Genomic DNA, 61,026 nt, shown 5'->3' on the forward strand with positions numbered 1-61,026 from the left:
TGATCTACCCCCGAACTAGACTAAGTTAGCTAGCATAGCTTACAGCCGCAACCGAACAGCTGTTGTTTACAAACACACCGCAAATTCTTTGGTGTCCTCGTCAAAAAGCTGTTAAAAATTTATATAAAAATTGTACGTTTATTGGTCGCTTACACAGATTTCCAGGTGTTAAAACAGGTGCAGAGAAATGCTTATAGAGCTAGTAACAAGGCGAGCGTGTCTTTCGGTGCTGTTTTGCTACAAGAGCATAGTAGCAGTTGTTTGGAGGTCTTTCTCTCTCTCAATTAAATGAAATTCAAGGGACTTTATTGGCATGGAAAACATATGTTAACATTGCCAAAGCAAGTGAAGTAGATAATATACAAAAGTGAAATAAACAATACAAATGAACAGTAAACATTATAGTCACAGAAGTTCCAAAAGAATAAAGACATTACAAATGTCATATTATCTGTGTTGTAGCAATGTGCAACTGGTTAAAGTACAAAAGGGAAAATAAATAAACATAAATATGGGTTGTATTTTCAATGGTGTTTGTTCTTCACTGGTTGCCATTTTCTTGTGGCAACAGGCCACAAATATTTCTGCTGTGATGGCACACTGTGGTATTTCACCCAGGAGATATGGGACTTTATCAAAATCGGTTTTGTTTTCGAATTCTTTGTGGATCTTTGTAATCTGAGGGAATTATGTGTCTCTAATATGGTTATACATTTGGCAGGAGGTTAGGAAGGGCAGCTCAGTTTCCAACTCATTTTGTGGGCAGTGTGCACATAGCCTGTCTTCTTTTGAGAGCCAGGTCTGCCTACGGTGGCTTTTCTCAATAGCAAGGCTATGCTCACTGAGTCTGTACATAGTCAAAGCTTTCCTTAAGTTTGGGTCAGTCACAGTGGTCACATATTCTGCCACTGCATACTCTCTGTTTAGGGCCAAATAGCATTCTAGTTTGCTCTGTTTTTTTGTTAATTCTTTCCAATGTGCCAAGTAATTATCTTTTTGTTTTCTCGTGATTTGGTTGGGTCTAATTGTGTTGCTGTCTTGGGGCTCTGTGGGGTCTGTTTGTGTTTGTGAACAGAGCCCCAGGACCAGATTGCTTAGGGGTCTCTTCCCCAGGTTCATCTCTCTGTAGGTGATGGCTTTGTTGTGGAAGGTTTGGGAATCGCTTCCTTTTAGGTGGTTGAAGAATTTAACGTCTCTTTTCTGGATTTTGATAATTAGCGGGTCTCGGCCTCTCTCTCTCTCTTTCTCTGTCTCTCTCTCTTTCTCTGTCTATCTCTTTTTCTCCCTCTCTTTCTTTCTATCTTGATCTCCCTCTCTCCAATGTTCCCTCTAAACTGCACGTGGGCACAGAGTTCCCCAGGTTGCACAGAAGAAATATCAGCGTGCATGGAGTAGCACGATATTTAACTTCACTCAGCATGTCCCTTTCCTGTGGGAATTGTGATGGAATCAACACAATATTAGCCACTTTCAATTCCACATACCGAAACAAAATTAACTATGCAGGACTGTATGCAAAACTAACTATACAAAAGATTTTGTTGTAGACAGATTGCATTGGAGTAGGATTCTATTGCATTGACAAGCACATACTCTACACAGACTGGTGCAGCATAACCAATCAGAGCTGCAGTATGCCTATATACAACGAGACCATTGCCATATATGGATCTGTGCCATTCACCTTGAACTGGACTGTTGTTACAGCATGAGCAGCCATGAGTAGATACACTTGTTTTGAGATGAAAGCGAGGGCTACATGTAGCCACGTGTGCACATTTTGTTAATGTCCTTTCCTAGTTAGTGAGTTAATAGCCCAGATATAGATAATTTGTAGTCAGAGCACGAAGAGCAGGAAAGGTGTGCATTTCTAGACATTTTTGAAAAGCAAGTCAGGTAAAGAGCTTTTTTTGTCTTAAAGGGGCAGTATTGTATTTTGAGACAGGCTTGAATAAACTAAGTAGCCAATAGGCAGAGGGTAGCATCATTTGTCTAATTCTCTGTAATAATGGTATGGGAATGATGATGCATTTTATATTTTGCATTAAACATTTAGTTTCAGTTTCAACAACAGTTTCAGTTACCTACTTGTCTGAAGGACATTTTCTCCATTGTTTTGATGTTTGGCCACTTTCTTAGGCCTACGTTATGATCGAATAGCCACAATATCCACTTGATCACTGTTAAAACTAATTTAAAGGGAGTACAGCCTCGGTGTTCACAGTAATCGTGCACCGAGAGTTGCACAGAATTTTCACAACTGTTAAAGTTTGCGCTCAGAAGACCTGAAATTTGCTCAGTGATGAAATCTTTTTGATGGAACATTGTCTCTTTTTCTTACCCCCCGCTCTCTCTCTCCCCCGCCCTCTCTCTCTCCCCCGCCCTCTCTCTCTCCTCACCCTCTCTCTCTCCTCACCCTCTCTCTCTCCTCCCCCTCTCTCTCTCCTCACCCTCTCTCTCTCCTCACCCTCTCTCTCCTCACCCTCTCTCTCCTCACCCTCTCTCTCTCCTCACCCTCTCTCTCCTCGCCCCTCTCCTCTCTCTCCTCACCCTCTCTCTCTCCTCACCCTCTCTCTCCCCCGCCCCCTCTCTCTCTCTCCCCGCCCTCTCTCTCTCCTCACCCTCTCTCTCCCCCGCCCCTCTCTCTCTCCTCACCCTCTCTCTCCTCCCCGCCCTCTCTCCTCCTCACCCTCTCTCTCCCCCCGCCCTCTCTCTCTCCCCCGCCCTCTCTCTCTCCTCACCCTCTCTCTCCCCCCGCCTCTCTCTCTCTCCCCCGCCCTCTCTCTCTCCTCACCCTCTCTCTCTCCCCGCCCTCTCTCTCTCCTCACCCTCTCTCTCCTCACCCCCCTCTCTCTCCCCCGCCCCTCTCTCTCTCCTCACCCTCTCTCTCCCCCGCCCTCTCTCTCTCCCCCCGCCCTCTCTCTCTCCTCACCCTCTCTCTCCCCCGCCCTCTCTCTCTCCTCACCCCTCTCTCTCTCCTCTCCCCTCTCTCTCCCCCGCCCTCTCTCTCTCCCCCGCCCGCCCCCTCTCTCTCTCTCTCTCTATCTCTCTCCTTTTCTCTGTCACACACTCACTAAGCCACACATAACTCTAAATGGGGTAAATAAAGTGACTCATGCTTTCAAAAGGCCTCTGCGGAAAAATAGTATACAATCTATTTGAGGCACCTTTTCGGTATGTTTTCCACTCTGCTGGTTTGGCTCAGACGAATGGGTTTATATTTGACAAAAAACATTCTGGCAACCTAATTGTCTCTCCAAGGGCCTCCGACGCACCACAGGGAACTCTGGGGGACTGGAAATCTAATCCTGTAAAAGGACTCTATCGTCCCTCATTCATCCTCATTATTAGCAGCTGACACAGTCTGGTGGCTCACTTTGAAATGGATTGGCTTACACTGTTTTGTGATCATGTGAATGCAGAGGAGATTAACTACATTGCATAGGGTACTTGGGCATATTTGTGTGTTCATGCAGTTTGTAAAAATCTTCATAACAGCCTTTGCATCTCTGAGTTCTAATGTATCTCTCATTCTTTCTCTTTCTGTCTCCATCTCTCTCTCTCGTTGTTTCTCTCCCTCTCTCGTTGTTTCTCTCTCTCTCGTTGTTTCTCTCTCGTTGTTTCTCTCTCTCTCTCGTTGTTTCTCTCTCGCTCGCTGTTTCTCTTTCTCTCTCTCTCTCTCTCTCTCTCTCTCTCTCTCTCTCTCTCTCTCTCTCTCTCTCTCTATCTATCTATCTATCTATCTATCTATCTATCTATCTATCTATCTATCTATCTATCTATCTATCTATCTGTAGTACCTGGGTCTGGTGGAGGTGGAGGAATCCAGAGGGATGCATGTGTGCGAGGAGGCTGTGAAAAAGCTCAAAATTGTAAGTATCCCTCCACTCTAACCCCCTGCTGACACCTCTCTTTTATGTATGTTTATGTAAGCTGCCATGTTTTGTTTTATAGGCTGGTATTCTTATCCTGGTGGAGTTATCAACTCATTATAAGATATCCTGCACCTTACACAGTAGTCCAACACACACATGCACGCACGCACGCACGCACGCACGCACACACACACACACGCACGCGCGCGCACACACACACACACACACACACACACACACACACACACACACACACACACACACACACACACACACACACACACACACACACACACCGATACCACTGCAGTCTCTTGCTCCCTGTCTTGAGATTGTGTCTGCTTTTTCCAATTCCCCTGTTCCCTTATTTACCTCTTATCTCCAGATCCATATCTCCTCTCCTCTTCAGCCCTCTACCTCTATTTTGTCTTGAAGCTCAGCCCAATCCCACCCCAAGCATCTGCAGTAAATTCCTAATCTAAGCCCCTTGCTTCTTCTCCTGTCGGAGCTGAGCCCTCCTTCGAATCAGTAATGAGCTCAGCTACTCAGACCTGACCATCCCCGTACCACAGCTTTAGAACAGCCGCCTTCCACTTGGCCCCCTGGGAAGGCAGGCTTGCCCAGGCCGTGCGAACAGTGTGACACAGAACAGGCCGGGTCAAACAAGCACAAGCTGCAAAGAGTGAAAAAGCCACCATAGCACATGCTGCTGCCCGGGCCAGTGCCGCTGAGAAGCCTGGTATACTAGACAGGGTCTTGGGCATAGGGTGGCATGCAGTCAGAGTGGGGTCAGGAAGGAGGTGACACCCCCCTGTCAGCTCCCAGGCTCTCCTGCCCTCTGGGCTCTGTCTGTGGGGAAGGAGTCGGAACAGCAGGCCTAGACCCTGGAGAAGCCTGGAGACGGCTCCGGTGTTTCACTGTCTTGTTTGTTTTCCCAGCCTGACTCCTTTTTCCCCCATCGTCTTCCATGGGCTTTGTCCACTGCTCAGCAGGGTAGTTATATATGTGTGTGTGTGTTCGCATTCTAGAGTGTGTGTTTCTTTGATCCTTTAGCCTTTTTCCCTTCATCAGGAAGTCTGCTGCACCCCCTGTCATTTCCTTGGTCACTTTCTTTAACCTGTCCGTACACATATTCCCCTCCCTCCCTCTCTTTCTCTCGCTCTCGCTCTCTCTCGCAATCTCTTTCTCTCTCTCTCTCTCTCTCTCTCTCTCTCTCTCTCTCTCTCTCTCTCTCTCTCTCTTCATTCTGCAGTATAGTGATCGTCTGTAATGTCTGTCCTTTGGCTGGTAGTCAGGGAGGAACACTTAGCTTCTCACAGAGGCTCTCCTCTTCCTCTCCCCCTACCTTCTCTCCATCGCGTTACCTTACCTTTTACATCTTCCTACTCCTCTCCTCTGGTTCATCTCTCTCACTGCCTCAACTCTCTTCCTTCCCCCCTCCTTTACTCTCCCCTCGCTCTTTCTCTTCAGGATTATGCAAAATACTGACGCTTTATCGGTTGGCCATGCTTTAGGAAAAAAAATAGTCATTTCCTGCAGCACTCAGTCTCCCTCGTCTCTCTCTCTCTCTCTCTCTCTCTCTCTCTCTCTCTCTCTCTCTCTCTCTATCTATCTCTCGCACACACAGCACGCACGCACGCACGCACGCACGCACGCACGCACACACACACACACACACACACACACACACACACACACACACACACACACACACACACACACACCCCTCGGTTGGAGTGCAGGGGCACTGCTCTCCCAGCTACCCTCTCATATTGATGGTATTTTTAACCTGGCCTTGTTCTGGTGCCCCCTGCTGAATAGATAGAGGCTTGTGAAGAGAGACAGCCAGCTGGCTCCCCTCAGTAGGATACCCTCCTCTATTTCTCTTTATCTACTGCTTCCTATAGAGAAACAGAACAACTGGGACATGCATTCCACTATTGCCACTTGAGGACAATGAAAACTCTTAGATCTACTATACAGCCACATGTTTTAGGCCTCTGGTGATCTGACTGCACCAGCCCAGAGCCTCGGTTTTTCGGATGACTGCCTTGCCTGGTTCACCAATTACTTTGCAGACAGAGTTCAGTGTGTCAAATCGGAGGGCATGCTGTACGGTCCTCTGGAAGTCTCTATGGGGGTGCCACAGGGTTCAATCCTCGGGCCGACTCTTTTTTCTGTATATATCAATGATGTTGCTCTTGCTGCGGGCAATTCCCTGATCCACCTCTACGCAGACGACACCATTCTATATACTTCCGGCCCGTCCTTGGACACTGTGCTATCTAACCTCCCAACGAGCTTCAATGCCATACAACACTCCTTCCGTGGCCTCCAACTGCTCTTAAACGCTAGTAAAACCAAATGCATGCTTTTCAACCGTTCGCTGCCTGCACCCGCACGCCCGACTAGCATCACCACCCTGGATGGTTCCGACCTAGAATATGTGGACATCTATAAGTACCTAGGTGTCTGGCTAGACTGTAAACTCTCCTTCAGACGTAGAATGTATGCACACATGACTGTAAGTCGCTTTGGATAAAAGCGTCTGCTAAATGGCATATATTATATTATATATATTATATCAAACATCTCCAATCGAAAATCAAGTCAAGAGTCGGCTTTCTATTCTGCAACAAAGCCTCCTTCACTCACGCCGCCAAACTTACCCTAGTAAAACTGACTATCCTACCGATCCTCGACTTCGGCGATGTCATCTACAAAATTGCTTCCAACACTCTACTCAGCAAACTGGATGCAGTTTATCACAGTGTCATCCGTTTTGTCACTAAAGCACCTTATACTACCCACCACTGCGACTTGTATGCTCTAGTCAGCTGGCCTTCGCTACATATTCGTCGCCAGACCCACTGGCTCCAGGTCATCTACAAGTCCATGCTAGGTAAAGCTCCGCCTTATCTCAGTTCACTGGTCACGATGGCAACACCCATCCGTACCACGCGCTCCAGCAGGTGTATCTCACTGATCATCCCTAAAGCCAACACCTCATTTGGCCGCCTTTCGTTCCAGTTCTCTGCTGCCTGTGACTGGAACAAATTGCAAAAATCGCTGAAGTTGGAGACTTTTATCTCCCTCACCAACTTCAAACATCTGCTATCTGAGCAGCTAACCGATCGCTGCAGCTGTACATAGTCTATCGGCAAATAGCCCACCCATTTTTACCTACCTCATCCCCATACTGTTTTTATTTATTTACTTTTCTGCTCTTTTGCACACCAATATCTCTACCTGTACATGACCATCTGATCATTTATCACTCCAGTGTTAATCTGCAAAATTGTAATTATTTGCCTACCTCATGCCTTTTGCACACAATGTATATAGACTCCCCTTTTTTTCCTACTGTGTTATTGACTTGTTAATTGTTTACTCCATGTTGTCTGTTCACACTGCTATGCTTTATCTTGGCCAGGTCGCAGTTGCAAATGAGAACTTGTTCTCAACTGGCCTACCTGGTTAAATAAAGGTGAAATAAAAAATAAAAATAAAAATAATAATAGACCTAGGGTGAGGATTACACTGCCTTACACCTGTCCCTTCTCTCTCTGTCTATCTCTCTCTGTCTCTCTCTCTCTTTCTCTCTGTCTCTCTATCTCGTTCTCTCTGTCTGTCTGTCTGTCTGTCTGTCTGTCTGTCTGTCTGTCTGTCTGTCTGTCTGTCTGTCTGTCTGTCTGTCTGTCTGTCTGTCTGTCTGTCTGTCTGTCTGTCTGTCCCATCTCTCTCTCTCTCTGTCTGCCTCTCTCGCTCTCTCTCTATCTCTCTGTCTGTCTGTCTGTCTGTCTGTCTGTCTGTCTGTCTGTCTGTCTGTCTGTCTGTCTGTCTGTCTGTCTGTCTGTTTCTCTCTCTCTCTGTCTTCCTCTCTCTCACTCTCTCTCTCTTTCTGTGTGTCTGTCTGTCTGTGTGTCTGTCTGTCTGTCTGTCTGTCTCGCTCTCTCTCTGTCTCTCTCTCCCTCTCAATTCAATTCAGTTCAAATTGCTTTATTGGTATGACGTAACAATGTACATATTGCCAAATCGTACATTGGAAATTAAGTGATTCATTTACAATATTAACATAATTAAAATAATAATAATCAAGATTGTCAATGGGACAATCAGTAACAACAATGGCATAGTGGACATGTGCAGGTTGGTTGGTCTGTCAGACACTGTCCCTCATCTTATGGCAGGCAGCAGCGTAGTGCACTGCCAACCCACAGCTCTCTGCGTCCTCCCCCAACTTGACAGGTAGCCTATTTTCATCAGAGGTCTTTGAAACCTTGAATAAGAGTTTGACATTTTTGGAAATGACTCATTGTTTTATATTTTTCATGTCTTGTCAGGAAATGCAGCTCTGTCTTGGATTCTGCTGTGGTGCAGTGGTTGCACAGCCTTTCCTCTACAGGGAGCCAGGTTTTCCTGTCTACTCTTCTCAATGGCAAGGCAGTGATCGCTGAGCCTGTACTTTGTCAAGGTTTTGATCAGTAACCATGGCCAAATAGTTAGCCACGGTGTACTGTTGATTTAAGGCCAGATAGCACTGCATTTTGCTTTGTGCTGTGTTTCCCAATAGGTCATGTAGTTTTGTTTAGACTGTGTTGTAATTTGATTTATTCTGATTCATTGAATGTTCTGGTCCTGAGGCTCCAGTGTGTTAGTAGAACAGGTCTGTGAACTCAGCTCCAGGACCAGCTGGATGAGGATCCTTAGGCTCCAGTGTGTTAGTAGAACAGGTCTGTGAACTCAGCTCCAGGACCAGCTGGTTGAGGATCCTGAGGCTCCAGTGTGTTAGTAGAACAGGTCTGTGAACTCAGCCCCAGCACCGGCTGGTTGAGGGTCCTGAGGCTCCAGTGTTTAGTAGAACAGGTCTGTGAACTCAGCCCCAGCACCGGCTGGTTGAGGGTCCTGAGGCTCCAGTGTGTTAGTAGAACAGGTCTGTGAACTCAGCCCCAGCACCGGCTGGTTGAGGGTCCTGAGGCTCCAGTGTGTTAGTAGAACAGGTCTGTGAACTCAGCCCCAGCACCGACTGGTTGAGGGTCCTGAGGCTCCAGTGTGTTAGTAGAACAGGTCTGTGAACTCAGCCCCAGCACCGACTGGTTGAGGGTCCTGAGGCTCCAGTTTGTTAGTAGAACAGGTCTGTGAACTCAGCCCCAGCACCGGCTGGATGAGGAGACTTTTTTTCTTCTCAGCTCTTGGCATTGCAGAGCTTGGTAATGATATGAGAGGGGGTCGCTGTATTTTAGATGTTTCTAAAACTTAATTGCACTTTTTTATTTATTTTATTGAATTATTAGTGGATATTAGCCTAATTCTGCCCTGCATGTATTGTTTGTAGTTTTCCTCTGGACATGTAGGAGAATTAGAACTCAGCATGCAGGGTTTCAATGGGGTGCTTGTCCCATTGGGTGAAATCTTGTGGACCCCACACCTCGCTGCCATAAAGTGCAATTGGGTCAATGACACAGTCAAATTGTTTTAGCCAAATTTGAATTGGTATTTCAATTTGAATTAGTTTTTTTAATGGCATATAATGCCCTGCCTTTCTCACTAAGTTCATTCACTGCCTCATTTAGGTGTCCAGTTGAGCTTATTTTTAACCTAAGTAATTGTAGTGTGTGCAGTACTCTGTATTTTGTACCAATTGAGAACTTTGGTCTAATTCCTTGAGATCTGGATCTTCAATATTTCAGTATTTTTGGGGTTTACTACCAGGGCCCACGTCTGGCAGTACTGCTCTAACAGGTCCAGGCTCCTCTGTAGGCCATGTGCTGCGGGTGACAGTAGGCACAGGTCATCTGCGAAGAGCAGGCATTTAACCTCGGAATTGTGGAGAATTAGACCAGGAGCTGAGGATTTGTCTAGAATAGTGGCCAATTCTTTGACGTAAATATTGAAGAACGCAGGGCTGAGATTGCAACCCTGGCAAAGGCCTCGCCCCTGGTTAAAGAATTCTCTTGTTTTCTTGCTAATTTTGATGCTGCACGTATTGCCAGTCAGATTTAGTTGTGTCATATATTTTACCCCCTACACCACTTTCATTAACTTTGTAGAACAGTCTTGTATGGGTGGAAATATGATCAGTCATGCAATGTTTTGGTATAAATCCAAGTTGGTTTTTACTCAAGACATTGTGCTTATTAAGGAAGTTTGCATTTATAATACACCAGAAAACTCTCTCTCCCACCCTCTCTCTCTTTCTCCTTCTCTCTCTCTCTTTATCTGTCTCTCCACAGAGTGGGAAGAAGACAGTGAAAGCAGTTCTGTGGGTGTCCGCAGACGGTCTCAGAGTGGTGGATGACAAAACCAAGGTAAGAGTGTGTCTGCAGGGCTGTTATAGCATAAACCTGTGTGCTAATCATACATACAAACACACACTGTCTGCTTCCAGATGTCAACAGTGGCTAAACATGAAACAGTAGCCTGGAACCATAGATACATACCCCTGCTCGTGGTCTCTAGCTCTGTCCAGAGTTCGTATGACAGAGCAAGTGTACAGAACTTTGCAGTATATTTGAGGTTTAAAAAGGCTTCTAAAAGTTTGTAATTTCTGCTTTAAAATGTCAGACTTGATGTTCCCTTACAAAAATTCTATCAACCCCTGCAAACATTTCCATGAATTATAATGACAATGTCCTGTTGCTGCAGGATAACTATTCTGCTGTAGCAAACTGCCTCAAATTAAGATCCTACGTCTGTATTAGGAAAAGTATGTTGTAAAGACAAAGAGAGAAAACTGCTCAGCAGGCGAGAAGCTGGCAGTCACTCCCCCTCCACCCTCCACCTTCTCCCCCCTTCGGCTGCTGCTCTCCCGCCTCTCCTTACCCACCCCCCAGCCCTTTCCCAGGTCACCTGCCATTCTCAGTCGGGCCTGAGATTGATGATGTCACCCTTCAGGCTCAGTGCAAAAGGGCTGCAACGCGTGCCTGTCCCGATGACTGTGTTTATCCTCGCAGGCCAGATTAGACTTACTTTAGGCCGGTCTGCTGAGTTTTCACACTTGACATGTGTTACTGATGGATGTCAAAGGGGGCTTTGGGTAGGGGAGGGTGACAGTACACACACACATAGTGTTTTATTTTTATTTGACAAACACACACAGAAACACACACAGAAACACACGCACACACCTCAGGACAGGACTGTCTGGCCGCTAGGGGCCCCTATTTGCGAGTGCAATTACCCACCTTTCTTTTCAGGCCAGAGAAAAGAAGGGGAGGGGGGAGAAACAGTCCCTCTAAGCAGTCTTTTTTGTTTCCTGTGGCAGAAGACAAATGGACCCCACCCCATCTTCCCTCAGCATCTCTCCACCTCCCCCCTTTCTTGTAATCCCATCTCCTGGTCCTGTCAAAGTCAATGTCAAAGAACACCACCGTCACAGAGAAGAAAGCCCCCTTTCTCTCCACCTCCGTATCTGACCCATGTGACATGACTCAGCACTGTGCCCCCTTCCAGTTTTTCATGACTGAGTATAATAATAATAATAATAATAATAATAAATATGTGCCCCCTTTTTCCAGACTTTTTCAGTGGCATGCCTCTGAGTGATCCTCCACCCCCACAAACCCACCTCCATCCACCACTAGGCAACCCAGCACGCACGGATACACACACACACACACACACCACAGCACGCACGGATACACACACACACACACACACACACACACACACACACACACACACACACACACACACACACACACGCACACACACATAACCAGACGTTCACTTCCCCCACCAGCCTCTCTTCATCTACTAATTGGCTCTGAATGAAAATACTGTTATTTATTCCTTGCCCACTTCATTCATTCCCCTCTTCCTATTTCCCGATAGAAGAGTGGAAGGAAGTCCCTGAATGAGTGTATGAGCCCCATTTCCCTTTCATCTCTTGTTTTCCACTCTGACTCAAAGGGTGTCAGGGGCCACTAGTGGCATGGGGGGGGGGGGGTAAGGGAAGGGGCCCCTTCCTCACCCTATAGTTCCCTACAGTCACTAGCCAAGACTCCTGAACGAGCTTGATACAGATTCTGGAACAAGAGAAAAAGTGGTTCTCCATGTTTTAGAATATGTTTTGTAGAGCTGTAAACAAGATTTAGTAAAATTTAGTTCTCGGGAGATGATCTTTCCTCACCAAATAATGACATTTCAGTAGGAATGTTTTAATCACATACATTCTCTATAGGCTACCATGTTATGTGTGATATGTTTCATTTCTGACGTGGTCAAGTCAGCCTTCTCTGACACGTCATCTCTTTGTCTTTAGGACCTCATCGTAGACCAGACCATTGAGAAGGTGTCCTTCTGCGCGCCCGACCGCAATTATGACAAGGCTTTCTCCTACATCTGCCGTGACGGCACCACACGACGCTGGATCTGCCACTGCTTCATGGCCCTGAAGGACTCGGTGAGGGGGTGTGTGTGTGTGTGTGTGTGTGTGTGTGTGTGTGTGTGTGTGTGTGTGTGTGTGTGTGTGTGTGTGTGTGTGTGTGTGTGTGTGTGTGTGTGTGTGTGTGTGTGTGTGTGTGTGTGTGTGTGTGTGTGTGTGTGAGAGAGAGAGAGAGAGAGGGCCCAGCGACTAGATTAATCCAATCCCCACATCGCTCGCCCAGAGATTAGGATTACTCTAGGGTTATCTCTATCTCAATTGCTTCTTGGAGCGCTATTGACTGTGACCTCCTGGCAACTCTGAGCCACATTTCCTCCAGGGTGATAACCACTTTTATAGTATAATGGAATGAAAATGGAGTGCCAAGTCATTCCTCACAGACATGGTTCTGGTTTGATAAAGCATTTTCCAGTAGAGAAATTGACTGGCTTCAGGCTATGTTCAGACTTGTCAATTGTGTATTTTTTTGTATTAGTACCCATTCACACATAACAGAGTTTTAGAGACACGCAAACATGCATGCACCCACGTACACAGACACACCAAAAGGGTGTTGAGGAGGAAATTGACCGGGTGTGTTGTGGTCACCAGGGCGAGCGTATGAGCCACGCCGTGGGCTGTGCCTTCGCCGCCTGTCTGGAGAGGAAGCAGCGGCGTGAGAAGGAGTGCGGCGTCACAGCCTCGTTTGACGCCAGCCGCACCTCCTTCGTGCGCGAGGGCTCGTTCCGCGTGACGTCGTCCAGCCAGCAGGGTGGCGAGCGCGAGGACATCATGAAGCAGCTGCAGGACAAGAAGAAAGGTATGTCTCATCAGGAGATGAAGAGCAGCACAGACACACAGACAGAAACATCTGTCACTCACATTCTAATGTATCACTGGAAAGTTACTGGAAAGTCAAATGCAGCCTGAGTTATAGAGCTAACAGGAGGATTCACTCACTGTGGATCGTCGTTGTTGTTCACCTCTATCACTCTGAAGTGTAACAACGCATATACTGTATGTTGGCAGGTAGTAACCTTTATCAGTGTTATTGGCTGTAGTGGTTACTAGTTGTAGTCCAACATTAACCCTGGTCATTATGGTCCAACATTAACCCTGGTTATTGTAGTCCAACATTAACCCTGGTCATTATGGTCCAACATTAACCCTGGTTATTGTAGTCCAACATTAACCCTGGTTATTATAGTCCAACATTAACCCTGGTTATTGTAGTCCAACATTAACCCTGGTCATTATAGTCCAACATTAACCCTGGTTATTGTAGTCCAACATTAACCCTGGTTATTATAGTCCAACATTAAACCTGGTTATTGTAGTCCACCATTAACCCTGGTTATTATGGTCCAACATTAACCCTGGTTATTGTAGTCCAACATTAACCCTGGTTATTATGGTCCAACATTAACCCTGGTTAGTATAGTCCAACATTAACCCTGGTTATTGTAGTCCAACATTAACCCTGGTTATTGTAGTCCACTATTAACCCTGGTTATTGTAGTCCACCATGAACCCTGGTTATTATGGTCCAACATTAACCCTGGTTATTGTAGTCCAACATTAACCCTGGTTATTATAGTCCAACATTAACCCTGGTTATTGTAGTCCACCATTAACCCTGGTTATTGTAGTCCAACATTAACCCTGGTTATTGTAGTCCAACATTAACCCTGGTCATTATAGTCCAACAATAACCCTGGTCATGGTAGTCCAACCTTAACCCTGGTCATGGTAGGGTTAACATTAACCCTGGTCATGGTAGTCCAACATTAACCCAGGTCATTATAGTCCAACAATAACCTAGGTCATGGTAGTCCAACAGTAACCCTGGTCATGGTAGCCCAACATTAACCATAGCAAATTGTAATCTCCAGAGCCCCCGTGTACCATCCCAGCCATCCCCCCTGGCACCTCCTCACCCCCTGAGGGCGAGGCCTCGCCCGTGGGACAGGGGGTAGAGCACGCAATCCCGCGGCGCCACGCGCCCATTGAGCAGCTGGTGCGGCAGGGCTCCTTCCGGGGCTTCCCGGCCCTCAGCGGGAAGAACTCGCCGTTCAAGAGGCAGCTCTCGCTGCGCCTCAACGACCTGCCTTCCAACCTGCAGCGCAAGACCGCCGACTTCCAGAGCAAGAACCCAGGTTAGCCTCACCTGTTTATGTTAGCTTAGCTAAGTCTCTGCATTCTATGACCAAGGACAAAGAGTGGTTAGCCTCACCTGTTTATGTTAGCTTAGCTAAGTCTCTGCATTCTATGACCAAGGACAAAGAGTGGTTAGCCTCACCTGTTTATGTTAGCTTAGCTAAGTCTCTGCATTCTATGACCAAGGACAAAGAGTGGTTAGCCTCACCTGTTTTTGTTAGCTTAGCTAAGTCTCTGCATTCTATGACCAAGGACAAAGAGTGGTTAGCCTCACCTGTTTTTGTTAGCTTAGCTAAGTCTCTGCATTCTATGACCAAGGACAAAGAGTGGTTAGCCTCACCTGTTTTTGTTAGCTTAGCTAAGTCTCTGCATTCTATGACCAAGGACAAAGAGTGGTTAGCCTCACCTGTTTTTGTTAGCTTAGCTAAGTCTCTGCATTCTATGACCAAGGACAAAGAGTGGTTAGCCTCACCTGTTTTTGTTAGCTTAGCTAAGTCTCTGCATTCTACGATCTAGGACAAAGGGTGGTTAGCCTCACCAGTCTAGGACAACATAGTCCTGCAATGCCACACTTCCATGTTGTGTTCATAACTCGGAGGAATCCTGGAAATCAAGGCTAATGTCAATCAGAGCCTGGAGTTTTCCTCTCTTCATGACCTGACCAAGGATAATTCAGGAATTTTCCCGGTCAGATCATGGGTCAGGAAAAACTCTGAACCTTTATGACAAAGTATGGTGGTGTTTATAATTATTAGTATTTGACCAGGAACAAGTGAAGCCAGAGATTCATTGATCGGGGTCATAATAGCGCTGAAGTTGATCATCAGTGTGTTATTAAAGCTGTGGCTGATTGCTGTGGTTGATTGCTGTGGCTGATTGCTGTGGCTGATTGCTGAGTCCATGTAATGGTTATTTTTAAGTATAATAATTAGGATTCCCAACACAGCTTTTTGTTCCTGCTGTAGTGAGGTAGATTAAACCTCTCAGTTATGTTGATTCTAGTTATAATGAGCAGACCTCAGCTTTGAATCATTAATAAACACACATTTCACCTCTGATGGTTGCAGCACAATTGTACCTGACATCTATTTACATTCATGTACATAGCAGTAGCAGTACCAGCGTTGTGTCCAGAGATTCTCTCTTTCGTATAGGATCTGTACCTATTTGAATCCCACGCATGCATCGAAGACACGCACACACCCACGCACACACTTAGCCAGCAATAGAAGCCACACAAGCATGAACACACGCAAGCACAGGACACATGTACACACACCCACACACACAGTAGCAGCAAATTTCACTGCCTCGCCCCTCCCCAGTAGTCCGCCAGGTCTCTCAGTGAACAATGTGTCTATAAATAGTCTCCACTAGACCAGTCCCTCTACAGCCATAGATCCAGGGATTGTAGTACACACAAACACAGACACACACACACACATGCACACACAGTGATGTACACACTCACACTACACTACTACACAGAGAAACCCCACAGCTTCTCCCTTCCTCTTTGAACCCTATGGGCCAATCAAATGTTCAGAAAGAGAGACCTTACAAGGCAGGCCTGTCAGGAACAAACCAGTTCAGACTGCTGTCTCCAGACAGAAAGACACTACATCTGCACCTGGAGTAGTTATTCTAAGCAGGGTCATTCATTGGGCACCAAACAGAAGAAAACGGTTTGAAACAGGGAGTGACTACTTAAACCTGTCCAATAATAAATGGCCATTTTCATTTTCCGTTGCAAAAGGTTTTGCTATGCTGTGCCCTAATGAATAGGACCCAACAGAGAGACCGTGCAGCGGGCGCTCCATAGGAATTACGTCCACCATTGACCCCTCTGGTTCTGTTTGGCCCCACAACTCTCTCTGCTCTCCACAGGCTTCGCTCACTCTCTCTGTCAGGGACAGGTCACTGAAAGGGGAATTACACAAATGATGAGCTATTTTTTATCTACTGGTTATTGGTTGAGATTTTCCCTCTGTTTTCTACACTAAGGATTTAGGCTATAGATAATCTCATGCATGAATAACAGACCTGTTGGGTGTGTTACAGAGTAACTTTTATTTTCTGACTTTGAAGTACAAAAGATGATGAAGACCTCATAAGACCATGGGAACAGATTACATTTAAATAAAGGGCTTAGAAATGTTTACATCCGGTGTCATGTACTTTAATCCTATATCATTATATAAGTGTATGTTTGTTCCAAGACTTTAATCTTGCCATCAAATCATCCAAAGGAAAGCCAATCCTCAAAATCCTTCTCCCCTCTGTAGTCCCAGAGATGGATCTGTCTGTGTGTGGCGAGGCAGACAACAGCATCAACGCTCTGTGCAGCCAGATCAACCATTCCTTCACCAGGCCCTCTGAGGAACTCTTCTCCAACCCCACCCCCAACGGCCTGCCAGGCTGCACTGTGCCCCCAGCCATCCCCCCTCCACCCGCCCCCCTGCAAGGTAACTCATTGACTACCGTATCATTCTCTCTCTATGAGCTCTAGTCTGGCTTAACATGTGTTGTACACCTCAACTCCAACTTTGCATTCGGAATGCGTTTGTATTTGTAATGTTTCTAATGCCGATTTGCTTCTTATGCTTGTAAGGCTGATTTGCCAGAAAAGTGTCAGTTATTTGTGTGTATCTCTGTGGTGTGCTACAGCGTAGGTCACTAAACAGCCGGCAATGCAGCTTTTCAAAGTCCCTTTCCCTGATGCTTGTAGAGATCCCGTTCATGGTAAACGCTCCGCATGTCGGCTCAACCCTTGCAGTGAATCCCGGCCCTAATCAGAAAAGGCTGCCGAATAGGATGTGTGTGTATGTCCTCTGTGCTTGTCATTGTAAAGCGGTAGAGAGATCCAGCAGCAGGGTTGATGTAACGTGTGATTGACATGTTGCTCTCTGCTTCTCTCCCACAGCCACGTCCTCCTGGGTGCAGGCAGAGCCCCCGGTCCAGTCCCCTGTCCACAGTGGACACAGGAGGACGCCCTCCGAGGCTGAGCGCTGGCTGGAGGAGGTGGCCCAGGCCGTCAAGGCCCAGCAACAGAACCCCAACCTGTCCCCGCCACTCATCCAGCCCACCCCTGCCATTCCAGGGCCACCCATGTCAAACGCAGCTATGTCTGTGCCACCTATGTCTAACCCACTAATGCCTGGCCCACCTATGTCTAACCCACTTATGCCTGGCCCACCTATGTCTAACCCACTTATGCCTGGCCCACCTATGTCAGGTGTGCCCATAACGGGGGCATCCATGCCGGGGACAACCATGCCAGGGGTGCCTGGCTCCCTGCCCACTTCCATGCAGCCGTTTCCCTTGGCGTTTGATGCCACTCCTGCGCCCGTGAGCCTGTATAACCAGCCACCCCTGCAGCCAACGTTTGTACCCATGCAGGCCTACATGCCCGCCCTGGCCAACAGCATGGTGTACTCCAACGCCAGTGTGCCTGTGGTGGGCATCACGCCTTCCCAGATGGTGGCTAATGTCTTCTGCACGGCAGGCGGCTCTACCGGCGGGCCTTCCATGGGCATGTGCACAGGGCCCAAAATGGGCACGCTCACCGGCGGGCACCGCCACTCTTTCTCCGGCCAGCCGGGCGGGTTCCCTATGCCACCCTTCGGAGCTCATCCCACCGTCAATGGCCTCCCCCACAACATTCCCACCTCCCCCGCCACCATCATGCAGAACGGCACCAGCAGCAATAGCAGCAGCTGGCCACCGGAGGGCGCACAGCAGGCCAACCCGCTCCCAGCCAATGCCCAGGAGGTTGATCGCTTCGAGGCAAAGTGGGCCGCGCTGGAGACCAAATTGCAACCCAAGGCGGCGCCCAACCCTTTCTCCAATGACTTGCAAAAGACCTTTGAGATCGAGCTTTAACTCTGTATTAACCCAGGTCAGGCCACTGCATAGACTATGATGATGCAGACACCCAACCACAATGAACCACTCCACTCCCCCCCTCCAGCCCCCTGCCCCTAAATGCTGTCGCTCCCCGTCTTCTTGATTTTCTCCTCCTCTGTTGAGACCCCAGGATGTAAATTGGGTCTGAATGAAGGGGGGACATGATGACTGTGTATGGGGTTCCTCGCGATGCATTCCCTGGGATTTCTAGCAATCATGTTCTGCGTGGGGATCTATGGAAGAGCCAGAGAATATGGATACAACACATGCCACTGAGATGAGACACTGAGAGAGATTATGTTGATGGTACCCAAGCACAGCAAAGGCCCTGGTTGACTAGCCAATGACACAAATCGATGGTGGAGACCCCAAAGGAGGCGTCGACCAATAAGAGTGACAGACGGTTTGATTGCCAAAATGGTTATATTTATGATTTTTACTTAGCTTTTAACCTGTTATAGTTTCACATTGTTGTTTCTCCCTGTATTTATTTGTGTGGAACTGGAAAGAGGAGGAAAATAACTAGCAGCTGCAACTGTGTCAGCGGAGAGAGCAAAGAGAGCGAGTGAGTCATGAAACGAGAGGTTGGAAACGAGTGTAAATAGCATGCTTTTTTCACCCTCTATTTATTACCAATCCATGTATAACCGTCAATTTGCTTACTCAACCCAAATGAGTCACCGTTAGCTAAATCACCATGGTGACCTCACCCCTCTGTCCCAGTGCCACTCCACCTGCAGGGCAGACACACTAGAACCCTGGAACATTCTGGAAAGGGTCCAAATAGTGCGGCACATTCCAAGTTGGTTGGTTGATTCGCATTATATTCTAAAACATGGTAGTAGTCACCCCCGTACGAGTGTAGTCAGTCAACACTATGAGAGTCTATTTGGAAGTGTTGAGCCTAAGATTTAAGAGATTAGGGATGGGAGATCTTGAGCACTTCGTAAGATAAAGAGGGTAAGTTTGGGGTGAGTTATGTTTTTTTTGTCACTGGGTCTGCGTTTGAAATGGCACCCTATTCCCATATAGGGCCTTGGGCAAAAGTAGTGCCTCCCTATAGGCACAGACGTCAATTCAACGTCTATTCCACGATGGTTCAATGCAATTTCCTAGAAATGACGTATATACAACGTTGATTCAATCGGTGTGTGCCCAGTGGGCTGGGTCAAGCTGCACTTCTGACATAATGGGACTACAGTCCGTTTGTCGAGGCTTCTGGATCCAGGCTCTTGTCTTGAGGCCATTGTGACGGGCAGAAGTTCTGGCACCTGCTGTGTGTGGTCTACCAGGCTGAGTAAAGATGGCTAGGGGAAGTGATGAGTCATTCACCACTTTAAACAGACAGAGGAAGGCATCCATCTTTGTAGAGGGAAAACAAAAGAGCGGGGCGGGGCGGAGAAGGTGAAAGATAGACTGAGAGAACGAGGGTATGTGAGAATGAGTTTGAGGATGTGGACTATTGAAAGGCTGTGGTGAACTGAGAAAACATGAAAGAAGAAAGGGTTGGATTAATGAAATACCATACAGGCAAAACGGTACGTTAAACAGACTGTTGTTTCATTCCTTTAAACTCCTTTCACTGCTCCCAAACAAAAGCACTTCTGTTAGAGTTATAGTCACCATGCATTTAGAGCTCCGCAGAAACAATACTTTACTGTTTGATCGTAATCTCAAAAGAGGCAAGCATTTCCTTCCGTGAACTTTAGTTGAAACACACAAAGACAATAAATGTGCAGTATACTATAGCTACAACCCCATATTGGAATTTTAGCCCACTTGGCAGGACTTCCATTGGCAGGTCAAGGCGGGGCAAACGCATGTGCTTCGATGGGAAGCTTTATGCTATTTGTCATTATACTGCTTTATGTACGATCCTGCCCCAGACGACATGAGTGTCTGGGAGTGAGACGGAGTGGGACCCAGGGGACCAGTGTTATTGAATGGACATCACAACTAGACAAACAGGCTCCATCCATCCCGCTCTCCTGGTCATTAACTCCTTAGGACTCCTCGGCCAATCAGGCTTTGTCATTTTTACATGCGGCATAATACTGGCTGACATCCATTCGCTTTCGCAAAGATATAAATCACCAGTGAGGGGCCCATGTTTTTGCTCATTTAGACAAATCGATTTTCTAAATGTATTCTCTCCCCACCTTTTAAGAGAAAAAAAACGTAGTCATTCATGAAATTGCTGTTTTCATTTTGTTAAATTCCCGTTATTTACACGCCCTCTAAATTAAAATGTAGGTTGATGACGTTCAGAATAAGAAACTAAATGACCTCCTAAACCTGATTGTAAACCATAGTGTAGTGATAACAAACCAGTGGAGTTTATTTTTGTTCTTTATTTACAGAATTTTGTATTTAAACCTACATATTTGTATTGTAATTACATTGTACAAAGATAAATAAATAATATAATATTAAACTTGTGTTGGTGTCTGTGTTTTTTTGCATTCTGTATCGTGCTCTCCCTCCCTTTCTCCCAATGCAGGTCATGTACCTGTCTTATCCCCACCAATTCATAAGAACTTTATCTTCCCCATTACTAATAGAATAAATGTATCCGTACCCTGTGCCAACGGTGATACATGTACCATTGGCATAAAAAAACACTCATGTCAACTGTCTACTTCTAAAGATGGTCAACAGTTGAACAGCACCAGTCATTAAATGAAGTAAATGATCTCCGTAGTTGTATTTAAAAAAAATCTCAAACCTACTGTTTGCCCTGAAAGTCTTGGAGTAAAACGTTGAAGAGTTCTCTCTTATTGAACGCATTGACTACGCTTGCCGACTCTACCGCTGTTCACAGGACTCTACCGCTGTTCACAGGACTCTACCGCTGTTCACAGGACTCTACCGCTGTTCACAGGACTCTACCGCTGTTCACAGGACTCTACCGCTGTTCACAGGACTCTACCGCTGTTCACAGGACTCTACCGCTGTTCACAGGACTCTACCGCTGTTCACAGGACTCTACCGCTGTTCACAGGACTCGCAGAGCTGTTCACAGGACTCTACCGCTTTTCACAGGACTCGCAGAGCTGTTCACAGGACTCTACCGCTGTTCACAGGACTCGCAGAGCTGTTCACAGGACTCTATCGCTGTTCACAGGACTCTACCGCTGTTCACAGGACTCTACCGCTGTTCACAGGACTCGCAGAGCTGTTCACAGGACTCTATCGCTGTTCACAGGACTCTACCGCTGTTCACAGGACTCTACCGCTGTTCACAGGACTCTACCGCTGTTCACAGGACTCGCAGAGCTGTTCACAGGACTCTACCGCTGTTCACAGGACTCTACCGCTGTTCACAGGACTCTACCGCTGTTCACAGGACTCTACCGCTGTTCACAGGACTCTACCGCTGTTCACAGGACTCGCAGAGCTGTTCACAGGACTCTACCGCTGTTCACAGGACTCGCAGAGCTGTTCACAGGACTCTACCGCTGTTCACAGGACTCACAGAGCTGTTCACAGGACTCGCAGAGCTGTTCACAGGACTCTACCGCTGTTCACAGGACTCGCAGAGCTGTTCACAGGACTCTACCGCTGTTCACAGGACTCTACCGCTGTTCACAGGACTCTACCGCTGTTCACAGGACTCGCAGAGCTGTTCACAGGACTCGCAGAGCTGTTCACAGTACTCACAGAGCTGTTCACAGGACTCGCAGAGCTGTTCACAGGACTCGCAGAGCAGCCCGAGCAGCCTTCTCCAGTGTCTTGACAAAAGCTCAGGCCGCTAATGCGACCAGACAAGGCCCCTTTTCTTCCCCAAGGGCCATGAAAAAGAGGACAGCCACAGAACACTTGAGTCATTTTAGTACTAACTCTCTCGCCATTGTCTTTCCCCAACTGCTCACTGCAGCGCTGAGGAAGAATCGGGACAACAGGAAACAAAACAAAGACACAGTCAGAGAGAGAGACAGAACGAGGACAGGCCCCACTACTACAGCACAGTGCAAGGGAAATGGGTTGCCATGGACACAGCAGTGAAAGGGTCATTTATAAACACCCCAAAACTGCCAGAGTAGGCAGAAAAAGCGTGATGCGTATATAAATGAAACTGCCATAAGGAAAGAATGGTGCTAGAAATAATAAAGCAGACTAATGTGCTCACATGTAGGCCAAATCCTAGTGGTGTCTGTCTGGCCTAAGGAGAAGCTGTCATCTAAGACTTCTCACTGTTTCTATTATGGACATGCTCTACTGCAGGGCCCATATTCATAAAGCGTCTCAGAGTAAGAGTGCTGATCTAGCCTCAGTTTCTCCTTTTAGATCATTATGAATCAGATTACATAGACAGGGGGGGACCCGATCCTAGATCAGCACTCCGACCCAGAGATGCTTTATGACTACGGGCCCAGGTGTCTGAAAATGAATCCCTGCATTTAATGAGATGGGTTCATAATCCCCTAAAGTCATTCATTAAAACAAACCCCTAAACAATAAAAAAAACAGTGCAATTTTATGCAATCAATTTTTATCTGCTTTCCCATCTGGTGCGTCACACAGTGCAGTGAGGGTGTGATGGCAGTATGTGATAGAAGAATCAGAATCAGTAATCATGTTTGTGTAATAGCTCTTGCCCAGATACTGGAATGAGCAGATAATACGTTTCTCTGCTATTGTTTCTGGTGTTTTTAAGATTGGTGCATGGATACTGTGGCACGTCTGTTTCCAGATCACATCTGTTAAAAGTGGCTTTACCACCGTTAGAATCATGTTGGTAATTGCCATGGATGTGAAATGTAAGCGCTCGCACGTGACCTTTAAAGTCCTTGAGGTGAGGGAGGTGATTAAGTAGATTCATTACATACGTTTAGACATTGATCAGTTCAGAGTCCATTGTTCTCACACGTACAGCCATTCAACAAGGTCATTTGAACATATGAATGATGTATTTTAACATTTATTATGTTGCTTAAAGAATCCTTTATCTTCTGTGTACAAATGGTGGTTTGAAGTCGGTTGGCCCCAAGCAACCTCAAATGTCAAAACACACACACAGACACACATGTAAACAAACGCAAGCACGTTTGCACATGTACTCGCACACACACACACACACTTGCACGTGCACGCACCCCACCAACCCACTCTCTTACACACACACACACACACACGCACACGCACGCACGCACGCACACACACACACACACACACACACACACACACACACACACACACACACACACACACACACACACACACACACACACACACACACACACACACACACACACACACACACAGCTTCCACCATTCTAGAAGGTTGGTTGATGTTGTTGCCTATGAGGCCTGGCTGGTTGGATACTCAGTGCTTTTTCCTCACCCCTCCCACTCTTTTCCCCACCATTGTGCCCAAACCTGGAGCTCTGACTGGGGCCTTGGCACTGCCCAACCGCACTGGCGCCATTTCATCCCTTGCCAGCTCCTACCAACCCCTGCCAGCAGCTGTCATTCATAAATACCAAGCCTGATAGCTGTTAGGGTGTCCTAGGGAGGACATGATGTCCACGTAGACTACCCATAGACCAATATGGGTAGTCCACAGTATGTGGAACTGACAATATACATACAACTAACCTATTCCAACAGGGGATTATCGTTTATGACCATCATTGGGAATAAAATAGACTTCCATAGCTGGAACAGATGCCCGACTACATTTGAACGTAATGCTTAGACTTTTCCACCCCCTTCACTGCCGTCTAAATCTGTGTACACAACAGATGCAAGACGTTATGCAATTGTTCAAAGCTCCTGTACATTATGTGATGCAGTAAGGGTCATCACTAGTGTGTTTAATCTGCAATCTGCCATCCTGATCTCATGCTGCCTGCTTCTACATGGGAGTCATGTATTACAGTAAGCCAACATGGATAAACAGTTGGCATGTACATCATCATTCAGTCATCATTCAAAACAGACAAGATTACATTGAGTTAACCATTGCTGTCAAAACGTACTATGGTTCAATGATATCAGTAGATATCTAGGCCATAGTGGCTCGGCTGCCTACTTCGAGAAATCACTGTCCGATCACTGTCACTTTGTCAGCCACTGCGTTTTGACGCTGCAGGCAGAGAATGACATTTCTGTTGATGTACCTCCACCTAGTGGCGAGAAAGGATTATTGCGCATTACACAACTGATCCATTTTGCATTAGTCATTGTAAGAGCGTCATCTAAAATAGGAATCTCTTTTGTCCCATATCCTCCAGCAGGTTAACTCTGTCTTATGTCCACATTTATAGTCCCATTGATAAAATTAAGTAGTTGGAGTAGGAATTGTTGCTGTGTGTGTGTGTTTGGTTGTGTGCGCATTTAATTTCTCCCGTCATAGTATAATATAATATAGGCCCTATCACCTCTCCATTATGCTCCAGAACTCACACATCACAGTGGGCCGCACCTGCAATGTGCTACGTAATACATTTAAGGGTCGGGTGGTGCTCCGGGGGCATGTGAAATGTGAAAAGATCCGATGTGATTAGTGATAGAAATATCAGAACTCAGCTGCCTGTGTAAATGCAGCCTTAGATCCCTGCTATCCTGCTCACTGAACCATCCTAATATAATAATAATAATATACTAATCACAATGCCACTAATGGATAAGTAGAACAGAACCATACATCAAGATCAATGTAAACTTCATGCTGGTTCAGGTTCATTGAATCCAGTATTTTATCTTAATCCAGACTCTTTTAGACCATAATGGATATACAGTAGGTGATCAGGTGCTCTACTTCTGGCCTTCCTCTGCCTACATTATGCTACAGTCAGTCAATTCAGGAAGAGATTTCAATTTACATTTCTAAAATGTAAACAACTTTTGATATACAGTAGGTTCTCCATTTCAGTTTATTGAGAAGTCATTGGAAATATAAGCCCTTTATTCAATTATTGAATTGGAATTGGAATTCTGAATTGGCTGACTTCGATTCCAATTGACCCCAACCCTGCTACAATGCTAAACCTATGAGACCGTTGTTGTAAAAATATACCTAGTTGTAAGCTACTTCATATTCCTAATCAATCTGTAGCACATTTCCTGTTTATGTCTCGTCTTTACATGGGAATAGAGGGTAAGAATGTGTTCCTTCTGTAAAGGAGGCATGTTTTCCACGAGAGGCATGAAACGCCTCATGGCCAAATCCATGTACATACTGTCATTGGTCTGATCCAAGGAAATGGCTGTTGTCATTTCATGGCTCTTAGTCTGATTACCACCCTCTGTTATCCCTGAGAGAAACCTACACAGAAAAACAGATCAATCACCTTCACATGACCTTGGTCTTTCAGGAACTAGCCAATCGGAGGAAGAAATAGAGTGATGGCCCAGGGCGCTTCATCAACAGAACCTCCACCTATGTTCCCAGGTCAGTTCTTACACCTTCACTACGCTGTGGCTGGTTTTCTACAACATAACCAGACATCACATCAGTTCTCATGCAATTCAATTCCTTCTAACTTGACCTGACATTTATGAAGAAGGTGGTTGAAGGTGGAATGATCTAGAGAAATTGCAGCGCTAATGGTCTATATGTACATCATGGAGACAACCTCGCTGTAAGACTGCTTTCTAGAGCCAGTACTGTTGGTCTGTCTGCTTGCCTATCCTACTCCTGATTGGCTGTGCAACTTGTGGTGTCATCTGAAAGTACAATAGCAGTGCCCTTAGTCAGAGAAAGGAGTGTAGGAAAAACCAATGATGCTATATGTATTATTTACACACACACACAAATATATATACACACACAGTACAATTCAAAGGTTTGGACACCTACTCATTCAAGTTTTTCTTTTAAAATGTTCTACATTGTAGAATAATAGTGAAGACATCAAAACTATGAAATAACACATATGGAATCATGTACTAAGCAAAAAAGTGTTGAACAAATCAAAATAGATTTTATATTTGAGATTCTTTAAAGTAGCCACCCTTGGCCTTGATGACAGCTTTGCACACTCTTGGCATTCTCTCAACCAGCTTAATGAGGTAGTCACCTGGAATGCATTTCATTTAACAGGTGTGCCCTGATAAAAGTTAATTTGTGGAATTTCTTTCCTTCATAATTAATGCATCTGAGCCAATCAGTTGTGTTGTGACAAGGTAGGGGTGATATACATAAGATGGCCCTATTTGGTAAAAGACCAAGTCCATATTATGGCAAGAACAGCTCAAATAAGCAAAGAGAAATGACAGTCCAACATTACTTTAAGATTTGAAGGTCAGTCAATGTGGAAAATTTCAAGAACTTGAAGTTTCTTCAAGTGCAGTTGCAAAAAACATCAAGCGCTATGATGAAACTGGCTCTCATGAGGACCGCTGGAGAGCTGCATCAGATGACCTGACATCCACAATCACCCGACCTCAACCCAATTGAGATGGTTTGGGATGAGTCGGACCGAAGAGTGAAGGAAAAGCAGCCAACAACTGCTCAGCATATGTGGGAACTCCTTAAAGACTGTTGGAAAATCATTCCAGGTGGAGCTGGTTGAGAGAATGCCAACAGTGTGCAAAGCTGTCATCAAGGCAAAGGGTGGCTACTTTGAAGAATCTAAAATATAAACTCAGAAGAAAAAGAAACCCTTTATCAGGACCCTGTCTTTCAAAGATAATTTGTAAAATCCAAATAACTTCAAAGATCTTCGTTGTAAAGGGTTTAAACACTGTTTCCCATGCTTGTTCAATGAACCATAAACAATTAATGAACATGCACCTGTGGAACGGTCGCTAAGACACTAACAGCTTATAGACCGTAGGCAATTAAGGTCACAATTATGAAAACTTAGGACACTAAAGAGACCTTTCTGCTGACTCTGAAAAACACCAAAAGAAAGATGCCCAGGGTCCCTGCTCATCTGTGTGAACATGCCTTAGGAATGCTGCAAGGAGGCATGAGGAGTGCAGATGTGGCCAGGGCAATACATTTCAATGTCCGTACTGTGAGATGCCTAAGACAGCGCTACAGGGAGACAGGACAGACAGCTGATTTGTCCTCGCAAGGGCAGACCACGTGTAACAACACCTGCAAAGGATCGGTACATCCGAACATCACACCTGCGGAACAGGTACAGGATGGCAACAACAACTGCCCGAGTTACACCAGGAACGCACAATCCCTCCATCAGTGCTCTGACTGTCCGCAATAGGCTGAGAGAGGCTGGACTGAGGGCTTGTAGGCCTGTTGTAAGGAAGGTCCTCACCAGACAACACCGGCAATAGCGTTGCCTATGGGCACAAACCCACCGTTGCTGGACCAGACAGGACTTGCAAAAAGTGTTCTTCACTGACACGGTGTTGTCTCAACAGGAGTGGTGGTCTGATTTGCCTTTATCGTTGAAGGAATGAGCATTACATTGAGGCCTGTACTCTGGAGTGGGATCAATTTGGAGGTGGAGGGTCCGTCATGGTCTGGGGCGGTGTGTCACAGCATCATCGGACTGAACTTTGTTGTCATTGCAGGCAATCTCAACACTGTGCATTACACGGAAGACATCCTCCTCCATCATGTGGTACCCTTCCTGCAGGCTCATCCTGACATGACCCTCCAGCATGACAATGCCACCAGCCATACTGCTCGTTCTGTGCATGATTCCCTGCAAGACAGGAATGTCAGTGTTCTACCATGGCCAGCGAAGAGCCCAGATCTCAATCCCATTGAGCACGTCTGGGACCTGTTGGATTGGAGGGTGAGGGCTAGGGTCATTCCCCCCAGAAATGTCCGGGAACTTGCAGGTGCCTTTGTGGAAGAGTGGGTATGAGGAGGAGATTCACTGCAGTACTTAATGCAGCTGGTGGCCACACCAGATACTGACTGTTACTTTTTATTTTGAACCCCCCGTTGTTCATGGACACATTATTCCATTTCTGTCAGTCACATGTCTGTGGAACTTGTTCAGTTTATGTCTCAGTTGTTGAATCTTAAGTTCATACAAATATTTACACATGTTAAGTTTGCTGGAAATAAACTCAGTTGACAGTGAGAAGACGTTTCTTTTATGCTGAGTTTGTTTTGATTTGTTTAACACTTTTTTGGTTACTACATTAATCCATATGTGTTATTTCATAGTTTTGATGTCTTCACTATTATTCTACAATGTGAAAAATAGTACAAATAAAGAAAAACCCTTGAATGAGTAGGTGTTTCCAAACTTTTGATTGGTACTGTATATGAGTTTATATACAGTGGGGCAAAGAAGTATTTAGTCAGCCACCAATTGTGCAAGGTCTCCCACTTAAAAATATGAGAGAGGCCTGTACTTTTCATCATAGGTACACTTCAACTATGACAGACAAAATTAGGGAAAAAAATCCAGGAAATCACATTATAGGATTTTTTATGAATTTATTTGCAAATTATGGTGGAAAATAAGTATTTGGTCACCTACAAACAAGCAAGATTTCTGGCTCTCAAAGACCTGTAACTTCTTCTTTAAGAGGCTCCTCTGTCCTCCACTCGTTACCTTTATTAATTATCAGTATAAAATAAACCTGTCCACAACCTCAAACAGTCACACTCCAAACTCTACTATGGCCAAGACCAAAGAGCTGTCAAAGGACACCAGAAACAAAATTGTAGACCTGCACCAGGCTGGGAAGACTGAATCTGCAATAGGTAAGCAGCTTGGTTTGAAGAAATCAACTGTGGGAGCAATTATTAGGAAATGGAAGACATACAAGACCACTGATAATCTCCCTCGATCTGGGGCTCCACGCAAGATGTCACCCCGTGGGGTCAAAATGATCACAAGAATGGTGAGCAAAAATCCCAGAACCACACGGGACCTAGTGAATGACCTGCAGAGAGCTGGGACCAAAGTAACAAAGCCTACCATCAGTAACACACTACGCCGCCAGGGACTCAAATCCTGCAGTGCCAGACGTGTCCCCCTGCTTAAGCCAGTACATGTCCAGGCCCATCTGAAGTTTTCTAGAGAGCATTTGGATGATCCAGAAGAAGATTGGGAGAATGTCATATGGTCAGATGAAACAAAAATATAACTTTTTGGTAAAAACTCAACTCGTCGTGTTTGGAGGACAAAGAATGCTGAGTTGCATACAAAGAACACCATACCTACTGTGAAGCATGGGGGTGGAAACATCATGCTTTGGGGCTGTTTTTCTGCAATGGGACCAGGATGACTGATCCGTGTAAAGGAAAGAATGAATGGGGCCATGTATCGTGAGATTTTGAGTGAAAACCTCCTTCCATCAGCAAGGGCATTGAAGATGAAACGTGGCTGGGTCTTTCAGCATGACAATGATCCCAAACACATCACCCGGGCATTGAAGGAGTGGCTTCGTAAGAAGCATTTCAAGGTCCTGAAGTGGCCTAGCCAGTCTTCAGATCTCAACCCCATAGAAAATCTTAGGAGGGAGTTGAAAGTCCGTGTTGCCCAGCAACAGCCCCAAAACATCACTGCTCTAGAGGAGATCTGCATGGAGGAATGGGCCAAAATACCAGCAACAGTGTGTGAAGACTTACAGAAAATGTTGGACCTGTATCATTGCCAACAAAGGGTATATAACAAAGTTTTGAGATAAACTTTTGTTATTGACCAAATACTTATTTTCCACCATAATTTGCAAATAAATTCATTAAAAATCCTACAATGTGATTTTCCGGAATTTCATTCTCATTTTGTCTGTCATAGTTGAAGTGTACCTATGATGAAAATTACAGGCCTCATCTTTTTAAGTGGGAGAACTTGCACAATTGTTGGCTGACTAAATACTTTTTTGCCCCACTGTATACAGTGGCTTGCGAAAGTAATCACCCCCCTTGGCATTTTTCCTATTTTGTTGCCTTACAACCTGGAATTAAAATGTATTTTTTGGGGGTGTTTTTATCATTTGATTTACACAACATGCCTACCACTTTGAAGATGCAAAATATTTTTTATTGTGAAACAAACAAGAAATAAAAAATAAAAAAACAGAACTTGAGCGTGCATAATTATACACCCCCCCCCCCAAGGTCAAAACTTTGTAGAGCCAGCAATTACAGCTGCAAGTCTCTTGGGTGTCTCTATAAGCTTGGCACATTTAGCCACTGGGATTTTTGCCCATTTTTTAATGCAAAACTGTTCCAGCTCCTTCAAGTTGGATGGGTTCCACTGGTGTACAGCAATCTTTAAGTCATACCACATATTCTCAATTGGATTGAGGTCTGGGCTTTGACACGGCCATGCCAAGACATTTAAATGTTTCCCCTTAAACCACTCAGGTGTTGCTTTAGCAGTATGCTTAGGGTCATTATCCTGCTGGAAGGTGAACCTCCATCCCAGTCTCAAATCTCTGGAAGACTGAAACAGGTTTCCCTCAAGAATTTCCCTGTATTTAGCGCCATCCATCATTCTTTCAATTCTGACCAGTTTCCCTGTCCCTGCTGATGAAAAACATCCTCACAGCCTGATGCTGCCGCTGCCATGCTTCACTGTGGAGATGGTGTTCTCTGGGATGATGAGAGGTGTTGGGTTTGGCCAGACATAGTGTTTTCCTTGATGGCCGAAAAGCTACATTTTAGTCTTATCTGACCAGAACACCTTCTTGCATATGTTTGGGGAGTCTCCCACATGCCTGTTGGCGAACACCAAATGTGTTTGCTTATTTCTTTCTTTAAGCAATGGCTTTTTTTCTGGCCACTCTTCCGTAAAGCCCAGCTCTGTGGAGTGTACGACTTAAAGTGGTCCTATGGACAGATACTGCAATCTCCGCTGTAGAGCTTTGCAGCTCCTTTAGGGTTATCAACACGATATATATAAATATTATGTTCAACATAGGAGGGCCAAGCACAGGAAGCTGCTCTTTCAGTAGTCTAGTTGGAATAGGGTCCAGTATGCAGCTTGTAGGTTTAGAGGCCATGATTATTTTCATCATTGTGTCAAGAGATATAGTACTAAAACACTTGAGTGTCTCCCTTGATCGTAGGTCCTGGCAGAGTTGTGCAGACTCAGGACAACTGAGCTTTGGAGGAAAACGCAGATTTACACAGAGGAGTCCGTAATTTGCTTTCTAATGATCATGATCTTTTCCTCAAAGAAGTTCATGAATTTATCACTGCTGAAGTGAAAGCCACCCTCTCTCGGGAAATGCTGCTTTTTAGTTAGCTTTGCGACAGTTTCAAAAATACATTTTGGATTGTTCTTATTTTCCTCAATTAAGTTGGAAAAATAGGATGGTCGAGCAGCAGTGAGGGCTCTTCGATACTGCACGGTACTGTCTTCCAAGCTAGTCAGAAGACTTCCAGTTTGGTGTGGCACCATTTCCGTTCCAATTTTCTGGAAGCTTGCTTCAGAGCTGGGCTATTTTCTGTATAACAGGGAGCTAGTTTCTTATGACAAATGTTTATTGTTTTTAGGGGTGCGACTGCATCTAGGGTATTGCGCAAGGCTAAATTGATTTCCTCAGTTAGGTGGTTAACTGATTGTTGTACTCTGACGTCCTTGGGTAGGTGGAGGGAGTCTGGAAGGGCATCTAGGAATCTTTGGGTTGTCCGAGAATTTATAGCACGACTTTTGATGATTCTTGGTTGGTGTCGGAGCAGATTGTTTGTTGCGATTGCAAACGTAATAAAATGGTGGTCCGATAGTCTAGGATTGTGAGAACAAATATTAAGATGCACAACATTTATTCCACGGGACAAAACTAGGTCCAGAGTATGACTGTGGCAGTGAGTAGGTCCGGAGACATGTTGGAGTCGATGATGGCTCCGAAGGCCAGAGTGGGCCTGTGGACTTTTCCATGTGAATAGTAAAGTCATCAAAAATTTGAATATTATCTGCCATGACTACAAGGTCCGATAGGAATTCAGGGAACTCTGTGAGGAATGCTGTATACGGCTCAGGAGGCCTGTAAACAGTAGCCATAAAAAGTGATTGAGTAGGCTGCATAGATTTCATGACCAGAAACTCAAAAGACGAAAATGTCGGAGGTTTTTTGTAAATTGAAAGTTGCTATCATAAATGTTAGCAACACCTCCACCTTTGCGGGATGCGCAGGGATATGGTCACTAGTGTAAAAAGGAGGTGAGGCCTCATTTAACACAGTAAATCCTCTGAATGTTTTATCCTAACATCGTGGATAACAATATCCCTATACTCGCCAGTTTTTGCCAGCAAACATCTTCAGATTAGCCTTAACTTCTGTAGCCCTGCCCCCTGGTAAACAGTGTATGATCGCTTTATGATTCTTATTAAGTCTAATACTGCGGGTAATGGAGTGGCCAATGACTAGGGTTTTCAATTTGTCAGAGCTTATGGTGGGAGCCTTCGACGTCTCAGAACCTGTAACGGGAGGAGTAGAGACCAGAGAAGGCTCAGCCTCTCACTCCGACTTGCTGCTTAATGGGGAGAACCGGTTGAAAGTTTCTGTCGGCTGAATAAGCAACACCGGTTGAGCATTCCTACAGCATTTCCCTCCAGAAGCCATGAGAAAGTTGTCCGGCTGCGGGGACTGTGCGAGGGGATTTATACTACTATTTGTACTTACTGGTGGCACAGACGCTGTTTCATCCTTTCCTACATTGAAATTACCCTTGCCTAACGATTACGTCTGAAGCTGGGCTTGCAGCACAGCTATCCTCGCCGTAAGGCGATCGTTCTCTGGTATATTATGAGTACAGCGACTGCAATTAGAAGGCATCGTGTTAATCTTACTACTTAGCTTCGGCTGGTGAAGGTTCTGACAAACCACGTCCAGATAAAGCGTCCGGAGTGAAAAACTTGAATGAAAAAAAGTTGAGCGAGGGAAAAACAAAAAATATAAACGGTAATTAAAAAGTAAAGTTGTCAGGTAGCAAAGTAAGGTTAGCAACAAAATGCACAGCAGCACGTAAACAAGTCTACAAGTTGTGACTGGAAATGACGTGAAGTTATCTTCGGTCTCTTTGTTACTTCTCTGATTAATGCCCTCCTTGCCTGGTCCATGAGTTTTGGTGTGCGGCCGTCTCTTGGCAGGTTTGTGGTTTTTTCAATTTTTTCATGGAATTACTGGAGCTCCGTGGGATGTTCAAAGTTTCTGATATTTCTTTTATAACCCAACCCTGATCTGTACTTCTCCACAACTTTGTCCCTGACCTGTTTGGAGAGCTCCTTGGTCTTCATAGTGCCGCTTGCTTGGTGGTGGCCCTTGCTTAGTGGTGTTGCAGAATCTTGGGCTGAGATCATGTGACAAATCATGTGCACACAGGTGGACTTCAACTAATTATGAGACTTCTGAAGGTAGTTGGTTGCACCAGATCTTATTTAGGGGCTTCTTAGCAAAGTTTTCAGTTTTTCTATTTTTTGAAACAAGTTCATTTCACTTCAACAATTGACTATTTTGTGTCTCTCCATTACATCAAATCCAAATAAAAATCCATTTAAATTACAGGTTGTAATGCAACAAAATAGGAAAAACACCAAGGGGTGTGAATACTTTAGCAAGGCACTGTACGTTATTGTGAGAAGAAAACTGGTCACACACGGGTTGAATTGTATTTCAACATACCTCTTTATTTAGGTTGATAGGATGACATTGACATAATGACGTTGATTCAAATATACCATTTTAATATCAACATTTAAACAAGATAAAAATAAAAAAAATAAAACATCTAATCAAATATGAAATTCTACTTAATTTCAACCACAAAACATATACTGTATATGGAATACAGGATGTGGAATTTTCAACGCACTTTCAACATAAACATATTTCTGATGATTATGTTGTAATTCAATTGATGTAACAACCTGTTAGTCAGGTTAAGTAATTGTATTTAAGTTTAACCCTAATTTCAATGTTTACTATGCTGGTTGTAATGAGATGAACAGTACTGGTTGATGACTTTTTGGAAATCCAAATGTGTTTTCCACATACATTCCACGTCACAATAGGTTGACAAATGACGTTGATTCAACCAGTGCCCAGTGGGATCAGGTAATTAAAATTCACAAAAGACTGATTTAAAAAAAAAAATATCAAGATTGTCATATACCCAGAATCTCATAGTATATACGCATTGCATAAAACAACAATTGGTTATGACTATACAGAAGGCAAGTATTACAGGATCCAGTGCTCGATAAAGAGAATAAAATCTGATGGAGAAATTAAATTGCCTTTTTAATTCGGCTAACATCAATAGCTAACATCAACAGTCACATCAATGGATACATGATAGACGATATTACTGCAAATGCAAATAATCTGTGCTTTACATAAGCAAGCGATTCAGTTTGAGATTTCTTCCAACAATTACACTAGCTAATAATTAAACTGGTTGTTTGGATCCTGGATGCCTGATAACAGTTCCATCATGCCATGTTCCTGTTGCTGTCCGAATCATCTCGTCTTTATCTCAACTTGCACATTATTTCCCCTTGCTTCCAGACAAGCATATATTTTGGTATAGCGGGGTTAATATAAACCTCGCTGTCTGCCTGTCCAACCTTGGAAACAATGTTTAACTCTTCAATTTCTCTGTGACCAGACGAGACAACTTTTTCTGAGCTAGGCGAAATCACGCATATGCCAATAGAAAACAGCTCAAACGAAAATGTAGCTAGTGTACGGTCATTCCAGGTTCAATGTTTGACTTGACTGAGCTGAAGTTGGCTAGCGAGTGACACGAAAGTTATCCTGCTTGCATAGCAACCATTTTGTTTAGTAGAACTGATGACCATCCTGTTGCATAGCAACTATGCAAGAATATTTAACGACTAGGTCGCATCTGTAGCAACATGACCAAAATAACCAGATTTTTGTCCGCACTATATCTCCTGGTAGAATAAGGTCATTTTATGAATTTACTTATCAAATAAAGTCAATGAAAATATGTAATTCATTGTTATTTTAATATGTTGGTAACAGATTTCTAAAAACAATAAGGTGCGCAAAGCAGTGCTGTATCATGAATAGTCAGTCACAGGCAAATAAGTCGACTCCGTTCTAGCGTCGGGCCAAACAACGCCATTTACCTTTGACCTTATTCATGATACAGCACTGCCTCTTGTGCCTTTTCACTAACTAAACCCTCAGTATTCATTAAAAATAATGTGCTTGTTTCAAAACATCAATGGATCGCAAAAGTGCCCACCTGTTAAGATACTATACCCCTTTCACACTAGTGAGCCAAGCCCAGCAGTACTGTCCTGGTTAATAATCCACTCTAGTTGCTGGAACCATGCTGGAAAGGACAAAGGACAAAGGACAAAGGAAAATACATGAGCCAGCACAGTATGGATGGGGTCAGCAAGACGGTGTGAAAAGGGGCCCTAATGTCAACTGGAATGTCTGCATGTCACATATTTATTCATTTTCCTGCCTTGTGCATCAACTCAAAACCATGGCACACTGTCCGAGATCGCATTCAGGGAGGAAGAGCATGTTGTGATGTCACTTCATGTGTCTCCTCTGTCAGGTTACAGGGCTGTTATACTCCTTGGTGGGGTCTGAGGCAAAGGCTTGGCTGGCCACTACAAGCCCACAGCCGAATTAAAACCTAACCTAACTCATCAATGTTCAGCCACTCCCAACAGGTAAGAATAATATTAAGATTCTTCCCGGCTGCAAGTAGAGATCTGTGTGCAAACAGAAAAGTTGTCGGGCTAATGTCTTTCAGTGCAAACAGTGGGTTGTTTGAAGGAGGTTTACTCAGTCATTTACAACTGTTGCAGCTTTCCAGTTGTCAGAAGTCCAGTTCTTGATCCCGCTAGGTAAGTTCTTGGTTTTTAGGCAGTCTATATCAGATGAGGCAGTCCCATGTTTTGAGTGCTTCTTCAGCACATCACACTCGAGTGCCTTCCTTCCCTATAGGGCAGGGGTCACCTGGATTGGGTATTTTTCTCTTAAAAAGGTCAGTGGCTCATGGTGCATAGAGAGACAGAGATAAGCCGTGGCATCTCACTAGATTTCAGATACCTAGTAGCACAGTATCCTTGGTCTCTGCCCTGACCTCAAAGGCTGCCCTTGTGGCTGGCACAGTCGTCACAGACGCGGACAGGGTGGTCCCAGCCACGGGAGGGCACTGGGCGGCTCTTTGAGGAGCAACTGCTGCAGACACCCTGGCCACATGCCCGGCAGTGGTGCTTGGACATACTGGGGGTGAAGGCTTTTCTGCACTTATGGCACTGCACGATCTGCTGGTCGGGGATCCAGTAGTCAGGCCGGGCCACTCCCTTCACAAAGCCTGGAACATGGAGGAGAGCGAGATACATAAATAGCTGTTTATTGACAGTCAGAGCAGAGGATAAAGACTATAATCTTGTGAATATAATATTAAATGTTAGATCTTGTGGATTTCTGTCTGTATGCGGTAAAATGTCTATGGTACCTGGTGTGAAGTTTTTTTCCCAAGTGTTTTTGTGAATACACGGAGACATTTATACTAACTAGCTTTATTTGTGATGCTTTTCTCAAACACGACACTAGCCGTACTCACACAGAGGATAGTCCACTGCAGTGGTGACCATGTCTAGAGTAGACTGGGCCACCTCTGTCAACCTGCGGGCCATCATCCCCCGCGGCTCCACCACAGACACCACAGACACTACAGGACACGGAGAGGGACCAACAGAGCCATCAGGATCACTGGAAAACATGTTATTTTAACCTCTATTTGACTAGGAAGTCCCTTGAGAGGTGTAGTCTTTCGAGGGAGACATGAATGAACACTTACTATTTACATCAAACACCTTGGTTGTCTCCCAAACTGAACCCTATTCTCTTTGCTAGTGTACTACTTTTGGCCAGAGCCCAATGGGTCCAAGTAAGTCAAGTAAGATGGTGAGTCTTCGACGAGTAAGCATTGTCCGAGCCAGAATGGCCGCCCTCGGTCAATAGTTCAGTATAAAAAGGAACTGGGTACCATTTAGAACGCGTCCCTCATTCATTGTCGCATTCATTCATTACAAAATAATAATAATACATTTGACTAAAAACTGACCCTGAATCAGACTAAGTTGGAGGTAGCGTCAGGTTTTACATTAACATCCATGGCCCAACACTGATCCTAAAACATTAGCTGGCATCCTGACCCTGGTTGGTGGTGTCGGTCCCTCCCTGGCGGTGGCAGGTATCACAGACCCGGACGGGGGTGCTTCCCCAGCCCCTCTCGGGTACGGGCATGCTGTGGGTGGAGCAGGCCTGGCAGAAGCCCTCGCCACACCAACGACAGTGGTGCTTCCTCTCTGCCTGCTCAAAGGGCTTCTTACAGCAGTGACACATCTGGGGGACAGGCACAGAGCACAATAATGATTAGAATGTCAAGAGCCAGTAGTCAAAACTATACACTCACAACCATACCAAACAACTCTGTTCAGTGCCACATTTGAGAATTAAAACAGCCATTTGTTGGTTTTACTCACTATAATGATGATATATTGGGTTTAGAATTAATGCAGCGTCCTTTTGGTATTTGGGCACTGGGTCGATCACCTTAATAAAAACAGCTACTCTTAGGGCTCTGCTATCTGTTCAAAAAGCCTGTGAGTGTGTTGCTGGTCGAGATGCCGTGTTTGCTGGTTAGATCATGCTGTGAGAGTGATGACTCACGGTGATGTCCGTGTTGGGTCTCCAATAGAGCGGGGCCACCTGGTCAGTGAGCCAGGACGTGACAGCCTTGGTGGGGCCCGTGCTGTACTCCGACACAGATTGGATCACAACGTTCATCCCATCCAGCACCCTCTGCGCCGCATTCTGGTGGTCTGTCAGGAAGGCCTCAGACTGGACAGAGAGAGCAACGGTCAGAAGGAGAGGGAGGTCATCTTTGAATGTATTTGATATCTATGTTGGCAGTGTGTATTCATCCATTCATAATTGATGATGATGACCATGAACCATTGAAGTACAGTGTGCAGTGTTGTTGTTGCCAGTGCAAGTAACATTATCTTTATTAACCTTTGATAGCGGACATACTTTGAAAGTTAAATATATGCCAGACACTTTGCATATAAATTCCAACCAGTTCAGTCGCAAATGCCCCTAAACATTCTCACTGACACTTCAATTGAGCTTGAGTGACTGTTTGTCTGCAGTTCCTGCCAGTACAATCAGGGGTGTTTAGGACCAGGCGGCTCAGCTCACCCCCTCCCAGACGTGTTTGACATCGGGCCGCACCACGCCGCTCTCAGGGTCCTGGTTGCCCAGCCAGTACTGACGGCTGCGGTAGATGATGCCACAGCTGCCACACTCCAGGACATACCTGGCAGGGCAGGTGCACCGTGGAGAGAGTGGAAGGAAATATATAGTGCATTGGCTTAGATGGCAGAGTGGATTCTATGTATCTGTGAATAACTGGTACTTCATTGACTGGCTGGTTGAAAGGGACATCTTTAATACCATCAAAAAGTAAGTGTGTGTGTGTCTGCAAAGAGTCCAGATTACTTCAACAACTCACCCAGACCAGGCGTACTTTGCCAACCCAAACCAGGGGTTGTCTGTGGAGGCTGAGGTTTTAGGAATGACAATAACCTCCCTGCCACCCTCATAGCACCGCTGTGTGGGTAGAACCAGATCAGGGAGAGAGCACACAACGTATGATTAATGCTAGCTTCATACCCTTGGTTCATGCATTTGCTACTACGACAAACATCCTTATATCATATATAGAAGAATACTTTCTTGTCCATTTTCTTTTCAGATCACATTAACAAGTCTATATTGCTTCCAACCCAACTAAATGTATCTTTCTCTCTTACGTCCCATCACAGACCATATGTGAAATGCCTTACCTTGCAGATGAGGACCTTGTTGTTGTACTGGTGAGCGTACTGACACAGTCCGTCTGCCAGGTGAGGGACTCTGTCTCTGAGATGGTTCATCCCGTTCTTACAGCGGATACTGAGGGGAAAGAAAACAAGGACAATGAATCCATCCATCACATACTTAACATCTCTGATCACCTGCCATGTTGGCGGATGGCCAAAAGGCGTCGCTCCTTTTCTCCTAGCGGCACAAGATGTTAGACGTGCATCATAACATAATTTATAACGGTGACCAACAAGGCTTCATACTCAAGCAGTGAGAGTCTGTTAAACCAATGTCTATTTCTGGATATGAACACCAATCAGTATGTTTAGGGAAAATTCAGCTTCTGATCTAGCTCAAATTTCCCAAGTTGAAGAAGACGCTGTACATCATGAAAACTCGTGGATATGTATGATATACATAGGACAAACAGACTTTTATGCTTCCTTTGTGGCAACCCATCTGGGAGGGACACATATCCTAGCACTACTTGCTCACGTGGAGCAGGTGTATACACATCAGTGCACACTGTAGCAAAACATGGAAAATGGTTTGCAATGAAAACGAGAGCTTCAATTGGACAAATGCAGGTTAGTCCCTCCCCATTTAGTTTTGATTCATGCGATAAAGTTATTCTGAGCAGATACATGCAGCAGATGCAGGGAAGTCACTTACTTGCAGCTGAGGCAGACTGAAGAGCAGGTGAAGTATTCGTCAGGGAAGAAGGAGTAGAGGGGGATTTTGTTGTCTAAGATCTCCCCACAGAACCTGTCACTCAGGGCCTGGAGAGGAGAGGAGAAGGAGAGAGAGGTGAGGCCCAGGGGATGGAAGGGGAGGAGCCAAGCAGGGTCATGAGGTCAAAACAAACAAAACAAACATTCATTGGTTGGTTTTGGAAAGGCCTATTTACCCAGACAAGCACATAATTCCCATGAACATTAGCTAGTACCAGCATTACCTGTCTATCAAACAAATGAATTATGCAACAATGCAAAAAGATAAACACACACAGACCTGCAGTGCGCTGAAGACGATGGCCGGTTGGCGGGGCGATCGTGTGGCAGTGTTCCTGACTTGCTGGCGTACAGCCTCCAGGAGCAGAGAGTAGTTGGTCGGTGGAGTGATGGTCTGAGTGCCCACGTACTGCACTGAGCTGAAGGCCTCTGTACCCAGGCCCAGGTCATGGAAGCGCCTCTGGAGCTGAGTGTCTGCATAGCCAGGGACATCTATTCGCTCTGTGGGGACAAAGTAGGACAACGTCATGGGTTGAGTCACACACTTTAGTAGTTGTATCTGTGGGTGTCTCACCCAGTGTAATGGCTGGGTGTGATTCTGAATTTAAATAGTATGTTAGCGTGTTGTTGTTCAATTACTTTTTTTATTGAATGTTATTTATCCCCAAGGTGCAATTACTTTGGGCAAATGAGTCTGAAACAACAACATGACAGCATAATCTAACCATTCCACAATGTGTTGTCTAACACAACTCATGAGCAAATTGTTGTGTAACGCATGTATAGAAACATATGATTGCATGTGGTGCATGTTAGTGACTGGGCCTCTCCTGTACATACCATGGCCCAGTAGCTGGGTGTGGGTGGTCTCCTGGAACACGATGACCGCCGGCCCCAGGGAGGAGAGGGGAACGTCCATGCCACAGCGGCTGGAGAGGGCGCGCAGCTCGGGGGTGAAGTGCTTCAGGTAGGCCCCTGAGGCACTGCTTAGGAACTGGAACATGTCGTTGTGCAGCCTCTCGGCCCGCGTGCGGTACACCACCACGTCCGATACGGCCAGCACCTTCAGAAGCAGACGCATGCGCTGGTTCTGGTTGGCCGCCGCCCCCAGCAGGCCCTCTGTGTCCAGAGCCACCAGGCCCAGCCCGGGGTCAAAGGCGGCCCACACGCCCACTGTGCAGGAGCTGGGGGACTTGGAGGTGTAGAATACGGTATCCGCGCCAAACAGGATGTGGTTGAGGGTGTGGGACTTGCCGTCGCCCGTGTTGCCGAAGATGGAGAGGACCTTGACGCCCAGCATGTCCCCGCAGCCCAGCCTCTCCAGGAACTGAGCCTCATCATGGACCTGGGTTAATGGTGTAGAGGATGGGAGATCAAGTTATGTTAGTTAGCTATAGGATGTTATGTTGTCAAATACATGTCAAATTACTTTTCCTTTAGGAGCAATTTAGGCTTACTTATGTGGTTGTTGTGTTGTGGATATAGTTTGTCTATCTTTATTCCACTTAATGTGAACACTAGAGGGCACTATATCGATTTGGGTCATGGGTTACATGTATAGGCAGACAGGTAACCAGGAAGTATGGAAGCAGATAGGTATGGAGAGAATACATGCAGATGTAATTGTCGTAGGCGCATATTTTAGTTCCAATGTGTTAATGGTGAGCAGGGTAAGAACAACCACATAAATAGGACAAAATGGCTCCTACGTTAGCATTTGGCCTAACAATTATGTTATCAAAGGTAACTTTACACTGACAAGTAGTCTCAGGGCTCAACCTTACCCTTATTCATGACTCAAATTGCATTTCATTACAATGAGTCATTGAACATCCCCTTTATCCTTGTGAGGAAAAATGTCCCGATGCTCCGATGATACCCAAATCCTCTGTCTAAATGTCCCGATTCTCCGATGATACCCAAATCCTCTGTCTAAATGTCCCGATTCTCCGATGATACCCAAATCCTCTGTCTAAATGTCCCGATTCTCCGATGATACCCAAATCCTCTGTCTAAATGTCCCGATGCTCCGATGATACCCAAATCCTCTGTCTAAATGTCCCGATGCTCCGATGATACCCAAATCCTGTCTAAATGTCCCGATTCTCCGGTGATACCCAAATCCTCTGTCTAAATGTCCCGATGCTCCGATGATACCCAAATCCTCTGTCTAAATGTCCCGATTCTTCGATGATACCCAAATCCTCTGTCTAAATGTCCCGATGCTCCGATGATACCCAAATCCTCTGTCTAAATGTCCCGATGCTCCGATGATACCCAAATCCTCTGTCTAAATGTCCCGATGCTCCGATGATACCCAAATCCTGTCTAAATGTCCCGATTCTCCGGTGATACCCAAATCCTCTGTCTAAATGTCCCGATGCTCCGATGATACCCAAATCCTCTGTCTAAATGTCCCGATTCTTCGATGATACCCAAATCCTCTGTCTAAATGTCCCGATGCTCCGATGATACCCAAATCCTCTGTCTAAATGTCCCGATTCTTCGATGATACCCAAATCCTCTGTCTAAATGTCCCGATGCTCCGATGATACCCAAATCCTCTGTCTAAATGCAAATACACCTTACACGCGTTGCAGTTTTTTGAAACATTTGTAATTGGAACTTAACATTCATATAAGCGAGCAATAATTTTCCTTATTCAAAAGATACTTACTGTATGCAGTTTACAGGGCTCTACAGGTATAACAATTTGAATCGCATATGCAACTAATTGTTTTGCTGTGCGACCTGGAATTTGAATTTAAGACCATCAGTGCACCTAGAAAAAACATCACCCAGATGAAAATGGTTGCAATGATTACTTCACTGTACCGCAGCCCAGGTGCCATGCCTGTCATTCTTGCACCATTACTACAAAGAAAACGTCTTGGTACTTAAAATATTTGTCTTTGCGTTCCTAATTTCTTTGTGTGCTCCTGCATTTTTCAACAGGCACACACGTGCTCCCTGTAAAAAAGGTCAGCGTGGAGCCCTGGTTGAGGAAAGTTTATTTTAATGTTTGTGACCCCCTTTTATTTAGTTGTCTTTTTTGCTGTTGAAGCGGGGAATAGGGGTTACAGGTACAAAAAAACAAAGAAATGCATATAATGATCACCACAACCTGTTGCATCCCTCAGTCCCCCATCCCTCCTCCCGTATCTTCCCTCCCCAACCAGAAACCATGCCTCCCACACCAGCAGTGCTGCCTGCCAGCGGTAATCTTCTACGATTCATTGAGAGATTCAAGGGGCTATTATCATTAAGTAACATAACCGATTCAAAGCATTGAATATTTAAATTAGATATATTTTTCCCTTTGCCTTAGAAGCATATAACTGCAGGGCACTCCCATATCATATGAAGGAATGTGCTTACCTGGTGTAGGGGACACAGTGAACAGTTGGGGCCAATTTCAACGTTAAACGTTTCCTTGGCGTTAAATACAGTCTGTGAACAAACTTAAAATGTATAAGTTGATGGTTCGGTTTACGGGATGCAAAGGTCATATTTATCCATATTCTATTCCAGTTAAAGGGTTGTCCAGATTCAATTAGATCTGTGGACCATACTTTAATGGCTATCCCAGAATGACCTTTCCAAAAGTTGCTTCTATATATTTTAGAGATCAGTCCTTTCAGGAGCCCAGATCATTTATTTATAAATCCCATCATTGGATGGTTCAGTAGTTGGATTTCCAAAGGGATTCCATAGGAAAAAAAGGAGTTGCCTGATAATGTGTATTTATCTTTTACATTTTGGAATGTTCTCAAACCCTTGCTGCCCATGATATCAGTAAGGGTATGGGGACTCCACATTTGGACCATTGGGGGATAACAAGACATTATTGTGAAATATTGGAGTATGGGCATGCCATTTTGATTCCCAGTTACATTGCTTTTCAATAATAAGCCTTGAGGGTAGTTTTCATTATTTAAGGGATACTGTATATCAGTGAAGACCACTTCTTCCAGGGTAATAGGAGACACCATATTTCTCTCTATACTTAGCCAGGGGGGCAGAAGAATTATGTCTAAACCAATTTAGGATGGGGAGGAAATACAATTTAAAGTTTGGTTCGGAGAGTCCTCCTACGTCTTTCCCTTTTTGTAAATTGTTTTATTTTATCCTGAGTCATTTACATTACCATATACACTAACGTTCAAAAGTTTGGGGTCACTTAGAAATGTCCATGTTTTTGAAAGAAAAGCTCATTTTTTGTCCATTAAAATAACATCAAATTGATCAGAAATACAGTGTAGATAGACATGGTTAATGTTTTAAAATGACCATTGTAGCTGGAAATGGCAGATTTTTTAAATGGAATATCTACATAGGCGTACAGAGGCCCATTATCAGCAACCATCACTCCTGTGTTCCAATGGCACGTTGTGTTAGCTAATCCAAGTTCATCATTTTAAAAAGGCCAATTGATCATTAGATAACCATTTTGCAATTATGTTAACACAGCTGAAAACTGTTGTTCTGATTAAAGAAGCAATAAAACTGGCCTTCTTTAGACGAGTTGAGTATCTGGAGCAAGCAGCATTTGTGGATTCGATTACAAGCTCAAAATGGCCAAAAACAAATAACTTTCTTCTGAAGCTGCCAAGAAATTGCCAAGAAACTTAAGTTCTCGTAAAACACTGTGTACTACTCCCTTCACAGAATAGCGCAAACTGGCTCTAACCAGAATAGAAAGAGGAGTGGAAGGCCCCGGTGAACAACTGAGCAAGAGGCTTAATTAAATAGTACCCACAAAACACCAGTCTCAATGTCAACAGTGAAGAGGCGACTTCGGGATGCTGGCCTTCTAGGCATAGTTCCCCTGTCCAGTGTCTGTGTTCTTTTGCCCATCTTAATCTTTTCTTTTTATTGTCCAGTCTGAGATATGGCTTTTTCTTTGCAACTGACTAGAAAGCCAGCATCCCAGAGTCGCCTCTTCACTGTTGACATTGAGACTGGTGTTTTGTGGATACTATTTAATGAAGCTGCCAGTTGAGGACTTGTGAGGCGTCTGTTTCTCAAACTAGACACTAATGTACTTGTCCTCTTGCCCAGTTGTGCACTGGGGCCTCCCACTCTTCTTTCTATTCTGGTTAGGGTCGGTTTGCACTGTACAAGACCTTCAGTTTCTTGGCAATTTATCACATGGAATATCCTTCAATTTGGTGTCACAAACTGTATGATTGATTTTGCCTGTGGAGCTTTCCAGTGAGGGTCTGCGAGGAAAACCGGTAGCGCATTTTATGAAAATTCCTGTCTGACCAAGAGGACAAGGACCCAGCCAGACCAGACCCTTACTGTGAACTGCACAGGGGAGACATCATCTGTGAACAATTGAGGGACATATCTTCTTGAAATTCAGTAAGTCAATTTAAAAAAAATTGTATACAAATTCAAATAAATTATGGAAACCTAATTAAGGTGAGTAACACATAAAAAGGTACCCATAGTCTTATAGGAGAAGGCTATTCACTAGTCTTATGAGAAGACGGTACCATGGAAAACCCCACTGACAGCTGTCTGTAGGCATTTATAAGAGAGGTGTCTATCTGGTCTACAGCCATTACTAATAGCATGTGGTCTTATTATATATGTATGTGAAAGATACATGTGGTGCATAAGAAGTAACGACAGAGAATCATTGAAGATGCACATGGGGTAATACGGGAGATTATCGAGTGTGTTTGGGAATAGTACTAAGTGAATGTTGAAGTTGTGTGAGTGTGTAAAGGACGTGTTTAGTTTAGTTTAGTTTATTTTATTTTTACAGGGACATTGCACATTAATCAACGTTTCAGTAAAAGTGCCGGTTTTAGCCAGCCGGCTAATTTTCAACCGCAGTCCCTGGGCAGGTTATTAAAAACAATTACAATATAGACAATAGCACCATAGACACAGCAACATAGCAACATAGGACAAGCAAGACATAGCATACAGACAGAGCAACATAGAACAAAAAGCAGCAAGACAAAATTCATAAAAGCAACAAAGTGTTTCCATACCTCACAAGCTACAGACAACATGGAAAGCGGCAACACACAGCTAGGGACCATGTTCACAAATCTGATTGACCTTTAGCCATGTCTTGAAGCATTTTGTGAAAGTGTGATATGTGGTGCAGTTATGTGTGTCTGATGGCAGTGTATTCCAGACATGGGAAGCTCTCACAGAGAATGCAGATTTACTAAAGGTGCTTTTCCTTAGGGGAACTATACAGTCACCTCTCATGGCAGACCTTGTGGATCTGCTGCCATATGTCTGGGTTTTCTGTTTAACAAAAATATTGAGTGGAGGGGGAGCCAGGCCATTAAGGATCTTGAATACAATACATGCGTCGGTGTATTGCACAAGATTTTCCCAACTCAAGAGCTCATGTTTTCTAAGGATGTGACAATGATGATGGCTATTGGGCTTCCTATCAAGCACTTTGAGAGCCTGTTTGTAGACAGACTGAATAGGTTTTAATGTTGTACAGCAAGCTTGGGCCCAACTAGTCAAGCAGTATGTTAAGTGGGGGAGTATCATAGATTTGAAGTACAGTTTTGCTACCTCTGTAGTCAAACAATTTCGTATAAATCGGAAATTAGCTTGATTGAATTTAGTTATTTGAATGACCTTTTTCACATGCTTTTTAAAAGAGAGGTTGGAATCAAGTATGATGCCAAGGTACTTAAAATCGGATACCACCTGGAGCTTCTCCCCTGACACATAGACATCTGGCTCAGTAGCATCTGTTGCCCTCTTTGTGAAGAAAATGCAAACAGTTTAACATTGAGATGCAAACACGAGTCACTGAGCCACTTTGTAACCTGGACCATTACAGTAGTGAGTTCTTGTGCAGCTTGTTGTTTGCTCTTTGCATGCACATATATCACTGTATCATCTGCATACATTTGAACTTCAGACCCAGTACAGACAGAAGGCAGATCATTAATGTACAGGCTGAACAAGAGGGGCCCCAGTATTGACCCTTGGGGCACGCCCACATCATAGCTACGAGTGGGCGACAGCTCATTGCTCACTCTGACACACTGAGTTCTGCCTTCAAGGTATGATTTTATCCATCTCAAGGCATCAGGGGAAAAGTTGAACTTGGACAATTTTGTGATGAGAATCTCATGGTTAACAGTATCAAAAGCCTTCCTTAGGTCCAGAAACACAGCCCCAACAGCACCCCCTTTGTCCATCTTGGACTTCACATTTTCCAGAAGAAAGCAGTTGGCCGTTTCTGTGGAGTGTTTCGCTCTAAAGCCAAACTGCATGGAGTGTAATGTGAAAGGGCTGTTGTTGAGGTGGACAATCAGTTGTTCTGCTACACACTTTTCAACAACCTTTGACACCACAGGTAGTATACTAATGGGCCTGTAGTTACTCACGTCAGCAGGGTCGCCTGATTTAAAGATGGCCGTTATTATGGCCGACTTCCATACCCTTGGAAACACACCGAGACCAATAGATGTGTTGGTGACCTTAGTAATGGGGCCAATGAGTGACTCTTTGTAGTTTTTAAGAAAGGTGGAGTCCATCCCAAACACATCTTTGGCTTTAGAGTTCTTTAGTGAGCTAATCACCTTGTTCACCTTTGACTCAGAAACCTCCCTTATGATGAAGACAGGTTGAGTGTCATTCACTAGCACTGAGCCCAAGAAATCAGTGGAGGGGTTCTGTGTCAGTAACCTGACAGAGTCAATAAAGTAGGAATTGAAGGCTGTTGCTATTTCAACTGCATCCTGTGTTAGATTGTTATTCACCATGATTTCTAGTCTTTTTCCAGTGTTACTATGGTCTTTCCCTGTTAACTTTTTTAGATTCTCCCATATCAATTTAGAATTTCCCTTTGCTTCACCAATTATGTTAATAAAAAAGTTTGCCTTGGCCTGTCTGATTTCTTTTATCACCTTATTTCTCAACATGGTAAACCTACGTCTGTCATGCTCTAATTTAGATTTTAGGGCTGTTTTTAGAGCATAATCTCGTTCTTTCATCAATTTCCAGATTTCTCCATTTAGCCAAGGAAGAGTGCTCTTTTGGCCAGGTTTGGATTTGATTTTCTTTAGGAAGCCATTTATTGTAGTCTGGATTGTGGATAGAAAAACCTGACTATCAGCTTCCACGTCTGTATAGGACAAGAGATCATTCCAGTTTATTCCCTTAATTGCTTTTTCAAAATAGTTTAATTCACTCTTAGGTATTCTGAGTTGATCCGGCTTTCTAACAGTAGAGAGGTTAAACCTGCTCTTAGACAGCTTTCTGGCTATAAGTGTCAGATTATGATCAGACAGCCCAGTAACCATATTGAATGATTTAGTCACTCTCTCTGGTTTATTACTGAACACCAAATCAATATGTGTTTTAGAGCAACAAGTCACCCTGGTTGGCCCTTTAACTAGCTGTGTAAGGTCAAAGGTATTAGTGATCCGTTTGAGGGTTTTCCTACAACACTTGTCTTCATAATTAATGTTAATCTCCCATTAAGATGACCTCTTTCCCAAAATCACATTCCCTAAGCATGGTATTAAACTGATCAAAAACCACACTTTTGGTGGAAGGTGGCCTATACATTCCAATGAGGGTAAAAGACATTTGGGGAGACAGTGTAACGTTCAGGCCGATACATTCTAGTTCATTATCACATGACCACTCAATTTGTTTACATCGGATATGTTCTTTAATGTAAATCATCACACCCCCTCCCTCCTCTTACTTCAATCCTGTCTCTCCTGAAAACATTGAAGCCAGGCACAATCAAAGCAGAATATGGAGAGTGTTTATGGAGCCATGTCTCTGAGAGGCAGAGAAAGTCAAGGTTGGAGTCTGTGAGTAGATGTTGAATTTGATCACTTTTTGGAATGACACTACGAATGTTCAAGTGCCCCCCTAGTAGTCCCTTGGGCTTAGCTCGTGGGTCCCAGATGACTCGAGAGTGATTGACACATTGAAAAAAGTTAAAATTTCGATGTTTTCTGACGGCTGGGTTTAGGCCGTTTTGTTTCGTTTTGATTCGGGGCAGTTCGGTAGCGCAATTAACAATCCCTCCCGCCTGCACTGGATGAGGGGAACTAATTAAAATAGCTTGCGTACCAGAAGCAGAGTCAGGGATCGCATATAGCGACTCTGGTATGTTTGAAGAGTCCAAATCTATCCTGGAGCCGGGTGAGTCGAGAGAAACCATAGGACCATAGCACTCACCCACCTCCACAGCGGCGACGACCAGTGGACGAGGCCTTCCACCGCTCTCCACTCCGGTGCGTATCACTGGCTCGGTGATATTGGGCCCAGGATTGAGTTGTACATCCCCGGAGAGCAGGAGGGTAGTGAACAGGTAGTTTAACAGTTTCCGATAAATGTTGGACTTGTGTTTGTTACGCCTAAGCGGTTCAGTAGAATAAGGAGCGAGGTAGACTTGGCCATTATTCATAACATTATGGTATGCTGTGTACTGTCCGCTCCCGTGGAACAGTGAACCAATGTGTTTGGTGTTGATATTCTCCGGTAGTAGACTGATTGTGTCATCCCAGCAAGGACGCACTGAGATTATCAGTAGAGCAGCTACATAACTGACAGTCATGGCAGAGTACTGGAGATAAAACGCATTATTGCGCTTTAACTCTTTGCATGAGTTACTTAACTGGGATCGGCGTACACCTGATGGTTTAGATAAAATTACAGCATTCGAATGAGAAGCAGCACCTGCCGTATGAAGAGTATAATGGGTTACTAGAGATAAAGTAACATATGAACAAAAACATAAAGAGTGTAATAAAAGTTTACTAGAGATAAAGTAACATATGAAGAGTATAATGGTTTACTAGAGATAAAGTAACATATGAAGAGTATAATGGTTTACTAGAGATAAAGTAACATATGAAGAGTATAATGGGTTACTAGAGATAAAGTAACATATGAAGAGTATAATGGTTTACTAGAGATAAAGTAACATATGAAGAGGTGTTATAATGGGGGTTTTTTACTAGAGATAAAGTAACATAGGATGCAAGAGTATAATGGTTTACTATTGTGCACATGGGGTGGTGTGGATGTAAAAACTTAGAGATAAAGTAACATATGAAGAAGTATAATGGGTTACTAGAGATAAAGTAACATATGAAGAGTATAATGGGTTACTAGAGATAAAGTAACATATGAAGAGTATAATGGGTTACTAGAGATAAAGTAACATATGAAGAGTATAATGGTTTACTAGAGATGTAACATATGAAGAGTATAATAGGTTACTAGAGATAAAGTAACATATGAAGAGTATAATGGGTTACTAGAGATAAAGTAACATATGAAGAGTATAATGGTTTACTAGAGATAAACATATGAAGAGTATAATGGGTTACTAGAGATAAAGTAACATATGAAGAGTATAATGGGTTACTAGAGATAAAGTAACATATGAAGAGTATAATGGTTTACTAGAGATAAAGTAACATATGAAGAGTATAATGGGTTACTAGAGATAAAGTAACATATGAAGAGTATAATGGTTTACTAGAGATAAACATATGAAGAGTATAATGGGTTACTAGAGATAAAGTAACATATGAAGAGTATAATGGGTTACTAGAGATAAACATATGAAGAGTATAATGGGTTACTAGAGATAAAGTAACATATGAAGAGTATAATGGGTTACTAGAGATAAAGTAACATATGAAGAGTATAATGGGTTACTAGAGATAAACATATGAAGAGTATAATGGGTTACTAGAGATAAAGTAACATATGAAGAGTATAATGGGTTACTAGAGATAAAGTAACATATGAAGAGTATAATGGGTTACTAGAGATAAAGTAACATATGAAGAGTATAATGGTTTACTAGAGATCTGATGAAGTAACAATAGAAAAAAAGCCTAATAATATTCAACTTGCACACCACCCGTAAACGTACGTATGTGGTCTAAAATGTATTAAGAGAAATTAATAGTATAATGGGATACTAGATTTGATAAAGTAACAATGTATCAATGCATCATGGGTTACTAGAGTTTAACTTGATAGGTAGAGACTTAGTATGGACAGAGCATGCCATCTATAGGGGACTGATAGACAGTGCCAGCCCAGTTATTGTGAAAGTTGATCCCAGAAAGAGACTCTAGTCTCGAAATAAAAAAGAAAGCTCCCTCCAAAATGTATCTCTTCCCTTCTGAATTGGCAGATGTATTTTATAAACTCAGCGCATTACATGATTAATCTTGATAAAGTAACAATGTATCAATGCATCAGGGTTAGCCTAGAGTTTAAGCGTTGGACTAGTAGAGAAGGTTGCAAGTTCAAATGCCGATCTGACAGGGTACAAATCTGTTGTTCTGCCCTGAACAGGCAGTTAACCCAGAAAGTTCCTAGTCCGTAAAATTGAAAATAAAATATTCTTCCCTTCTGACTTGCCAGATGTAAAATAAAGGTTAAAAAATAAATAAATAAAAAACATTAATACACGTGAAGCAAAAAGTGAATATCCAACAGAAATTGGTAATAAATATTAAGAGGTAACATTGTTATGGTAGACTAAAATTAAAAACAATGGAGAAAGTTATCATGTTTGTTTTGTTTTAAACCTTGCAATAGGGGGAAAAGCAGAACATTGAGAGTGATCCAAGTGTATTAACAGTAGTGATTGAGAAGGTCTTCCTATTGAGAAGAAGGGAGTCCTAGTCGAGGGAAACAGATATGGAGACTAGTGAAAGTAACAAAGTGAATGTTGATTGGCTGTCTGATAGCACTCTAATAATGCAATGTCTTAGTAATTTGAAGAAATAATGTTTCAATACAAGGTCACATGATGAACAGAGGGATTGAGCATTGGGATTGATATTAAATTAGAGGCCGTCATCTGGTGTTTGGGTTAGAGATGTTTCCTGTGAAACAGATAGCCGTCAGTACTCACTGAACTCAAACAGGCTGTAAGGGACTCAGTGGGACTTTTGGAACAGAGGTATGAATCATTGAATAAGATACGTTTTTGACCATTTCCAAAGTATTATTACTCAATTATACAGTTTGGGTAACACAAATGATTTAAGCAAGAAGGTAATGTCATCTAAAAAATATTCTGTTTCCATTATGTGAAACTGTGTCCAGAATTGAAGTAGATCCAATCAAATGTTTTTAGTACTGAATATTGAGCTGATAAGCCAGCACCAACTCTTTGAAGGTCCTAGCATATTTGTTAAACAGGTTTCATATTTTGACTAGTTGGGTTTACAGGGACATATGTCAATGCAACAGGTCAAAAAGATAAGGTTACAAAACAGGGGCTCTGGGATTGTTTACTTTAGAAGGTGGCTGCTCCGCTTAACGGGACACTGTCATCTGACATGTCTGAAGTATGCATTCTGTATATGCATGGTTTTATCAAGACTTCATGACAAAGACGCAGTAAACTCAAATAAGATTACGATTTTTTTAGGACTGATTAACATGTGTAAACTAAGTGCATGTTTATTTTCTTGTGAGACCATATGCTGGTGCGGTTGGCCCTGGGTTCCTCCTAATGCAAGACAATGCTAGACCTCATGTGGCTGGAGTGTGTCAGCAGTTCCTGCAAGAGGAAGGCATTGATGCTATGGACTGGCCCGCCCGTTCCCCAGACCTGAATCCAATTGAGCACATCTGGGACATCATGTCTCGCTCCATCCACCAACGCCACGTTGCACCACAGACTGTCCAGGAGTTGGCGGATGATTTAGTCCAGGTCTGGGAGGAGATCCCTCAGGAGACCATCCGCCACCTCATCAGGAGCATGCCCAGGCGTTGTAGGGAGGTCATACAGGCATGTGGAGGCCACACACACTACTGAGCCTCATTTAGACTTGTTTTAAGGACATTACATCAAAGTTGGATTAGCCTGTAGTGTGGTTTTCCACTTTAATTTTGAGTGTGACTCCAAATCCAGACCTCCATGGGTTGATAAATTTGATTTCCATTGATAATTTTTGTGTGATTGTTATTGTCAGCACATTCAACTATGTAAAGAAAAAAGTATTTAATAAGAATATTTCATTCATTCAGATCTAGGATGTTATTTTAGTGTTCCCTTTATTTTTTTGAGCAGTGTATTTGTTAGTGGTGTTAATACTGATTTATTGTGTGGGGTCTTTATTTTTAGTGGATTTTTCACAGGTTAGAAAGGATGCACCTTAAAGGGCACACAAAGGCCATTTTCTGACGCGTCTATTGTCAGAGTTTTGGCTGCACACATGTAAATGATCTTGATAAGAAATGTACTGAAAAACCCAATGTAAACCTGGTACACAAAATGTTTGTAATGTTAAATAATGTCTGAAGTACAGGGAAAGAAAAGGGAAAGAAACACTCACTGAATGGGATTGAATGACCTCAGACCTCAGTTCTGACTTTCTGGTGAGGCCTGAGCACCCTCACTAGAAAGACCAGAGACATTTAAATGGGCTATGTAAACATTAATAACGAGGAAGAAGTTTAGAATGTAGCAATAGCCCTGTGTGTGATTCAGACCACGAGAAGGACAGAGAGAGTGCGCTCCCCCTGAATGAGGGACACTTGTCTCTAGTCTATTTTACCATTACCTTATGGGATACAATTATTTCCTTGTTTTTTTGGGACACATGAATCACGATGTGAGTCATGTGTCTAAATGGGGAATAACTAGTCCCCTGGGGCCCCTTTGGAAATATGCAAATAGATTTTCTTCACATGCCTGCAACTAAAATAAAGATATTTTGTTAATGGTTGACAGTTACTCCAAATGGACTTAAGTTTTCCCCCCTCGAGTGATATATGAAGAAGCGTATCGAGTGATATATGAAGAAGTGTATTGCTGTTCTTGTTTTGTTTGCTTTTGTCTTGTGTCAATACCAATCTCACCAGATTGGGTCTGCTGGATGGTCTGGATTTCTCCCTAAGGACTGGCCCTTTAAACTCCCTGACCCTGTAACTCCGCAGTGAGATCGTCAAGATGATAGGGGAGTGTAAGCCATTTTGGGAGGGGAACAATGGTTTCCCCTGTGTGTCGTTATTCTCATTGATATTTGTCTTCGACATTTGTGTTAAGAATATTGGAAGCAGTAATCATTTGTCATACAGTGAATCATTTGTCTGGATTTCATGAATCAGAAATGCCCTAAACCAAAACTGTTGTTCTGGTCTGTCCTCTCTCTCGGTTATGGCAAAGGTGACCACAGATGGTATCTAGATGCATGGAAGGGATACTGGAGCCGACCCCCACGACATTGGGGGACCTAACAGCATAGGTGGGAGTCCCCTCGATGTCCAGGGGATCACAAATTGAATGTAGGATTTTGTAGTAATGAAACATTGAAAAAGCCATCAGCTCTTTTACGAGACACTGAAATTTGAAGTTGGCAGTAGTGAGTGTAGTGGTCAGACACGCTCTTATGTCGAATTTCTATTTTCTTAAAGAAACTCGGGTTGTAGATAGTAGTATGAAATAGATTTGTGAGAATGATTTACACCTGTGACTATAAAGTGTACTATTTTGCCTTAGGAATATGTGCTCGTCGGGAATCAATGAAGTTGTAATCAGAGACTATATGCTGGAGAGCCTTGGTTGCGTGTGGATTGTAGTTATTCATATTAGATTTGTCCCACATGTCATTCCTGTCTGTCCCAATAACCAGATGGAATTCAGCTAATTCTAACAATATGCTGTTCAGAGAATGAGAATTTAAAAAACGTAGGATCATATTAATTTGGAGCGTACACATGAATAAAAGGGCATTTTCTTTCCATTGTGGATACATTTTAAGGAAAGTGATTATGCCTTCTTGGTCTTCCCCTTTACACAAGATGGTTTCTCATGTATCATTATGATTATACACCTTAACTTTTGTTTGGGGATGATGAAAAATCAGCCACTTTGTACAAATGGTTCTTTATTCTATGAGCCCTTTTGGAGCAGGTGTGTTTCTCGGAGCATTGATAGAACTACATGGTTTCTTGCTAGGATACCAAGACACCCAGAACGTTTAATAGGACAGTTTAGGCATTTCAAATTCACCCCTTCCTGGACTCTACAAGATGTGTCAAGTTGGCTGGATGTCCTTCGGGTGGTGGACCATTCTTGATACACATGGGAAACCGTTGAGCGTGAAAAACCCAGCAGCGTTGCAGTTCTTGACTCACTCAAACCGGTGCGCCTGGCACCTACGTCCATGCCCCGTTCAAAGAAACTTAAATATTGTGTCTTGCCAATTCACACTCTGAACGGCACACCATGTCTTGTCTCAAGGCTTAAAATGCCTTCTTTAATTTGTGGATTTAATAAGTGACATCAATAAGGGATCAAAGCTTTCAACTGGATTAATCTGGTCAGTTGATGTCATGGAAAGAGTAAGTGTTCCTAATATTTTGAACACTCAGTGTATGTGCTTTTGAATAATTTAATCATCTAGTGTGGAGGTTGACGGGAGAAGAATAACAAAACCAGCTGATGTTGCCAATCATTTTGCAGATTTTCTTTTACAAAGAAAATGAATTTACTGAGTGATAACGGAAACACTCATTCTTCCAAACAAGCTATTGTCCAATGGATTGATGATCATATTATGACCAAGATCAACTGCTATTTTAGCCTATAAATGGTGTCAGTAGAGGAGGTGTTAAACCTATTGAAGTCATTAACCGCTGGAAAATCTACAGGTTATGATTTTATGGATTTAAAAAAACTGCTATGCTGCTCCCCAGATTGCAGCTCCACTGAAATAGATATTTAATTGGTCACTGGAAAATGCATGGAAGCATGCTAAACTGTGTACAATCCCGAAAGAAAGCAAAGAACCCATTACTCCTGCTAATAGTCGACCAATTAGTCTACTCCTTTCACTAAGTAATATATTGGAGGGTATTGTGAGTAGACATATGGGAGTACATGAAAAATAGTCATCTGATTACAGCGAAACAGCATGCTTATCGCAAAAACCATTCCACTGCATTGGTTGACATGACTGACAAGTGGCTCCTTGCTATGGATAATGGCAGGTTTGTGGGTGTACTATTTTTAGATTTTAATGCAGCATTTGATTTAGTGGATCATTCAATAATTTTGACAAAATTATTGCATTATGGGTTTAAGAAGGCAGCATTGAATTGAGTACAGTCAAATCTAACTGACAGGAACACAGTATGCCAACACAGTATGGGGTACAATTAAGTATGGGGAAGTACAAATTGAGGAAGAGGCAGAAACCAAACTACTAGGGGTGCAGCTAAACAACTGCTTATCATCATGGTGGTTTCAAATAATTCATCTATGTAATAAAACAAATTAAAACTGCATGCATGATCGGAACCATGGCTAAATAATTACCGGGAAAGATTCTTAAGCAAACAACCCAAGCATTCATTGGGAGTCAGGTGAACTATTGTTCTGTGGTCAAACAACCCAATAATTAATTTGGAGTCAGATGGACTACTGTCCTGTGGTCTGGGGAAATGCATCAGAACGTTACATTAGGAGGGAGCAGATTGCTCAGAACAAAGCAGCAAGGATTGATTTAAGGTGGAGATATGGTTATTATGTTGTAGTCATGCTCAATGCTCTTGGTTGGTCATAAATCAACAAGATAATTGAAAAAAATATGCTTATTTTATTTCACAAAGTACACCACTTAAAACGGCCAAACTATTCACACCAGTATTCAGTTGGTAAGAGGCAGACATTCAGTAAATGCTAGGAATAGATTGTCCACCATCTGTGTTATCCAGACAGAAAAGAGAAATCGGCAAAATAGCATTTTGATTTAGAGCAATAAAGAAATGGAATCATTTATCTGAGCAAACCAGAAACATTTCAGAATATAAATGTAAACAATACTTTATAACCATTTAAATAAAATACATTGGAAGGTATGGTAGATGAAGGAATCAATCTATCTTTTCAGACTGTTAAAGTATTTATCTGGTCAATATGTCAGTGTATTATATCTGTTTGTAACAGTGTGTTATGTGAAAATGTGATCGTATTATAAATTGTATTTGAATGTTTAGGGACTCTTGGAAGATTAGTCCAAATGAAGACTAAAAGAGATCCTAATAAAATAAAATCAATCTATTCTATGTACAAAAAACATGAAGATGTATTTGTAAAAACACCACCCCCAAACAAGACCACTTCCTCCCCTCCAATTTCCGCTACCAACAACCAAGGCTACACTTCCTCCCCTCCAATTTCCACTTCAAACAACCAAGACTACACTCCCCCCCCTCCAATTTCCTCTTCAAACAACAAAGACTACACTTCCTCCCTCCAATTTCCGCTTCAAACAACCAAGACTACACTTCCTCCCCTCCAATTTCCACTTCAAATAACCAAGACTACACTTCCTCCCCTCAAATTTCCGCTTCAAACAACAAAGACTACACTTCCTCCCCTCCAATTTCCGCTTCAAACTACCCCAATGGAGCATAACTGGGAAGGAAGTTTAGGACCTCGGATGGGTGCTGATGGCTGTGCGTTTCATAATGCATAGTGCATCTTTCGTAATCTAAAGATTTGTTCTCCTACATGTGAAAGTTAAGTTCCATAGGTTTCCAAAACGGTATTGCACACTGGATTATTAATGTTTCTAAATGTTAAAACAAAGCGTTGGGATTGTAGTTCATTGATCCAGCTGTGGTCCTGATAGTTCAGTTGAGAACTCAAGGGCTGGGTAGCTAGCCATAGACCCTTGGACTCTCGAGAGCTTGGCTCAACCCTACAAGGGAGTTAATTAGCTTCAGTCAAGACTTGTGTGGCTAGCTGCTTTCTGGAGCTCCCAATTGTATTGGGTGTTGCTCCCAATTGTATTGGGTTGCACAAAAACAGTACACGGAAAGCCAGAAGTTAAAAACGATTCCCTTTCAACTTACAGTGCCGGTGGGCAGGATGGTTGATCATTATGATGGGGGAATTTGAGACAGAATATCTGAAGAATCGTATTACTAAACAGACTTTCCAAACGTGGAACCACTTTACTTTGACATGAGGTAAGCAGAGAAAAAGTGAGTCTGCAACAGACCCACGTTTGGAAAGTCTGTTTAATAATATGATCATTTAAATATTTTGTCTCAAATACCCCCCAGTCATAATGACCAACCATCATGCCCACCGGTACAGTAAATCAATGTGTAATTGTACTTAACTTCTGGCTTCCCGCAGACTGTTTTTGTGCAACGTGTATGTAAATACACCCGGGTTGCTAAAAGCAGCTAGAGTGTGGCGTTTGCACAGCCTGATTCATTGGGGACTTTCCTGAAAGGAAACTGAAACAAGGCCAGTCATGACAGACCATAGAGATAGATAGAGGACTAATATTCATATCTACGCCATTATAGCGTCTGTGACAGCATGGGCAGCGCAATTGAGGCTACAACCCATAGGAATCCCAACCCAGTTGACTACTTTAAAATTGTGGAAGCCCTCAATGGCGCTGCCCATGCCAAAACTGCCTTTTGGTCACTAGAGGCCTCTTTAATTCTCTATGTGACAGACATCAAGGTATAATACTCCTGCCCTTTTGAAAACAACCATCTTTAACGTTAAGTATGACTAGCTAGTCAAAGTTACATGGCTAAGTTAGATCATTCTTATCAAGTTAGCTGCGTGTCGACCATTTCAACAAAAATGTATACAAAATACTAGCCAGGGTTCCCGAGTGGCGCAGCGGTCTAAGGCACTGCATCTCAGTGTTAGAGGCGTCACTACAGACCCTGGTTCGATCCCGAGCTGTATCACAACATAGTGCGGCGCACAATTGGCCCAGCGTCGTCTGTGTTATGGGAAGGTTTGGCCGGCATTGTAAAATAATTTGATATTTAACTGCCGAGTTAAATAAAGGTTAAATATTATTTTAACAATAAATATATGTTCATTGTCTACCGTAGCAAGGTAAGGTTCGACGAGGCCCATGTCAACATAACGAGTAACGTTAACGATAGCTAACTAACACCGTAGTTGGCTGTTACTTGTGCAAGACAGGATGGCAACGTGACATATTTAATTTTGTTAACACAAATATGAAAGCTGGCTAATGTTACCCTTTGGCCAACCAGTGTGGACTTTGTTTTCATTCTTCCTAGCCAGTTAACGTTAGTTGCGTGCTAGCAAACCGACGTCGTTACCTGCAGATTTTCTTGTTCATCAACCAAAAGAAAACTCCGACCATTTTCCGGGTGATCTTCTGTTTTTATGTGACAAAGCGATACCTCCTCCATTTCTTTCATCAGTACTTGGGACATTGTTATTAAACCATCCCTGGTAATAGAAACTTCCCCCACTCCCGAAAACAACAATACAACACATGGTTTGGTGAGGGAGGAGCCATCAGCAATGGAGCACGCAAAAGACAACGTAGTTACGTGAGGAGTGTTCTGTCGTATGCTCAGCAGCAGCACCATCTTGTGGTGAATATGCAAATTGACACGAACTCAATGAACACTGCATAATTAGTGAAAACCACTGAACGAACGGGTAGAGAGCAGAAAATGAGTTGCTGGACCGCCCAGAGTTGAATTAGCATAATAAAAAATAAAACATCTATGTTTTTTTGCATGGCCTGCGGCTCAATTTACTGCATGCGCCGATGTCAGCCTTCCGCATCTGCCGTGAAAGGTGACTGAGCTTTGTTAGACCATGAGACTTCCCGAAAACCACTAAAACCACTAACTATTATGACCCCTCTATGGAAAGGTGAGAATCTCACAGACATGTAGCCTACATGTCCGATTCGCTATAGGACGCCTGGTACTAGTTTTAAAAATTGAATGGAAGTACTGGATTTAGTGTGTAAAAGAGGATAAATATGTATGTGTATTCTTTATTTTTTAACAAATATTTTCCTGATCTTATATCTCTGAGATATAGGAAAGCCACTTCAAAACAGACTTCCTTTTTATTTTAATTAAAATGTCCACGTATGAATATGTTATTCAATGTGTCTCTATGGGATAACCGCAGTAAGGCTAAATTAAATGTTTCCTCAAATATTTAAAAAAATATATTTTTGATAACTAAAGGGGTCCTAAAATTCAAAATCAAATAGCTTAATGTTCCTTGGTATGACCATCTTAAAACAAATCCATACGTTAGCCCCCCCAAAGACAATCTATGATTTGTTGATTATTTTAATCAGCTGTGTAGTGCTAAGGGGATAAAATCACAAAACGTGCACCCCTTGCATGGAGTTAGGGAATGAATCCCTGTTCTGGGGGGGGGTATACAAAATAATAATTGGGCCTGAGTACTGCCCTACCTTGCCTTAAATTTCATTGAATTCTATATCGGGCAGAAATGAGCTTTTGAATCAGGGAAGTTTCCTCTCATGACTCTACAAGCCAGAATGTTGAATAAAATTATAGTTTAATGTACTTTGCCAGTTGTCCATGCAGTTGGTCCTTTTGGCAGTAGGAATGTGTGACAATATATCCACAGAAAAGTATAATTACATCAACTTTTGAAAGCGCTGGTAGTGCATTCAGATTTCTATCACGTGACGCATGCGCAGAACTATTTAAGTATGAGCTCGGCAAGTACAGTGCATTCAGAAAGTATTCAGACCCCCTGAATTTTCCACATTTTGTTACGTTACAGCCTTATACTAAAATGGATGAAATCGTTTTTCCCTCATCAATCAACACACAATACCCCATAATGACAAAGCAAAAACAGGTATTTAGAATTTTAAAAATATACACAAATTTAAGAAATGTCACATGTAGTTAAGTATTCAGACCCTTTACTCAGTACTTTATTGAAGCACCTTTGGTAGCCATTACAGTCTCTAGTCTTCTTGGCTATGACGCTACAAGCTTGGCACACCTGTATTTGGAGAGTTTATCCCATTCTTCTGTGCAGACCCTCTCAAGCTCTGTCAGGTTGGATGGGGAGCGTTGCTGTACAGCTATTTTCAGGTCTCTCCAGAGATGTTCGATGTCCGAGCTCTGGTTGGACCAGTCAACGACATTCAGAGACCTGTCCCGAAGCCACTTCTGTGTTGTCTTGGCTGTGTGCTTGGGGTCGTTCTCCTGTTGGAAGGTGAACCTTCACTCCAGTCTGAGGTCCTGAGCATCTCGGAGCAGGTTTTCATCAAGGATCTCTCTGTACTTTACTCTGTTCATCTTTCCCTTGATCCTGACAGGTCTCCCAGTCCCTTCCGCTGAAAAACATCCCCACAGCATGATGCTGCCACCACAATTCTTCACCGTAGGGATGTTGCCAGGTTTCCTCCAGATGTGACACTTGGCA

General features: G+C 43.7%; 2 protein-coding genes across 7 annotated transcripts in view; one reads left to right on the forward strand and one right to left on the reverse strand.

The window, feature by feature from the left end:
- Positions 1–20,741, forward strand: part of LOC118396326 (numb-like protein) — a 102,537-nt gene extending 81,796 nt beyond the window's left edge. For all 5 annotated transcript variants that reach the window (XM_052524020.1, XM_052524019.1, XM_052524018.1 and 2 more), the window contains 7 exons: positions 3,798–3,872; positions 10,109–10,183; positions 12,139–12,279; positions 12,853–13,060; positions 14,133–14,396; positions 16,683–16,862; positions 17,321–20,741. In XM_052524020.1, coding sequence (XP_052379980.1) covers positions 3,798–3,872; positions 10,109–10,183; positions 12,139–12,279; positions 12,853–13,060; positions 14,133–14,396; positions 16,683–16,862; positions 17,321–18,279 — 1,902 coding nt within the window. In that variant the 3' untranslated portion in view covers positions 18,280–20,741. The remainder of the gene's footprint in view (positions 1–3,797; positions 3,873–10,108; positions 10,184–12,138; positions 12,280–12,852; positions 13,061–14,132; positions 14,397–16,682; positions 16,863–17,320) is intronic.
- A 13,059-nt stretch (positions 20,742–33,800) lies between these two features.
- On the reverse strand, positions 33,801–59,088 carry LOC118384503 (zinc finger FYVE domain-containing protein 1-like). 2 transcript variants are annotated; one of them, XM_035771109.1, is made up of 11 exons: positions 58,905–59,088; positions 40,632–41,136; positions 40,072–40,292; positions 39,733–39,839; positions 39,042–39,150; positions 38,708–38,805; positions 38,395–38,512; positions 37,864–38,034; positions 37,347–37,536; positions 36,752–36,850; positions 33,801–36,499 (listed from the first exon to the last, which is right to left on the reverse strand). In XM_035771109.1, the coding sequence occupies exons 1-11, from the start codon at positions 59,019–59,021 to the stop codon at positions 36,267–36,269; spliced, it is 1,968 nt and encodes a 655-aa protein (XP_035627002.1). In that variant the 5' UTR covers positions 59,022–59,088; the 3' UTR covers positions 33,801–36,266. The 2 variants fall into 2 exon arrangements, with proteins under 2 accessions (XP_035627002.1, XP_035626993.1); XM_035771100.1 differs by having other exon boundaries at positions 36,752–36,859.
- Positions 59,089–61,026: the final 1,938 nt, after the last annotated feature.

Source organism: Oncorhynchus keta, chromosome 1, assembly GCF_023373465.1.
Source record: "Oncorhynchus keta strain PuntledgeMale-10-30-2019 chromosome 1, Oket_V2, whole genome shotgun sequence".
Classification (NCBI taxonomy): domain Eukaryota; kingdom Metazoa; phylum Chordata; class Actinopteri; order Salmoniformes; family Salmonidae; genus Oncorhynchus; species Oncorhynchus keta.

Coding starts and splice junctions, on each gene's coding strand:
- LOC118384503 (XM_035771100.1), bottom strand. CDS start 59,021: ATGTCCCAAGTACTGATGAAAGAAATGGAGGAGGTATCGCTTTGTCAC. Junction 39,840..40,071: donor TCGTCTTCAGCGCACTGCAG/GTCTGTGTGTGT, acceptor TCTCCTCTCCAG/GCCCTGAGTGACAGGTTCTG. Junction 36,860..37,346: donor GACCGACACCACCAACCAGG/GTCAGGATGCCA, acceptor CGTGTCCTGTAG/TGTCTGTGGTGTCTGTGGTG.